The sequence below is a fragment of the Arvicola amphibius genome, chromosome 4 (assembly GCF_903992535.2).
Source record: "Arvicola amphibius chromosome 4, mArvAmp1.2, whole genome shotgun sequence".
NCBI lineage: Eukaryota > Metazoa > Chordata > Mammalia > Rodentia > Cricetidae > Arvicola > Arvicola amphibius.
In genome coordinates this window covers 101,669,379-101,741,467 of record NC_052050.1, presented here as the reverse complement: position 1 = coordinate 101,741,467, position 72,089 = coordinate 101,669,379, and the positions used below count along the sequence as shown (strand labels likewise).

The following is a 72,089-nucleotide window of genomic DNA, read 5'->3' as shown; positions in this document are numbered from 1 at the left end:
GTGTTCATTTTTCACTGCTTAATTGTCTTGCTGGTGTACAGGCCTCTACATGTTTAGTAGTTTCACGTGTGTTTTGCAGCGGCCCTCAGGTGTCCGTCCTCTCTGTCCTGTGGCTGGGGGAGGGGTGGAGGGGGTGGGGTTCGCTGGAGGTGCCTAGCTTTTACAATGCTACTTTTCTACCCGTGCTGACTACAGAGCTGTTGCCCCATTGATTCCCTTGGCTTCTGTTCCCTCCAGGCCAGTGCACAGGAGTTGAATGAAAATGAGTAGGGGCATCCACCAACACACACTCTGGAGGGCTAAGATGGGGATTAGATACTTCAGTGTTGTGATCCCTGTATGCTGATCATTTTATATATCTGCACTAAATATAATCAGCACATCCCTATAGATAGGCAAGCGAGTAGTCATTGGGAGTGCGCAATGAGTATAGTATGTGGGGCAGTTGTTATAACACTGGGGATGAACACGCCCGGAGATGTGCATGCCAGGAGAACACTCCCGTGCTAAGTTATATGTCCACAGCCCTCTTTCTACTTTTCATTTTGAGACAGGGTCTCACCAAGTTGCCCAGGTTGGCCTTAAACTCAGTCTACATCTCAGTTACTTTTTATTTTTTCTTAGTGCTGGGGTTACAGGTCTGTGCTACCATGCCTGGCTAACTGTATTTCTTCTTTTAAAATTGACAGACAAAACAAACAACAAACAAACAACAAACACATTCAAGTTTAGTGTGATGGTCCACGCCTATAATTTTAGCTCTCAGGAGGCTGGTGTAGGAGGATTTTGCATTTGAGGCTAGTTTGAGACTTTGAGACATTTTGAGACTTTGTCTTAAAAACAAAATAAATACCAACAAAATAAAAACCACTGGTCCAATTTGTATGCAGGAAGGTGAGCACGGTCAGGCGTGGCTTACGGATTTGGGTGTGTGTGTTGTAGAACTATTACTGCCAAGATCACAAATCTTTTTACCTATTCTTGGTTTCTTTGCGGAAGAGGCCAGTTTTTATCTTCAATCTGGAAGTCTTGTTTCTGAAGGATGTGACGTCACCTAGAAGCCAAGTGTTTGACATGGGGTCGCAGACAATATTAAGAAATCCGTAGCACTTGCCCTAAATACATTTCTCCCTCAAGGGAAAACATGCTCTCTGGCGGAGGAGACTCGGGACTTCTGGTCTGACTCAGGCTTGTCCTGGGGCCGCACTGCTGCTCCGATAAGAGTCTGCCCTCCGTTTGTTCATAATGAGTCATTCTGCAAATCAGGAATCTTTTTTTCTTCTTCTTCCCCTTTCCCATGTAATGCTTAGGCAAGAACCAGAGGCAGATACGCCCTATTCAAAGTGCCGCCGTCCCCAGCGTAGCATAAGACGCGTGACTCAATGGGGTCCTCTACCGGCGAGACCCAGAAGGACGGCTTGGGCGCGGAGGTCTGCTTGGAGCTTCACGTAGGCAGCGTCTGTCCCCGCCTACCCTCTTCGGCAAAGCGCTGACATAATTTTTGTTAGTTTTTTTTTGAAAATGTTGGGTTGCCTTCTCTTGTCCCTCCTTTTTTTCCCGGAAGATCTTCCTTGTCTACTGTCATGTCACATACATTTATATTTTAATTAATTTTTTTAAGTCTAGATTCCTCACATGATAGAAAAGCGATATTTGTCTCAGCCTGGCTTTTTTTTTTTTTTTTTTTAAAGCACAATTGTCTCCAGTTCCACCCATTTCCCAGAATTGACAGGATTCTTCTTGGTGGTTGAATAAAACATCACATTCTCTTAATGCGTTGATGACAGAACCTGGCTCTTGCCAACAGTGTAGTGACAAATGCGGATGGCAGGACCTGCTGGGTGCTGCTCCAGACAGGTCTTAGTAAGTCGTAGATCTACAAGATGTCCCACAAGCAGCAGCTAGATCCTCAGGATAGTCCTACACTTCCCACTCCGTTTCTCAGCGACAAGACTGAGGCAGAGGTCTCAACGTTCAGTCTATGTCCCCACTGGAGCAATTAATCACATGGTTGCTTCAGGGATGAGCCTTTCCCGAGCTATAACACCCTCAAGAGCTCCAGGCTGTGAGCCAGTGGTTCTCAGGAGAGCGAGGACTGAGAAGGACCAGGTCAAAAAAAGCCCATGTTGCAGTTTTTTTAACTAATGCTTTTTTGGCTCTGACCCCAAATTTCCCTTCATAAGTCCTGATGGGGGAATGCTTCAAGTAGGATGTCGCGACCATGTCAACCTGGGATTTATCTGCTGGGATGCGTGGAAGCAGAGGGCTCTGTTTTGAGAATCAGTCACCATAGCAACCCAGCTGCCCCAGTTACAGTACTCCCAGAACCACCAAAATAAAAATCCTCACCAAGCTGCTGAATGTCGACTGAGTTTCAGGTGACACCAGCCAGTGCATATTTTGATTTTGTAAGTTTGCAGAAGGTAATAATAAACCTATAGTGTTGGGTTTCATATACGAAGGGGTTCTAGGCTGTTCCTCAGTCACCTTCCAACATCCACAGACTCAACAGCCAAACAGCAATGCTGTGCAAAATAGCAGACACAAGCAAGTGGCTCGCTGCTAAATACTGGGGCTTGCAGTTCCATCACAGGCTGGGGCACACACGAGAATATCAACGCTGTTCTTCAAATACGTTTCTGTAGGTGGGACATGTTACAAAAGCAAAATCCATTTTTATTTTTTTCTGTCTCTCTGTGTGTGTGTGTGAGAGAGAGAGAGACAGAGAGAGAAAGAGACAGAGAGAGAGAGACAGAGAGACAGAGAGACAGAGAGAGGGAGAGGGAGAAGGAGGGAGAGGGACAGGGACAGGGAGAGGGAGAAGGAGAGAGAGCACCCATGTGTGCCTGCACCATTGCATCCCAGCCACATTGCACATGTTGAATTTGGAGGACAACATGCAGGTTCTTGGTTTCTACCGCGTGGGTCCTGGTGAGGTCGTGAGTTGTACTGGCATTGACCCTCACCAGATGAGCCATCTTGTATGCCAGTATCTTTTTAGTCAGCTCTGCTCCTTCAGCATGGCCACAGCCAGCAAGATGGCCTTTGCACTGATGCTTGCTGCATCCCTTATTCTGGCCCCCACCCTTTCCAGAGTTCCTCAGTCTCCCGAGTGGTGGTGCGCCCCCAGGTTCTCCCACCTGTCACCCCTGTAACTCACCTCTGTCTGTTTCTGGTCGCAGTGTAAGGTGCACTCCCGGCTCGACCCTCTAGCATTGCAGGTGCTTGCTGACTCAGTTCCTCCCCCTCTAAAGTGTCTACTGGTTGTCCCGTGTTTCTTTACATTTATCACAGGGCTTCAGCCCTGTTCCAATGCTAGCATCTGCTACATCTCCATATGACACTGTCCCGCCTCCGACTTACAGTTAAATCAATATGGAACTGTCCTTCCTCCAATAAAGCCAAACCCTCTCCAGACTTGCTTTATTTGGTATGTGTGTGTGCATATGTGCATGCGCACATGTGTGTGCAGTGCAAGCACGTGTGGAGGCCACAGCGGAATGTCAGGTGTGTACTGTCCTCAAGCCTTACTGCATCGAGGCAGGGTCTCCCATGGAACCAGAAGGCTCAGCCCCATGCCTGGGCTGGGTTGCAGGCACGTGCAGCCATGCCTAGCTTCTCACACGGGTACTGGAGATTTGAACTCTCCTGAGTTCATTTTGTTTGTAGAGCAAGTGGGCCTCCTTCCCAACCCATAATGCTTCTTCCGTTTATATCTTTCTTTCCATTTCTGAAGTCACTATACATATATGACCCTCATTTCCTGTTGTTGAGACTGTTATGTTATGGTGATTGTGGAAGTCTCAACGCCCCACTCCTCCAGTGTAGCCGGAAGGGGTGGACGGGCTTCCAAGATTTTGAATTTTAAAAAAGAATTTAGAGATTCAAAATGACTCTCAGTGTCTTAGTTAGAATTTTATTGCTGTTGGGGGCTGGAGAGATGGCTCAGAGGTTAAGAGCACTGGCTGCTCTTCCAGAGGTCCTGAGTTCAATTCCCAGCAACCACATGGTGGCTCACAACCATCTGGTGCCCTCTTCTGCTTGCGGGCATACATGGAAGAAAAGCTGTATACATAATAAATAAATAAATCTTAAAAAAAAGAATTTTATTGCTGTGAAGAGACATCATGACCATGGCATTTCTTTAAAGGAAAACATTCAGTTGGGACTGGCTTACAGTTCAGAGGTTTAATCCATTGTCTTCATGGTGGCACACAGGAGAGGTAGCTGAGAGCTCTACATCTGGATCTATAGGCAGCAGGAAATGACAGTGACCTCCTGGCCAGGCTTGAGACCTTAAAGCCCACCCCTTAGTGACACACCTCCTTCAACAAGGTCACACCCACTACAGCAAGGCCACAGCTCCTAATAATGCCACTCCATTTGGGGCCATTTGATTCAAACTACCACAATCGGACGCTCAGGACACTAAGTACTCAAAGGTACTTTCTTTCCACTTCAAACTCAGTTTCAATTGATTTCATTTTATTTTGAGACAGTGCCCATGATGGTTTAGAACTCACTAATACCTGAGGATGATCCTCCTGCTTCGACCTCCCAAGTGCTAGGATTGCAGCATGAGTTACCAGGCTCGATTTCAATGAAAAGAAAGTGTGGGGGTGTTTTGTACACTATGTGAATGCCTGGTGCCAGAGAGGCCAGAAGAGGGTGATGAACCTCTGGACTTACTGTTACAGATGATTGCAGCATGCTTTCTTGGACTGCCAACCCCCAAATCATGACAAGGAGACATTATTAATTATGAGTGCTCAGCCTTAGCTTAGGCTTATTTCTAGTCAGCTTCGTTTTTAACTCAAATCACCCCACTTCTATTAATCATGTGCTGCCCCGAGGCTCATTTACCTCATCTATGACTGTCCATCCTGCTTTCCTGCTTCCTCTGTGCCTGGCTGGACCCTGGCTGACCAGCTGGCTCTCCTTTTTTCTCTGTCTGCCAATCCCTCCTCTGTTTAGCTTTTGTGTGTGTGTGTGTGTGTGTGTGTGTGTGTGTGTGTGACAGGGTTTCTCTGTGTAACAGCTCTGGCTGTCCTAGAACTCGTGCTGTAGACCAGGCTGGCCTCGAACTCATAGAGATCTGTCTGCCTCTGCCTCCTGAGTTCTGGGATTAAAGGTGTGCGCCATTACTGCCTGACTTTAAGATTTTTATTAGACCAATGAGGTGTCTTAGGCAGGCAAGGTGAAACAACAACACATCCTTACATAGTTAAACATTTATCCTGCAACTGTAACACATCTTTGCATAGCTAAACAAACACTCCACAATAGATGATTGTGAAACCATGCTGGGAATTGAACCTAGGTCCTCTAGGAGAACAGCTAGTTCTCTTAACCACTGAGCACATCTCTAGCCCCTGCTCCTACACTTTTAATTCAGAATCTCCTTATGAAGCTCAGGCTGGTTTCAAGCTCGCTTATTAAGTGACCTGAAACCTGTGCGGTGTCTACTTCAGCCTGCTGAATGAATGGCCAGGGAGAACCACAAGCCAAGGAAAGAGATCTCTCAATGACACAGAAGCAGCTCCTCCTGCTAGGCTCCTCTGGCAATGCAGCCATGCAGCTCCTGCTTCACTGTCCGCGACTCCATAAACAGCAGAGCTCAATTCCCATCTGCTCCACAGCTAATCCAGTGGACTAGACCAAGTGGAACCTCCACATCTGTCTGCCAAACTCCCAGCCATTTCCCTGCTTAATTTCTGTCTGCTCTGATGCCCTGCCTGGCCACGTCTGAGTGTCACTTCTTCCTCTGGTCCCTGGAGCCCTTTCATCTCTCCCATGGCCTTCTCTGCCTTTGACTTGTCTTTGCTGCAAGACTGAGTGAGCTTTGGTGACCTGGACGGTGACAGCAGAAAACAGAGAGGGCTCTGTGCCCTCTGTGGTAAGTGCCTGATGCATAAAACGGACTTGCTGCCCATGGCTCTCTCTCCTCAGCTGCTGCCCACGGCTCTCTCCTTAGCTGCTGCCCACGGCTCTCTCTTCTCAGCTGCTGCCCACGGCTCTCTCTCCTCAGGTGCTGCCCACGGCTCTCTCCTCGGGTGCTGCCCACGGCTCTCTCCTCAGGTGCTGCCCATGGCTCTCTCTCCTCAGGTGCTGCCCACGGCTCTCTCCTCAGCTGCTGCTGGGTGTAGCTCTGCCCAGAAATAAAGCTACCTGGAGAGACTGCTCCCGGGCCAGAAAAGAGGTGGCCTCTCACTGACACAGACTCTGGACCTCTAAATGACGGGAGAAGGATCCCAAGTGTCCTGTTAAATAGGCTTGGCCAACATTTCATTAGTCCTGGCTTGTTTATCATTTTAAAATATTTTAAAGAATTATATTTATTTGTGTATGGAGGTCAGATTACAACTTCCAGGCATTAGTTCTCTCCTACTATGTGGGTCCCAGGGACTCATCAGGTCATTGGGCTTGGTGGCAAATACCTTTGTCTGCTGGCTCTTCTCTGCCATTGTCTGGAATCCTAGGAAACCCCTTCTGTCTAAGAGCAGGAATGGATTTTGTTTAGCCCCCAGTCCTCAGTAAGCTGTGTTTTCTAGGAGAACTAGATCCTGGAACTAGTGAAAATTCTTTCTTGTTATCTGTCTCTTTAACATGGAGTACCAAGTGGTTTCACAGAAAAGGACCCCAACCAACGCTGAGTTCTTGCAAACAGAACAGAGATCCCATTGACACATGCCACTGAGCAAGCACCACTCTGGCATTTAAAAACCAACCATATTCTTAAAATCGGCACCACTGGGCTGCAGAGAGGGCTCAGTGATTGACAGCCCGCATTGTTCTTCCAACCTGAGTTTGGTTCCCAGCACCCATGTCAGGCAGATGACAAGTGCCTGGAACTTTAGTTCCAGGGGGATCTGAGGCCATTTTCTGACCTTGGACACTGCACTCATGTGTACACATACACGCATGTGTGCTTACACACACACACATACACATAAAAATAAATCTTTAAAAATAAGCATTAACTTGCAGTTTTAAATATACTAACATCTTAGCTCTATAATACTGACAGTCACACCCTGAAAACAGAGGGGTTATCTGGGAGAGGGAAGAGGACCCAGAGGAAGGAAAGATAGGTATGGCACAAATAGGAACAAAATATATATATATATATATGTATGTATGTATATATATACATATATATACATATATATATACACACACACATATTACTGTTATATATAGCAGTAGTATAATGAAATATTCTATATGCTAACAAAGCATTAAAATGTTTATTTTATATACTTATTTTAAAATTATATATTATATTTTATTATGAAAATATACACATTTATGTATTAATACATTTATTTTAGTTATATGTACTTTTGTATAAAATAAATTTACATATGAAATACATTTATATTTTATATAAATATATATTTAAGAAAAATATATTTATGTAAAATACATACTGTTTATTATATAAACATACATATAAAATATATAATTATATATTTACTGAAAATACATAATATATGCATTCAGTATATGTATATACATCCTCTTTTTAAAAAGTATATTTTTTGGTTAAATTTTATGTGTATGTGTATGTCTGTGCACTATGTGTGTGCCTAGTGCAGAACAAGGCACCAGATCCTCTGGAACTGGAGTTACAGAGGGCTGTGAGCCAACATGTTAGTGCTGGGAATTGAACCCAGGTCCTCTAGAAGAGCAGCTAGTGCTCTTAACTGCTGAGCCACCTCTCCAGCCTGCTGTGGGATAAGCCTTTAATACACTGTGAAAATATGTTGCTGTCATTGGTTGATAATAAGAGCTGTTTGGCCTATAGCAAGGCAGAATATAGCTAGGCAGAGAAGTCAAATATAGCTACAGAGAGAAGGGAGGGCAGAGTGAGGAGAAATTCCAGTCAGCTGCCCAAAAAGCAAAATGCTAGACTGGTAAAAAGCCAGGGCCACGTGGCAATACATAAATTAACAGAAATGTGTTAATTTAAATGTACGGGCTAGTTGGTAATAAGCCTGAATTACAGAACAAACATTCTGTAATTAACATTAAGTCTGAGTGATTATTTAGAAGCTGCTATAGGATAGGGTGGAACAAAGAAACTCCACTTACACATGACACTCACACAGTTGGCAAGAATTTCCTCACAAAACCCGGGAGAGCTTAAAAAAGAGGATCCTTAACACACAAAAAGACAGAGTCAAGCATGGCTTCTTGGTGGCAACACTTTCTTAGGTAGGCTGTTTGCTAGAGGCAAGCAGAGGCACGGCTCCTCTGAGGTGCGGCTTCCTGGTTCTTGCTGGCGCAGCTTGGCAGGCTCTTTTGGGAGGTCCTGCTATGGAGCATTTGATGGGGTTGTGGGCTGGGACTGCATGCTACTTGGTGGCAGGCAGCACAGACCCAACAGCTTCCTAGAGTCTGAACATTAAGCGTGACTCTTGCTAGTACCTCCACCATGAAATGAGATTCTTAGGAAGCCAGCTGGCAAAGCCCTCTGTTTTGGTTCTAGCCAGGTCCACTTAGCAAAGTTTAAAGGCTCATGTGGTCAGAAAAGGATTACAGAAATGCAGTAAAGACAAATTCAGATGGGAAAAAAGCTTCTAAATGGGTTACAGTATGTTTAAAAGATGCATGTAGGCTTGAGAGAGTAGAAGAAATATATACAGTGTTAGAATAAAATACAGATTTAAAATAATGAAATAAGGTCCTTTAAAGGGGGAATAGACTAATAGAAGGAAATAAGCCATGTGAGGATGGAAAATACACAGAGTTTAGATTATATATGTTTTCTTTTCTTTTTTTTTGACTGTTAATGAGCTAACTGCCGAGAGATATTTGATTGTAAGCACTGCTAGGTTAAAGCAACCTATATATTTTGAAAATATCTTGACTTTAAATTTGAGTCTGGGGATGTGTCCCTTTGAAAGGAACACAGAAGGTGAGAGGGCTGTGGATTCATTCCAGGTTCAGAAAAATCAAGTTTGAGCAAGGAAGATGTCCTGAAAATCCTGACTACAGACATGGGAAAATAAACCTAAAGTAATTACAAGCACATGTCATGTATCTTACCTGCTCAAACATAAAACAAAATTATCTTTGGCTGGCTTGTGTGCAACACAAGTTTATATTTATATTAATACAGCTATTATTATATATTTTCAGAATAAAGGGACAAGACATCAATAAAAGTGGATGGCCTAGATGATCCAATGTTTCAACACACCTGTTACAATTTCCTCTGAGTTCTACCTTCAAAACAGCTTCAAGGATGCTGGTAGAAACTTGACCATAATTCTAAAAATTTCTCAGGGTATCCATAAGATTACCAGTGTCCCAATCAACAGGAAGCAGTCTAGAAAACTATGCCCAAATTCCCAAAATATTGTTTACGAATGTTTGTTTCCATTTAAGGGAACTTGGTTATAAATTGTTATTAGTCATAGCCAATTTCTTCCTAAAGAAGATAGGGAGATATGATATAGAAACATGATAAGAGGGTAGAATATTGAATCTACTTTAATCCAAAAAAAATAAACAACTGTTAATCTCAAAATACTTTACACTGGCATGGATTTTAGTTTATTGCTATAAATTTAAGGTTAATTTTGTTATACTATATGTATTATTTTACTCTTGTTTTAAGGTATTGTGTCTATGTAGCTCAATTAAAAATGTAAGGTATAATTAAAAATAAAAATCTACCAAAACATTGTTATAATAATCAAACTTATAGTAATATTAGTTAGGTTTTCTAGATATACAAAGATAGCTTCAGATAGATAAGTATTCTTCAAACATTTTAAAGACCTACAGCATATGGCATTTAAAATGTTTTAATAACTTAATTGACAATGAGACATGTCTGCTCCTGGCAGCACCAACTTACTTCAGAGAAGATGATGGGCATCAAAGAAACTTCATATGGAGTTTGTTCTCTTTAGGTAAAATCAAGCCATGTGGGCAAAGAAACTGCCCTTGCCTCATTTGTTGACAGTTACCATCCAAACCAGACCAGAAGGATATAAAAAAATAAAAGTGATTGCTGAGCTTTGTCAAGACAAGTTAAGAGTCCTTCAAATTCCCTGCTTCACAACAAAGCCTGTTAGATATGCTAGGCCCATAGGCCAAATATGGATGCCCCAATGTTACAGGCAGTCAGCTGTCTCTGTCATTTCTCACATTTTTTAGAAGTTGTCTGCTTCACTTCCTGCTTACTCAGGTATTATTTCCTTCTCAGGTCTTTGATGGAGTTGAAGATTAGATAGTTAAAATTATAGTTTTTCTCAGTTATGATAAAAAGGTAAGTTAGATATAAAACTTTACATTCACCAATTAGATAATAGAGTATTTTCTCAAATACAAAAATAGACTAGATATTGTAACTGTAATTTTTACCTGATAACTGTTTTAATGTCTGTAATTTTACTACATTAAAGTTGAAACCTTCCCTTCTGAAGACAGAAAGGGAGAAATGCTGTGGGATATCCCTTCTGTATGCTGTGTTGCATTCTTTGGTTGATAATACAACCTTCTTTGGCCTGTAGCAAAACAGAATATAGCTAGTTGGGAAAGCCAAACTGAATACAGGGAGAGAGAGAGAGGGCGGAGTGGGGAGAGGCACAAGCCAGCCACCCAAGAAGCAGAATGCTAGCAGATTAGTAAAAGTCATGCCCACATGGCAATACAAAGATTAATAGGAATGGAATAATTTAAGTGTAATTAGCTAGTAATAAGCCTGAACTATAGGCCAAACATTTTATAATTAATATTAAGCCTCTGAGTTTTTATTTAGAAGTGGCTGCGTACAGGATGGGACAGAGAAACCTCCGTTTACACCTGCCCATACACTTTTTTGTTAATGACGTGTAACTTCTGGATGTATGATGTTGGAAACAGGCTTTATCCCTGGGAGTCATGGGAGCCTGTGCTGAATGTTGGAAACAGGCTTTATCCCTGGGAGTCATGGGAGCCTGTGCTGAATGTTGGAAACAGGCTTTATCCCTGGGAGTCATGGGAGCCTGTGCTGAATACTATCAGAAAGTATAGTTTTCAAAAATTAAAACCGTGATTCATAGAAAAGAAAAGTAAGGTAAAGATTTTTTTCATAAGATAATTTTGGATGTATGCACACATGTCCATGTACATGCATGTAGAAGATGGGGGAGCCTGAAACGTGCCATTTCAGATAGGCTGTCTTCACTCACCAACACTGAGCTTACAAGCACGTGCAGCTATGCCCAGCTGCTACTTGAGAGCTGGGGATTTGAACTCAGGTCCTCTTACTGGAGCAGCAAACTGCCCTCACTCACTGAAGTCATCTTTCCAGACCTGGACAGACCAGAGCCTAGGGCAGAACCAAACACGGCTGTCAAAGGAACGAATCAATGGAGAGATCACTAATGACATTCTGCTATATGCCTAGATCCCTGCCGTGGACAGTCATCATCAGAGAGGCAGCAAATGGGAACAGATGCATAGACCAACAGCCACCTAGGCTGGCCCTGAATCCCACCATCCTCCTGCCTCAGTCACCATTGTGCTGGTGTTACGATTACAGGCAAGCACAACTATATCTACCAAGAATCTGTTTTTTTAAACTTATTTATTTTTATTTTATGTGCACTGGTATTCTGCCTGCTATGTCTATATGAGGATGGTGGATCCCCTGGAATTGAGGTTACAGACAGTTGTGAGCTACCATGTGGGTGCTGGGAATTGGACCTGGGTTCTTTGGAAGAGCAGCCAGTGCTCTTAACCACTAAGCCATCTCTCCAGCCCCCAAACTCCTACTTTCTTTATAGAGCTGAAAACAGCCCTCTTAATCATCCAGCGCAAGATACTCAGCCCTACAGAGCTGGAAGTGACAGGTGGCTGTGCACAGGGGCTCTGAGCATTCTTCCATCCTCTGTCCAGAGCCGCGTTCATCTTGACTAGGAAACAGGCGTGTCCGCTTTTCCTTTAGTGTATGTGGAGTCACAGGCATGAGAGTGGACACACATACTCGTCCCCCAAACAGTCCTTTTCCAGGTGCCTTCCCACGCCCACGCTTCGTTACGGCTCTGAAGCCCCACCATGTGGGTTTCAATCATGGTTTTATGAATACTGGATGATACCGGGTGAACTGCTCAAGCCCTCTGGTCTCAGCTTTGTCACCATGAAGGAGGCTTACACGGCGGCACCTGCGTGGTCTTGTGCTGGGGGTTGAGGAGATAAGGCACGAGGGTCAATCAACAGGGGACAGCACTGTTGAAAAGGTTCAGTAGTTTGCCAGCTTCATTCAGAGAGGGAAACATCAAGAAAGCCTGTCTCCCATCCATTACAAAGGCTGTGCACAGCACTCTTCAAAGCAGAGGCAGCACCCAGGACTCCACTGTAGTGACCCAATTTTAACTATAATTAAACTTGCTTAAGAGATTATAAATTCCATTGTTATCGAAAGGATAATTTACCTCTTCCAACTTTGGAGTTAAAAGGAATAAAAAAATACAGGATCTGACTCTTTGTCTGGATGCTCCAGAGCACCAATTGCGTCCTTTTCTTCTCCACCTCCTTTCGCAAGACATCACAGCGTAGAGAAGGGAACACCAAGGAAAGTGTGTTGATGACCCAGAATGTGGATCCCAGACCTCCAGACAGGAGTAGAAATTCAGAGCAAATCCACTTTAACCATGTATTCCATATAACGAAAACCTTTCTTGCCCACGAAGCTGAGGAAGATACTGAATAAACACACAAACGCACACAGATATTTCAGTTTTGACTCCCTCTTATCGAATCTTGGCTTATACGACCATAAATTAAAACAGACAGACAGACAGGAACAGCCGCCCAACAGTCTAGGGGGTGCAGCCACCAAGTGTCACTGACAAATATGGACAATCATGTGATGAAGCTCGGGACCAGACAGGACAGTTAATTAACATCTAAAAGAGAGCCAATTAACTAAGGAAAGTAACAATTCTTGTCAAAGCCTGACTGGCTATATTTTCTTTCTTTTTTTTTTTTTTTTTTTTTGGTTTTTCGAGACAGGGTTTCTCTGTGGCTTTGGAGCCTGTCCTGGAACTAGCTCTTGTAGACCAGGCTGGTCTCGAACTCACAGAGATCCGCCTGCCTCTGCCTCCCGAGTGCTGGGATTAAAGGCGTGCGCCACCACCGCCCGGCATGGTTATATTTTCTTAAGATTTTTTTGAGTGGACATTTCTAAGTTAAACTAATAGAGAATTTCCCTCAAGATGTTCTCTAAGGCAACATGAAATCAAATTCTGCTGGAAAAAACAAAAGGCTTGATCCTCCTTCCTCCCAGTCCCTGTATCTCAATATTTTCCAGACCCGATGGGGCAGGATGAGATCATTTCCAGTACTTGTGAGTTAGGATTGCATCATGAAGCACTCAGACATCTGCAGTTAGTCTGGTGAGTGACCACCAAAGGGACTGTCACGACTACTTGAGGACAGTATTGACGGCCATTACTTCTAGTTTTCTTTAGATAACTTGCCTCTTCCTTGCCAGAGCTGGGATTAGGGCTGTGTGCCACCATGCTTTGCTTGATGGCTACTATTAAGTAGGATATCTCCTTAGATAATTTCAAGAAAACACCAAGAGAGGCGCTAGGATTTAAACAAGTAAACGAAGGGTAATTTCCTGTAAGTCTGAGGCTCAAGGGCTGTATGTAAGCAGCTGTAACCACAAGGCTGACCTGGCCTGGAAAGGCCTTTGAAGAGCTGCCCAGGTGCTCATCAGTAAACTGGGTACTTACGACTTTGAGCAACAGCGAAAGTCAAAGGCAGCTGAACGCTGCTTGCAAACCAAGTCGGACTCGCACTTTGCAGCTTCCTGTTCCTTTAGCACAGATTCTAAAAATGTGTAAAAAAGTCTGAGAAAACCAAATAACTCACGGATGTACTGGAAGGTTCCACACCTGGAAATCCGAGAGACAGTCAGGAAGAGGTGGTAGGCTATCATCGGGACAACCACTTATGGTTCAGTCATGGTCAAGCCCACGGGAGACTGTGCCACTGCTTATTCCCACGTGTGCCACAGTGAACAGCTGACACGGGGAGCAGACGGACACTGGAAGTCAATGTGTTAAAGAGTGTTGCACTAGGTGACAAGGGCGTTTAAAATGGCGGCTTTGGGAGGAACTGTGAGAATTTAACCCTGAATGAAACGCCCATCATAGCGGTGCTATGCCAAGATTTCTGGTTTATGGAACAAAACAACAGTAAAGGGAGGTGGAGTTCCTGCACCGTGAGTGGAAGAGACACGTCAGCGTCAGTGAGCTGGACCCACGCCAGCACCTGAGTGCAACTCACCAGGCAGCTCTGCCCGAGTCCAGAAGGCAAATATGTTTCTATCCTGGGAAGAAACAAGTAGCTCAGATTCCTTTTCCACCTTGAATTCACTTTTTCATCTTCCCCCCTATTTCCCACATCACATACTAGAACCCTCCAATAATCAACGGGGTCTTGACACTCTCAACTCATTCCTGACGGGCCGCGGACGGAATTACCGGATCCTCCTGAGCGTCCACCACGTCTTCCAATTTAACCAAGGATGGGGAACACAGGAAACAAATGCACCCCTACTAAACATGAAGACTCTGTTATTAGCCCTGAACACCCGGGGAACAGCCCCCCACAAATGCACCCTTACTAAACATGCAGACTCTTGTCGTTAGCCTTGAACACCTAGGGTATAGCTCCCCACACCACCTATGCTACATTATTGCTGTAAGCCACCTAGAGATAGTTTGAAGTTCACAGGAGGAGGCGTTATGAGCAAATGTCGCTAAAGGCCTGGAGCACCTAGACTCTGCTCCATCAGAGGGTCCTGGAAGCAACCGCCCATGGACACTGAGGGACAACTGCACTTTTAAGTGCCAATAAATCATGATATCAACAGGAAATTTCAGTTCAAAGTGCTTTTGTTAAAGTCAGAGACAGTATTTTTGCTACAAGGTCCACTTTAATCAGTTTAGCACAACAAACCCAAGGATGGCTGATGACGTAATCAACTGTGTGTGGCAAGGCTAGAGTTCATGTCGGCATCAGCTCTTGAGGTAGAGAATTTACTGCTTGTTACTGCCACATCAACAGCTAGTACTTACATACCACAGTTTGCAAATGGCATGTGAATTCCATGTTAACACAGAAAGGTCAATCTAAATCAACCATGAGATTTGATTTGTTGGTCTTTAAACATCTACGTATTTCTTTTGAATTCGTATGCACTCTCTGCACTGATCTTGCATTTACCGTTTAATGTGAAGAAGAGAAACCCACATCTAGAAAGCACCTGGACCTCCTCTGCTCTTGTCTGGTCAGCACAGGGGCATGGGCAGGATGCCGTGCTTCTGGTATGGCGCTGACATTACTGACGTGTGAATGATCTCAGTGACATGGGGCGGGGGGAGTCTGAAGACTCTCTGATGTGATTTGGGCTTAGAGTAGGAATTTGGAGGTCAAACACTGAGAAAACCAAGATTTCTGAGGAATCCTTCATGACCTCATCAAATCTTGTCAACAGTTCTTGCCAAAACACTGGCTTAAGCAACCACGTCACAGTACACGCTACATATCCATAGTGACCGGAAGACTAGTGGGCTGGCTTGTCCTGTGGCTGGCAGGAATGTAAGAACATCGGCCCTGTCTCAGTTCTGCCACACCCTGGGTACACAGTGTTAGGAACAAGATGGAGGATCTTTTACCATCCTGAGCAGCCAACGCTGGCACTGCTGCTGGCTTCAGGTGGCACAATCCTGCCATACCCTATTTAAAATAAGCACTGCAAGCCTAGCACAGACAGGGCACAGAAGGGCAAGAGCCAGCAAGGGAAGGGAAGGACACACCTCAGCCCAGAGCTTGGGGAAATGGTGGGGACAGAAGGTCTGTCCCTAAAAGCCCTGGGAAAGAATGAACTGCTATGCAGATGATTAATGAATAGCCATCTCAGTGCCGTGGCTCATTTTCTCACTCTGCCTCCCGACACCACATGTGCATAGGCGGTGTGGAGGAAGTCATGCAGCTGTTTGGCGTTTCCTGCATGCCCCAGGATGCTTGTGAGCCGCTCCTGGGACAGAGAGGCCAGCTCTGCGATGTTCTTCACTTGATTCATCAGGGAGCGACAGTTCTTGGCATTGATCCCGGGCATCTTTAGCACGAAGTCTTGGGGGCCGGGGTTATACTTGTCTGACTCAGGCAGCGTTTCCGAGTCTGCGGTGATGGCCATGGCTGTGGCTGCATCAGGCTGCGGCTTGTTCTGCTTCAGCTCCTCGAATAGCTCGGCTGTGGCATGAGGTGAGGGGCACCAGAGCAGCCGCAGGCGTGGGAAGTGCAGGGTGAGGAGTGTGAGCTTGGAGCTCACGTCGCTGCTGCTTATCTCCTGGAAGAAGGCACCACGTGGCGCCAGGGAGAAGGGCTTGCCTGCATCGAATTCGATGAGCAGCACTGGGCGCCGGTAGTAGCGTGACATGGCGAGGCACTGGCTGTACAGGCGGCCGCTTTGCAGCGAGCAGATGAGATCGCTCACACTTTTGCGCTCCACGCACAGCTCGGGCGTCAGGATGTAATCGCCCACCTCCAGTGTCACTGGTTCAATGTCGATGCCCCTCCGATGGATCAGGGATGGGAGCTCACTCCGGAACTCACGCATGTCCACCACGATGCTGGGCTGGGTGCCATTCCGCTCCTGGCCACCTACAAAAAGGGTCATTTATGTCATGCCACAGGGAAGGGCGCTGTAACACTTTCTAATATCCAGAAAATAGTATCTGTAGAGAAGACAGGTAGTTCTCCCCGAATGAAATGGAATCAAGTTTGTGTATTTTTTTTTTTTTTACAGCAGCAATAGGAAACTCAGACAGAGGCTTCCAAAGGGCAGACCTCTACAAAGTGCTTTGTGTGCGATACTATGCTTGGCCCTCCCTCCTTCACCCTGCCTTACGGGATGTAGTTCTTCCTAAAAGGTCACCAAGCTAGGCAGAGTTGAGGACCTGCCTCAAAAATGGCACAGATATTCTGAAACAGTGCTTCTCAGGATGCGCAGCCCAAGGTCCTTCACCATCAGATGCTCCCACATGGACAGCACATGTGTGGAGCTCAGAGGACAGTTCTTCGTACTGGCTTCCTTCCTGCTAGCCTCAGATCGTCAGGCTACCCCAGCCATTTCCCAGCCCTCTCCCCCAGTCCCTGACAAAGCCCTGAGTGAACAACACAAGGAGGGGAGCTGACTTGGGCTCAGGGCCTCTGTGCACAGGTAGCTGGCTCCACTGTTTCTGAGCCCGTGGCAGGCAGACTGCCACAGGGAAGGCACAGGCATGAAAGCTATTCACCTCAAGTCCACTGGCCTCAGAGGCTAAGTCGACTTTAACCCTCTCATGTTGCTTGGCTGACAACAGCTGCCATGGGAATGGAGATCTCTGTGAATAAAGGTTCACGTGGAAGCCAGCAGGCCTTGGTGCATGCCAAACACCTCGACTGGAGAGACAGCAGGAAGCAGAAAAAGCTTCAGAGCACAGAGGGCACACGTGTGCCCCAGGAAGTCCCAGCGATGTATGACCCCGAGAGGACAGGCAGAAGAACTTAGAGAAAGCTTCCTTCAGCTACCTTGTGAATCTCTGGGTTTCTCTGGGTTACAGAACCTGCCCGGCTCTCCCAAGGCTTCACTGGTAGAGTTCATCTGGAATCTCCCCCAATCATTTCCTTTTCTTTATAAAATATTTATTATTTTTATTTATTTGAATGAACATGTGTGTGTTTGCATGGGTTATATACACAACAGGAGAGCAGGTCCTCAGAGCGGCCACAGGATGGAGCTGAAGTTACAGGTGGCTGTGAGCTCCCTGATGTGGGTGCTGGGAACTGAACTCAAGTTCTCTGCAAGAACAGCTAAGCAAGTGCTCCTAACAGGTGAGCAATCTCCCCAGTCCGATTTGTGTTTTTAATATTTTATCTAGAAAAACTCAGCTATGTAGCCCTGGGGCTTCACAGCTTCCTTTACTGGCAAATATGGCACTAGGCCCAGGCAGGACTTACCAGCTTTTCGAGTGTCAGTGGGAGCATCTGTGGACACTGTGCCTCTTGCTAAGTCCAGGTTGGTTTCATCTCTGCCTTCCCGTTCTTCAGGGACAACCATACTAGCCTTTTCCCTGGGGGAATAAGTATGGTAAGCATTACTTGACTAATTCCAACATTCTAGATGAATCTTTGGAAAAGTCTCATCTCTGAGGTGGCACTAGGGGTGCACACCTATGATGCTAGCACTCAGGAGGCTGAGGCAGGAGGATTGTCTATGACATTGACTAACAAGGAATGCATCAGAAATAAATAAGCAAATGGGAAGAATTGAGCAGGAAGAGACACTTGGCTGTGCTTTCCTTTCTCACCCTCCAGAGTTCAAATAAGAAGTTCTTTAGTTTCCATTATGTGACTGAGATTGCCTGAGCCTGCTGCAAGGTTAAGGCAATATCAATAATAAAAAACAAATTATTTAAAGTCTGATATTTTTCAGGGAGTAAGTAGGGAGGGTTCAGTCAATGACTGAGAAACAGACATGACAGGACTCTGGTTAGAAACTCTCTAGGTGGGAGGTCCCACCAACCACCACTAGCTTCAAAGGAGAATCAAGATCAGTCTAAAAATAAGATTTCTGTCAGGGATCAAAACTGATAACCAACATCTTGGGAAAGACCTGGGAACAGCAGTCACTCCTCGTGGGTTTGCTTGAAAGCAATATGGAATGTCCCCTGTTCTGTGTAGGCGCTCAGGATATAAGTAATCACTGGGCTGCCAAGATGGCTCAGGGGGCTAAGGGGCTTGCCACTAAAACTGACTATCCAAGTGTAAGCTCCAGAACCCACCTGATGGGAGAAGAGACCTGACTCCTGCAAGTAGACCTCTGACCCCACATAGTATAGATGCAGACATGAATGAATACAGATACAGACATGCATGAAACAAGTAAACAAACAATAAAGATGGCCACATAACCCTTCTTCTAGTCTGGAATAACCCAGTATCTCACACACGTGAGCTAGGAGGACTGTGTCACTTGCTAAGACTTGACAGACATCATGATATCAAGTAAGTCCCTGACTCACCATGGTGAAACCACTAAGCCTGGTGTGAGAGAACACGCACACCTGGGCCTTTTTTCTTGAGGCCTGCAGTAGCGCTGAGGGTGTAAATCAGTTCTGAACCCACAGCACTGACAACTGCAGCAGGGACTGGGGCTAGGGAAGACAGGAGGGGCTGCCAGGGCGCATGAGTCTCCACCAGCGTCAGCACGACACTCTTCCTGGAGCAGGATGGATGTGATCTATGTGGGCACAAGTGTGCCAGAAAGTATAATCTGGACTCTACACGGTGCATGGTAACCCCCAGTACAGGGCTGCTTCTGGTCCAGAAGTGGGGTGGACAAAGGTTGGGTTGTTCCCCTTGCTGTCTTGTAGGCCAGGTCAAGGGCTCTGTAATGTAAACCCTTGACCAGCCGCACCCCTGGCCATACCCAAGAGACCCAAGAGGATGGCCAAATACTCAAGAACACTAGCAGATCCTCAGTATCTTTTTCGCTAACATTTTTGATTTTTCCTCTCTATTTCTACTACTCTCACATGTTAAGTTACAGGTCACATGGTGTGTGTATGGGTGCCCCAGCTTCCTGATGAATTTGCTGTTTGTGTTTAGAGTAGTCAGTAGCAGAGACTGAGCCCTTATTGGCAGTGTGACCCGGAGTAAGTCATTCAGTGGCTCCTTGCCTCAGTTCTTTAAGAATCTGTAAATTGGGGACAATGCTAATAAAATCTACAGGATGCGTGTATTGTCCTGAGAGTAGTTCCTGCATCTCGCCCCTGCTATGCTGAGTCAAGCCCTCAGTGGCACTGGCCCGCCTCCCAGTTATCCAGGGTTAGCTAAGAAGCTGACAGTCTACTTTCAAAGGAGGCTGGCACTGTTGCTCCTTCTGAGAAAATTCACAGCCCAGAAAGAACTGGTAACCGTAAAGAAAGCTAGTCTCACTCAGCAGACACAAACTTGTCTAACAGACATTTGCTGCCACCAAAAGCACCGTCCCTCACCGGCGTCACTCAGCACAGCTACTCTAGCTGCCCTGGGACAAACATGAGGTGTCAAAATTCCAGACCTCTGTCCACTTCATCCCTCAGGTACTGATATTTTCCGGTGCTGCTTTACAATCTCAAATGCTCATTTTCTTACTACGTAGCCCAGGCTTGCCCAGGGGCTGGGATTTTCAGTGGTATGTAATGCTTTAATAGTGATGTGATGTGGGAAGGAGGGTTTCTGGACGGCATAGGCGTGCCATCTTGACCCTTCACTGTGAACCGCTGCATCTTACCCCTACTCTCCAGCAATTGAATCGACTCGTCTCTAAGGCAGCCAAGCAATCCTCGTTCACGGCTAGTCTGCCCGAGTTATTCCTCTCTGGCTTTTTTCTTACAACATCACCCTGAAGGTCTTGTTACAGCAACCGTTCTCCTGGCTCAGCTGGAGTGCAAACACCCTACTGGCAATGGATCCCAAATGTTGCTTTGCGTTTTTAAAGACAAACACCACTCAAATCCTCCAGTCTTCTAGGATGCTGAACTAGGATGATAACTGCTTGGCTACTGGGCAAAGTGGAAGACTTTATTTATAATAAATAGGACCAAGTTTAGAAAAAAGTACTTCTGGCAGTGAGTTTGAGGCCAGCCTGGTCTGTGAAGCGAGTTCCAGGACAGCCAGAGCTATTATTACACAAAGAAACCCTGTCTCCATAAACCAAAAAAAAAAAAAAAAAAAAAAAAGAATATACAGAGAATGAGCACCCACAGCTAGTCCTGTGGGTCACTGACTACTCTGAGATTCTGTCTACCTCAGAGCTAGGCTTACTGCCCCTGCACATTGCCGACGTTCAAGGCATGGAAAGTCAGTTAAGAAGATGTGGGCCATTGCTTTCTCTGGGTGAGGTCTAGGATGGTTGGTTTAACCATGGCTTCTTAGTCCATGGCAGTCTATTGATACGGCTACTGGTGGGTCATCAGAGCTCCTCAGGCGCTTAGGGATGAGAGGCCAACAGTCAGTCTGTGACTGTTCATAACAGCTCATGTTAAACCGAAAAGCATTTCCTACCAGGATTGGCAACATGATATCCACTCTCAAAAACATACACACGTTCAAAAAGTAGCACACCTTTTTAAAAAATACCACCTTAGAGTGATTCTAGTTCCAGTGGCCAGAAATGGGAGAGCAGGTACCTTAGCATCTGCAGACAAGCAGGATTGTCTAAAGTGGGAAAATCCACAGCTCAGAGGGTGCAGGCTGGAGAGCCGTCTCCTGGGGCAGCGCGTGCATCTGGTGCTGCACGCTATGGATAAGAAGCAGTTTCCTTCACACATTTCTGATAGAAACTCAAAGTGCTATGAAATGCAGAGTGTGTGGGACCCACACACACAGCAGGGCAGGAAGGGAATCCCACACCCAGTCCTGTGCTGAAGGGACCCACAGTCATGCCCAAATGTTGCCTCCAATGGCCTTCAGGCCACAGAACTAGCAGACACACTATCTTCATGTTCAAGACTGGATCCTGTCACTAACATATCTTATTACTCTTTGGAAACTATTACAAATTTTAAAATACTTCTGGTTCCAAGTATTTCAGGTAAGGGATTCTACTCACTAAACCCACACTAAGCTCCTGCAGGGGTGAGAGAGAGGGAAGGGAGGGGTGTGTGAAGCAGGCCCCAGGGACCAGCCTTCCCCTTCCCTTTCCTCCTGCCTTCTCCTCCCAGGGTGTCCGATGGCCGTCCACTGACCCTGGGAAGGGCTACTCTAAGCACGGTCCTGTGGGCCACCCATCTCACCGTATGAGCTTCTCAAATGCCTCTTTTTCCTTTCGCAGAGCCGTCAGGTAGCGCTGTTCTTCTGTGGAGCCTCCATAGATGAGAAAGTAAACCCTGTGGGTTAGGACAGAACTCTTTTAGGTTGCAGAACTATAGCTTCTTAATCCCTGGAGAGACAGCACAGTGGAGAATCTGAGAAAGGTAGCCCTGGACACTTGAGCAAAGAAAGCCAAGTAAGAAAGCCAAGTAAGAGAGAGGCGCAGCACACAGGCTCACGTGGAGCAACACGGACCCCGCCTCCTAGGGCTGGTACCCGTGAGGCTTCCTTTTCTTTTCAACAAATGGAGGAACACAGTGTAGGTAAATACTGAAATATAGCTGGAGGATAGAAGAACTCTTTCTTTACAACTATAAATGAATAAAAAAAAAAACCCATACATCTCTTAGAGGCTTCTTTTCTCAACTTTCTTCTTTGTACTTCTGCCAAACCATAGCTTAAAAGGTGGACAATCATCATTAGAACCAGCTTAGGACAGCTCGCGGCTGGCGACGAGCAAACACATTAAATATTCAAGGCCCTTACCTCACAGTACTTTCTCAGTTCCTCTGACTCACGTCACAACAGACCGGAGCTAAACATGATTTACACGAACACACGGATAGCATCAGGAATCTCACTCTTTTGATGTATTTTGTCTCTAAAGGGCTCTGCTCTGGGGCTGGAGAGAAGCTGGTTAAGAGTGTTTCCTGCCCTTCTGGAGGGCCAGCATTCAGCTTCCAGCACCCACCCCATGTCTTTGGCGACTGGTGCACGCGTACAAATACATCATTAAAAACCAGACAGCTTTCTTTTTGTGGCTGAGGTTGCATCCAGTGCCTCATGCCACCCCCACCTCACCCTGTTGCAGGTGGCTGGGGGTGAGTTAGAAGACATTAGCTGTTCCGTGGATGTGCCACGTTGTCTGAAGCCAAATCAACTTCTATTTCTGGGCCTCAGTTTCCCACAGATAAAGCGAACAGCTGAATTCCCAGGTCTCTTCTACTCTTGAAATTTTGATTTCAAACAAGACAGGGTTGTGTTCTTGGGCAAGAAGCTTGGTGCACATACACTACCTGGGAGCCCATGGCTGGAGGCTGAGTAGCTGACTGGCCGGCAATGCCGGGCTCCTGAGAAGGCCTCCGCTCTGAAAGGCTGCCTTAGTTACCCTGCTACAAAGGTTTCTCTTGGCTCTGTTTCTGGTTCAGACTGAGTTCAAGATATTAATTTTGATGTTTATTTCCCCTTAGCGAGCTGGAGAACGAGAACATTGTATTCTTTGGGAAACATCACTTTCTCATCTGATAGACTGATAGATTTTTAAGAGATATTTCTAGAAACCCAAGAAAACTTGGTACAGTAATTCCTAAAACACTTTGGTTTCTATCAGAATGAAACCTAGAGTCATGTCTCAATGTGTGTAAGCTGGGCGATGGTGAGGGGTTCACTAGGTAGAGGCTTCCTGTCTGAGTGCAATCCCTGGATCCCACAGAAAGAGGGAAGGCATTGCCTAGCTCCTGCAAGTTGTCATGGTGTGCACACACCAACACACATAGTGAAGAATGTTTAAAACTTTACAGGGTGTTTTAGGAGCTTAAGAACATTTGGCTATGTCATTAGCATAGTCCCTTTGATATTACACAGAACATCATAAATTTCCTAGACTTTACAGAGAGTGTACCCTGGAAGAGACACACTCAGACATAAAGACAGCTATGAACAGGGCAGGAAAAATGCCAGAGGTGCTGGAAGATTGTAATTTAACAGGGGTGGCTGACTTCCTCATGCCACAAAGCAGCGACAAACCAACCTCACAGTGGATTAAAGGTAAGAAAACCCCCATGCAGGCCAGACAGCTTTTGTCTTAAAGCCCACAGAACCACCAAGCAGACTTGCCTCAGCGGTTTCCCCGGCCTGCTGGCCCTGTAGATCTCCAGCTGGCGGACAAAGGTGACCTCTGCATCATACAGAACTACGTATCTGGGGTCCACCTCGTGCAGTACCCGCGTCAGGGCATAGGGGTCGCTGCACCCCAGAAGCGGATGGATGATGGTCAGAGGCTCTTTCAGGATGCCATAGGCCGCATCAGATGACAAATTTAAATCAAAAGCTTCGTGCTGAACCTCCCCTCCGCAGCCTTCTGGGCTACTGGCGACCTGTCTGGGGCGGCCTTCCTCAGCAGCCTCTTCCTCTGGCGGCTCCTCAGCAGTCCCCATCACTTGCATCAGAGTCAACTCTCTCTTCTTCCTTCTGGGAGCCCCTTTTTTGGTAGAGGTGCGTTCTCTGTTCTGGGCATCTTTGGGTTTCTTGTCAGACTTCATGGTTCTCTTTGCGCCATCCTCCTTTCTAAAATTCACCCACGCTTCTTCAGCTTTGCTGTCCTTCTCAAAGGTTTTCCTGTAGAGCCGCAGCAGGAAGGCTTCCGCCCCCACGGTCAGGTAGTCTCTGAGCTGGCAGCATGTGCGGTCATCACTTGCACAGATCAGCACCTGGCCTGCAATCAGAGAACGCATGCTTGCTTGCTCACTCCCATTCTCGGCTCCTTTGGGTCACTCTGCGTCCCCTGTCCCCTTCTAGAGAAACCCTTGGTAAAGAACCCAATTTATAAAAGGAGTGGGGCCCCAAGCCCACACTGTTACCTCCAGACTGATTCACAGAGTGACGTCCGAGCCAGGACTAATTACTCTAATGAAAGCAGAGCCAAGGTAGAACAGAGGCTTTAACGAAACGTCTAATGACTAATTTTCTAGAGGCTTCTAGATGCCAAAATACATCCCAAATGGATATATTCAAATGCCAAATCTTAAATCATAAGAAAAAATGGCTTGCCTTCACCCCCAAGATGGAGGTGATTTTCTATCTTTAAAGTAGAAGTGTAAGCTCTGGGAATCCAGTCGAAGAGAGGGAGGAGGGATTTTATGAGCAAGGTAGGTCAAGATCATGAAGGGGAAATCTACAGAGACAGCTGGTGGGAGCTCACAAACTCTAGACCGACAGCTGTGGAGTCCGCACAGGACTTAAGCCCTCTGAATGTGGGAAACAGTTGTGTAGCTTGGTCAGTCTGAGGGGGGTCTCTGGCAGTGCGACCAGGAACTAGCCCCGGTGCATGAGCTAGTTTTTTTTGGAACCCATTCCCTATGGTGGGATGCTTTGCTCAGCCTTGATGTGGGGGGAGGGGGGAACTTGGTCCTGTCTCAACTTAATGTGCCAGGCTTTGTTGATTCCCAAAGGGAGGACTTAACCTTTGGGAGGAGTGAATGAGGTTGGGGTGGGCTGGAGGGATGTGAGGGGAGGGCGGGAGGAGGGGGAGGGAAAACTGTGATTGGAACGTAAAATGAAATTTTTAGGGAAAGTAGAAAAGTAGTTTACAGAGAAGATTATATCTAAAGGTTGATTTTAGAGCAATAAAAACAGCATTACAAAGTCTGGAGACATAATCCGCTGATCAGTGTCACTGTCCTAACTAACAATGCACTGAGAAGCTGGTGTAGTTTAAGTTCCAAGCAGCTACCATGCACTGGAAACACAGCTGGGAGCAGGGCTGACTCACAACAACATAAGATGCCAAGCAGTTACCATGCACTGGAAATACAGCCGGGAGCAGGGCTGATTCATAACAACATTTAAAATGTCTTCTCAAGTTAGTAAAGTCGTTATGCATGTGTAAAGTATGTATACAGAGATATAATAATGAGAGAATTCCAGTTAGTTAGCTAAGTCAAATGAAAATGATTGTCATAAAAACCAACACCATTACAGCCTGTCATCCCAACACTCAGGAGGGCTGTCCCAAGTTCAAGGATAGTCTGGATTACAGATCAAGTTTCTAGTTGAGCCTCTTGTGAACTGTGTAACCAAGTTACAAAACCCCTCAGTTGTTTTAACTGTAAGTTTTGGTTAATTTTATTTATTTAGTGTGTGAGTGTGTGTGTGTGTGTATGTGTCTGTAGGTCAGAAACCCTGTTCTCCTCCACCACATGGTTTCCAGGGGCTGAACTTAGGTTGTCTAGGTCGGTGGCAAAGGTTGAGCCATCTCACCAGCTGCTCCTAATGCTTTAAGTGTAAACTCTTGTGTTGGTCCATAAGCCTAGCCATCCCTGACTGCAGAACACGGGTTGGGCACATCTGAATGACTTTAACAATCATGTGAAAGAAGCCTAGAAGGAGACAAACTAATGTCAACATCACAACATCTGGTATTGGGAAACCTCACCCCACATTTTATCAGTCTTTATACCTTATCTAAGCAAGCATTTGTGGCCTTAGATCTTAGATCACAGTACTGTAAGTTTTGGGTAATTATCACCAGTATCTACTAATATAAGGATCAAATGCCTTTTAAAAAAAGATTTATTTTTTATTTGTGCATGTGCCCAAATTTGAATGTGAACATGCAGATGCCTTGGAGATCAGAGGGCACTTGATCCCCTGGAGCTGGAGTTACAAGTGGTCATGAGCTGCCTAAGATGGGTGCTGGAACTGAACATCACCCTCTGCAAGAGCAGCAAAGGGCTCTCAACTGCTGACCATCCCACCAGCCCCTTCAGCAATGTTGGAAAGACTATTCATTCAAGTAGTGCATAGACTGATTGGTTTCACTGCAGTACTGCACAGTGACATTGCACCTTGCTCTCATTTACCCAGGGCCCACTATATCACCCTGCTTGCCTTTATTACCTTGCAGTTAAAAGATTAAGTCAGTACTTTCAAACATGTGGACTTACTCATTATCTAGTTTTATTTTGAATTTACAGTTCTGGCTTAGTCTACTGTGCTCATCTGTTAGCACACGTCTGAAGGGAGAAGGCCCAGAACTTGGAATTGTTCTTTAAGGGCTCAGTTAGTAGAGGCATTCAAGCTTCTCTGGAAAGACGCTTGGCTAGGGATATAAAACAGAAACACCACTAACTGGTTCCTTGGAGATTCGAGATTTAAAACCTGGTGAATATATACATGGAAATTTGCTGAAATTTTAAATAGGTCCCAAGAAGCCAGGCAGTGAAAAATGTGTTTCGTGAATACAGAATAACTCAACCCGGAGAAAAGCACAACAAACTGAAGTGGCCTTGGGAGCCATGTGATTGACAGCTAATGCCTGTGTGCTGTGTGGGGTCTTGTGGCACCTGCCCGGAATTGATTACTAGGAGGAGGTAGAGGGAAGAAAAATCAGAATGTCAAGGCCAGCCTCAGATGCACAGCAAGCTCAAAGCCAATCTTGGCCAATGAGTTCTTGTCTCAGAAACAAAAACAAAGATTAAGCCAGTGTTACCACCTCCCTTTGCTCCTACCTGGACCTCCAAGGGCTTCACTCTCCTTGTTTTCAGCCTCGATTTCTTTCAGGATTTCACTTAATGCCTCCCACTTTGGGTTGCCTTCTAGGACCAGTTCCCTTTTTGTTTCTGTATAGAAATAAAATGTAACCACATCCTGTATGATTTTTAGCCAAACCATGCCAAAAGCTTTCCTACAACAGAAAACTAGCATTGCTGGGAGCAGATATGTCCTTGGGTCTCTAGCATACTACACAGGAGCTGCTTCCCTGGAAAAAGCTGCTGCCCAGTCTGACGGAATGTGCAGAGATGACGGCATGCATGGATAGGCTGTGTGCATGGCTGCCCAGTCTGCTGGAATGTGCAGAGGTGATGGCATGCATGATAGGCTGTGTGCATGGCTGCCCAATGACGGAATGTGCAGAAGTGATGGCATGCATGGATAGGCTGTGTGGATGGCTGACAGAGACAGCTCTGTTGTCACTTGTGACACTGTAAAGCAGCTACACAAAGCAAGGACTAGATGCCATCAATGTTTATTATTTCTAATGTGCCTGTGCTTTCTACAATCCTGAACATGACTAAAAGCAGGCAACAACTATTTTTTCTATAAGCATTCAAACAGATTATGGACATAATATTTTGAATAGATCTTTAAACTAGGTAGAAATAAGCATTAACTACTACATTCCAGGCCTCAGAAAAAGTGACACTTGGCACTTATGAGGTATAAACTAGAATACAGACTACAGTTACTTCTGTCTAGCATATTTGTAATCTTTAAACGTTGCAAAGAATGCTAAAATGTTTCAATAAGACTTTCAGTGCCCAGAACAGTAATGGTTGAACTGTTTCTTATGCAGCAGTAAGAACACTCTTGACTGATGCCTGGCCTTGACACCGGTGCTCTCTGGCAATGGCGCTCAGCCTGTCTTCATGCATGCTCTTCCCACACTCTGCAGGCATTCACATGCATAACAGAAGGTTTACGCTGGCTCCTGTTCCTACACCAATGTGAACAGAGAGGCGTTTGAGACCTGACCTTGCGCTTCTGCACTCGCCACCTTCTCGGACATTTTGGCCTTTTTGTTCAGTTTGGCATCTGGAACGCGATAAACACGTGCACGGGCATTCACAAACATGGAGGTGCTAGCATCCAGGAAAAGCCAGCCTAGTAAAATGGTGAAAAAAAGGGGGCTTCAGTTAGTGTTTTAAACACGCCAATGGCACATAGCCCACATGGGCCGCTTGCTGCAATCCTGCTTTCACAGCAACGGTGCCTCAGTGTCTCTTACCGCTGTGCCTCTGCTCAACTACCCCAGTGGTTTTCAAAGTGTGGCCGAGGGACTCCTTCAGGGCTCCCCAAGAGGTCTCCACGGGGCATGAGATATCCAAACTTTCTTTACAATAATTTTAAGACAGCTGTGTGGACATTTTCATGGCTGGTAGCAGGAAGCTCCACTCTGAACAGCCTGAGATAGTGGTGCCGGGTACCACCAGCTAGTGAAGCCTTTTCTCGTGTACCTTGTAGTTCACAGTTCATTACTTTTGGGTGTACACAATACTAGGGAACATACATGTGCTATGTATGTGTTCTACATGGTGCTATATCCCTATTTCTGTATTTTGTTACTTAAGAATGTCCGAAGAAGCAGTAAAAATTATTGATTGCATAAAATTTGACCTCAGGACTCAAGGGTCTTGAGGTGGTTAGCATTGCCATCACTGTACATGGATAGATTTCTAAACAAATCTCTTAGTACTTTGGCACTCAAGTAGATAAAACCCATTCCTTGGGGTCTCTTTGAGTAAAATTAATTTTAAATTCCGATCAACTAAACTTCCAGAACACAACCTAATTCCAAATTGGAGACTGTCTGTACTACAAAGTCTTTTCTGGAAATAAAGCTGCCTGAAATGGATATGAATATTTAATATAGAGAACAGAAGTTAGGTAGGCGGGAACATTAGCTTTCACTAAAGCTCTACATCCTTGTGCAGTGAGATGGAACACAGTTTATAACGTGCAGCTGAATACAGCATCCTTCCGCACACTTTATCCCAACCAGCTCCCAGAATAACAAAGTAACAGTCGTGTTTCCATCTCCCACCTGAGTTCTGGCCAAACACTTTCTCTGTGGCTCTCAGAGACTCTAGAAGATTGAGAAATGTCACACAATCATACTGAGAGAGATACTGCAGTAGGGTCCTTAGTATCTTTAGATCCTGCACCAAGGATTTAGTCTTGGCTCCAAGCTGGTGCCATAAAGGGTCCAAGTAATGGCGGATTGTCTGAAAAAGAATATAATTTATACAGCTAAAATATGTTCATTATAGCTTTTCTCAACACGGCCATACTTTCAATAAGGGTTATTCACTGTATATGTAAAAGCATATTTAAAATGTTAAATATTTTGTTATTTATATTTTACTAAATATTTCTTTCCAAGAAAGTGGCTAGAACGCCTCAGGCCACCAAATCCTATTAACATACATACATACATACATACATACATACATACATACATACATATATTTTTTGAGATAGGGTCCTATTAATGTTTTAAAAGTATATCTTATTACTACTATTTTATGATGGGATGAAGTTAATCTCCTTTAATTCTTATTAATTGACTGTCAGATGGCTCAGGAGGACCTGAGTTAAAATCCCCAGCACCCACGTAAGAAGACGGGCATGAGCCTTATAACCCCCGAACTATGAAGGGCAGAGACAGAAAGATCTCTGGAACATTCTAGCTGTCAGCTTAGCTTTAGGTTCAGTGAAAGAAGTGACAGAGAAGTCACCCTATGTCCTCCTCTGGCCTCTACACATTCAGAAGCATGTATACTACCCATATACATATGTGCACACAGCACACACAAACATACATAATACACAGTGGTACATGTATGCAGACATACACAAACATACTACAGACAGAAAAGGTCTGCTAAGTATCAAAAGCTAGCAACTTGTTCTTAGAAACAGAAATAGTAGCTTCATCTGACAGTGTACACCGAGCAGAAGGGGTGCCCGAGGGGCACATACGACAGGGTGATAGGAAGACTGGAGCCATTCTACAATGGCAACTTCTCCTAAAGATGCACAGAACCTCAAGGTTTTGTTTCCCCTGATGCAAGATCTATCTATACTTAGATGTGATTAATGTAAGCACGTCCAAACCAATCCTTGATTCTCCCCAGCCAGCGACATCGGACAGCAATCAGTGTTCAATAAAGCATTCTGCTTTTCTAGGACATATCTACTCTATTAGAACAATAAGATTTGTTATCACCACACACACAGTCCCCACACACTGTTCCCAGTGACACCAAGATGGAGTCACGGTTCAAAAGACAGTAGCATGTTCTTAAAAAATGCTACCTGAACTTTTGAAAGGTACCATTTTGGAGCTCTTTATAGGAGTTCACTATAGGACTGAACACTTACATACCTAATATTAAGCTATGGTGAAAAAACAAGAAAAATTCCTTGTATTGAAGACTTAGCATTTTCTCTGTTCAGAACATAATTTTGAAGACAGAACAGAGGTCTCAGTAATAAAAATTGCCTTTAGTCCCAGCATGGGAGGCAGAGGAATGCACATCTCTGTAAGTTCTAGGCCAGCCAAGGATACACAGTGAGACCCTGTCTCAAAACAAAAACAGAAATACCCTCCATCAAAAAACCGCACCTAACTTTCTATTTTAAAAAAGATGGTAAATTCGGGAATGTATAATTACGGAGTATTCACTTATAGACTTTGTGTCTCCAGATACCCAGCCCCGGTCCTCATGGAACAGAGACCCTGACTGTACTTCCAATAGGACATTTACTCACCATGTAACAGAAAAGTCAGCCTTATGCTGACATGCCAAACACAGATGCCACTAAATCACTATTCCCGTAGGTAGAGCAGCCCCACTTGAAACCAATGCCTTGTGCTTTAAAATGACCACCTAACCAGCTGTGCTGTGAAAGGAAGGAAAGGGAGTGGACCTTGTCAAATGGCTTCCCGAGAGCATTTTCTAATGACAAATCTTCCACTTCTAGAGATGGGTTGTGGCACTTCAGTTCCTTCAGACATGCGCTTAAGATGTCTAGTATGGCTGTTTGGATAGAGAGCATGGCAGGAGTCATGGACACGTGAATCTCTACCACTTCAGGCTTGTGCTGTTCTAAGAAGGAGTTGACTGCTACATGGAACCTAAGGAGACAGAGTTTCCAAAATCAACAGCTACAAACACAATGGAAGCAAAATGACAGGACTTAAGAACACACTGGGTCTTGCTGAAGAGGGGCATTACTAAAGCAAGACAGGCTCAAAACCAAGTGCTGGCGATGGAACACGGCCCCAGACACTGAGTTCCTACTATCTACAGCTGCTTTGTGTCCCTATTAACCAAAACAACCAAAAAAGAACAAAAAACCAATCACACTTATTTTGTGTGGGCCCTGGGGACTGACCCCGAGGCATCAAGGTCAGTGGCCAGCACTTTTACCCACTGAGCCATCTTGCCACCTTACTCCAATTCTTTTCAAAGTTACATGCTTTTTATTTCCTGTGAGCACTCAAAGCTCAGAAGACAATAGTCAATTCTTTCTTTCCTTTCATGTGGGTCCTCACGATTGAACTCAGATCTTCAGGGTTTGGTGGCAAGCACCTTTACCCCTTGAGTGGTCTTGTTGGCTCTGCCCTGTTCTTCTAACAGCAAGGCTGAGCTAACTGTGCCTCCAGCACCAAAACACTTACTATTTGGTCACCTATTGGTGGGTTTTACTTCTGAAATAAGGAACAATTAAACAAAAGAATAACCATACAACTAGTATTCTTCACAAAATTGATACACACATGCACAAATGTATTTACAAAGAAAAGGTCCTTATGGACAGAATGGCAAGTTCCACATGGATTTTATCAACCGCAGTAAAGTGCAGCTAAGTTAAGGCTCTTCTGCTCACAAAGCTGTCCCATAATGTCATTACCTTGGCCACAGGTAGAGCTTCCTCACAAAAAGGTTCCTCATTACTCTCTCCACATGACAAAAACCAGTGTCAAAAGCTACAGCGTTGTCTGTGAAAGCTTTGATGAAGCCACGCTTGTTTTTCTGGCGGAAAAGACGCAGGATGAAGGCTTCTTGGCAGGACTCAATGATCCTGTGTGCTCTGTACACGAGGATGCCTGTGGGGTTGGAGTGGTCAGGCTCTGTAAATGACAGAACTTACAGGTGAAGCTCTACGTATAGAAGGGGGATGTAGGAGAGTACAATGGTAACTCTGAGAAGACAGGTTGTGGTACACGCGGGTGATTGCCACGCTTACTCTGGCTCATTCCTTTTTTTCTGGAACACGTACTTGAAAACAGGCAGGCCCTGCTCTAGGATGGGCACAGACGTAAGTCATGTTCTTTTGTGGAATTTGAAATAACTTGAGTAGAATATTTAATGTTACAAGTGCAAAGGAGGAAAGCAGTTGGAGGGAGGAGTGTGAGCAAGGGTGGCACCCTAGTCACGGTTGCCACTGCTGTGAAGGAACACCAAGACCAAACACAAGCTAGTGAGGAAAGTGTTTACTAGGCTTACACTTCCACATCACTGAACAGAAAGTCGGGACAGGAACTCACACTGGGCAGGAATCTGGAGGCAGGAGATGATGCAGAGGCCATGGAGGAGTGCTGCTTACTGGCTCATTCCTCCTGGGTTGCTCAGCCTGTTTTCTTATAGAACCCAGGACCACCAGCCCAGGGGTTGCACCACCCACAATCCTCCCCCATGGAGACCACTAAGGAAATGCCCTACAGACTTGCCTACCGCCCAGGCTTACTGAGGTATTTTCTCAGGGGAGGCGTCCTCCTCTCCAAGGACTCCAGCTTTGTCAAGTGCACATGAAACTAGAGCGCACAGGTGGTGATCTGTGTTTGAACTTCAGTGCTGAGTATGCAAATGGAAAGTGGAGGGAAGGGAGGTGGTCTCCTGGGCATCTGGACCACAAAGGGGCCAGGCTGAGAGAAGATAAACAGCAGACAACTTGACTGGCACACTGTTGAACGGATGGACTACATAAAACAGCTCCGTTTTATAGTCAGGGTAGCATCGGCATCCCATTAGATAAAATAAAGAGGCAAATCACCTGAGTTAAAACAAAAACCTTTAAGGAGCAAACTTAACACATTTTGTTTTGTTTATAGAAGCAAGCACTTGATATTTAACTTAGCCTGGCCTTAATTAAACTCACGATCCTCCTTCCTCAGCCTCCTGATTATGGGCATGCACCACCATGCCTGGCAATACGTGACTTTTGTGGTTTGACTAGAATGATACTTCTGAATCTTAAAGACAAGAATGAGGGCTGAAGAGATGCTCGGGGGATAAAGCACTTGTCATGTACACCTAGAACCTGTATAACAGCTAGGTCTGTGTGGGGAGGCGAGGACTGGCAAGCTCCAGCTTCAGCAAGTGACCCTGTCTCAAAAAATAAAGTAGAGAGAGAGAGTATGTGTGTGAGGAAGACACCTGATATCAATTCTGGGCTTCCACACATGTGCACACATGTGCATACCTACACATGTGAGCACACACACATATGCATGTAATAGACAGCGATAAATGTTTCTTAATTTTAAACAGATCTTGAATGCACTACCATTCTGATCATTTGCTAGTGTGCGTGAGCGTGTGTGTGCGTGTGTGTGTGAGCGCATGTGTATGTGTGTGTGTGAGCATGTGCGTGTGTGTGTGTGTGCGTGAGCGTGTGTGTGTGTGTGTGTGTGTGTGTGTGTGTGGTGTGGCACAGGTGGAGGTCAGAGGACAACTTCCGGGATCAGTCCTCTCCTTCCACTGCATAGATTCCGGTGACAGGACTCGGGTCAGGCTTGGAGACAAAGTGTCTTTACACACTGAGCCATCTTGTTGGCCCTGTTGGTACCATGTGTGTTTAGTGACAAAGAGAAGCAGGAGATATAACTGAGAACAGACATCATTTCTGGATCAAACTTACCATTCTGTAATGATTCTCAGTCTTTTTAGACCTAAATCAAGCTGCATCAACATATACATGCACATACATGCACTTGTTTTGGGGCCTGCTCTCCTCACTAATCGGTCCTGAAAATGACACAGAGATCAATGTGCCCTTCTTGTCATTCAATAACTCACAGATTCTGTTACTTTATTTTGAAATTCCGGACTAAGGTGGCTGGCACTAAAATTTATTCTCCCTAGCCAACAAGCAAGTATGTGAAAATTTATTTAAAAATTTATGGACAAAGACCTTCCAATCATATTGGTGAACGAGGTGGACTCACTTATTGCTTAGAAAATATTCTAAACTTAGCAGGTGGCCTTCCCAAAGATCCTGCAGCCTGTGTTGAGACATTATACAGGGAGCTGGGAGGTGGCCCAGTAGTATTTGATGCATGAGAATGGGGAGCTGAGTTCAAGTCCTCAGCACCCACATAAAAAGCCAGGCACGCCCACCCTGTGCACCCTGGCTGTAGAGCTGTAGGAGGCAGAGACGGATCACTGGGGCTGCTGCCAACCTGTCTTCAGTCTGAGACCTTGTCCCATGGGCGTAAGGTGCACAGTGATATAACAGGACGGTCATTCTCTTCCTCTGGCCCATGTAAGTGCACACAACCACACACATATACATGTGCATACCACACACAACAGAAATAGCACATAAAACTGAGAACAATATGACAGGACATGTGCTCTAAGAGGCTGCCATGGCCTTGGAATCCAGGGGGAGGGGAAAGCTGATCCCCAACTCCAGACTCAGGCCCAGCCCAGGCTTGGCAAACAGGATTCAGGTAAGCTCTCTGACGCTGGGTCACTCTGGGACACCTGATGTTATGACTTGGTTGGAAATGTCCCCAAGGGTTCATCGTGCAATCAAGGCTTGCTCCTACTCATGCTCAGAGGGCTTTGTGCGTTTTCATTTTATGTAAGGATTATTTTAAGATTAAAAAAAGGAGAGGGAGGTGCGATCATATGAGCAAAGGGGTCATGACCATGATGGGGAAATCCATAGAAACTATGGGTCAGCTAGTGGGAGCTCACTGACTCTAGACTGACAGCTGGGGAACCTGCATAGGACCGAACTAGGCCCTCTGAATGAGTGACAGTTGTGTGGCTTGGCCAGTCTGTGGGGCCGCTGGCAGTGGGGCCAGGATTTATCTCCAGTACATGAACTGGCTTTTTAGAGCCCATTCTCTATGGTGGGATGCCTTGCTCAGCTGCCACACACTGGGGAGGGGCTTGGTCCTGCCTCAACTTGATATACCAGACTCCCCATGGGAGGCCTTACCCTTTCTGAGAAGTGGATGGAGGGGTTGGGTGAGAGGAAGGTGGAGAAGGGAGTGGGAGGAGGAACTGTGGTTGGTATGTAAAATTAAAAAATAAAAACTTAAAATTTTTTTACAAAGGCAGTTGGGGGGGGAAGCTGACCAAGATCATCCGGAAGTAGGGCTGACAGAGGCTCTACTACATGCTTCCTGCCGAGAGAAGCCCCTTGGCGTCCTAGCGTGTGTGTGGAGGGGCTTCACTGCCACAGGAGCCTCCCATGAGACAGGGCAGCAAGACCAGGATGGACCTGACTCTGGCGGTTTCAGGCTGAGCCGGGAGAGGGCGTTAAATCAGACTGTGCAGGCCCAGTCAGGGCAACCTGACATCTAGTATGGTGCAATACTGACATCTAGTGGTAGCTTCTAGAAGATGCTTTCATCTTAGCAACACATTTATACAACATAAAGCAGTAAGCTTTGGAAGGACAGATATCGCCAGCTATAAAAGGGCAACTATTGGTACAGTTTACTAGGGATTTCCGTGTGCAAGTGGCACAGAAGGCATTGTTGTTTCGGTTTTTCGAGACAGGGTTTCTCTGTGTAGGTTTGGAGCCTGTCCTGGAACTCTCTGTAGACCAGGCTGGCCTTGAACTCACAGACATCCACCTGCCTCTGCCTCCCAAGTACTGGGATTAAAGGTGTGAACCACTACTGCCCAGCCAGAGGCATTGTTTTTTTAAATATATATTTAATATTTATACTATACATATTATAAATAAAATTATATATATGTATAATTTTATGTGTATGGGTGTCTTGCCTGCTTGTATGATAAAGAAGTCAGAAATATACACTGAAAAAAAGATAGCACCTTCAATAAATGGTGCTGGTCAAACTCTATGTCAGCATGTAGAAGAATGCAAATAGATCCACATTTATCACTCTGCACAAAACTCAAGTTCAAGTGGATCAATGACCTGAACATAAACCAGATACACTAAACCAGACAGAAGAGAAAGTGGAGAATAGCTTGGAACTCATTGGCACAGGAGACAACTTCCTGAACAGAACAACATTACAGGCACTAAGATCAACAATTAATAAAAGGGACCTCATGAAACTGAAAAGTTTCTGCAAGGCAAAGGACACTGTACAGAAACAGTCTAAGGAAAGGAAAAAGATTTTTACCAACTCCACATCTGATAGAGGTCAAATATCTAAAATATATAAAGAACTCAGGAAAGTAGTTTTTTTTTAAAAATCCAATTAAAAATGGGGTACAGATCTAGACAGAATTCTCAATAGATGAATCTCAACTGAGAAACACTTAAAAAATGTTTCATTCTTAGTCACTAGGGAAATCAAATCAAAACTACTTTGAGACTCCATCTTGCACCTGTCAGAATGGCGCTGATCAATGACAGAGCTCATGCTGGTGAGAATGCAGAGCAATGGAAACACTCCACTGCTGCTGGGAGTGCAAACTTGTACAGCCACCATGGAAATGAATATGGCAGTTCCTCAGAAAATGGGGGACTCAGTCTACCTCAGGACCCAACGGTTGCTCCATCCTCCCACAAGGACACTTGCTCAACAATGTTCACTGTGGCTTTATTAACAATATCCAGAAACTGGAAACAGCCAACTCAACTGAAGAATGAAAAGAAAACGCGGCAAGTTTACACAGCGGAGTATTACTCATCAGCTACAAAAATAACATCATAAAATTTTCAGGCAAATGGATCCAATTAGAATCATCCTGGGTTAGGTAACCCAGACCCAGAAAGACAAAATGGTATGTATTCACTTATGAGTGGACATCAGCTGTTAGTAAATAATGAAGCTACAATCCATAAACCCAGAAAGGCTAGGCAAAGAGGAGCGCTAATGGGGTGGGGGCGTGGATCTCCCAGGAAGGGAAAATAGAATAGATTCTGTGGGCAGACTAGGGGTGGGTGAGGATGGGAACAGAGGGGTTATGAGGAGGCAGGGGTGGGGTGAAGGGGGCTCCACAACTGGAGTGGGGTTTTGGGGTGGCAATGGGAACTTTCTGGAATCTGTAAAGGTGACTTAGTGAGGACTCCCAGTAATGGAGGATTCGGAGTATGAACTGGCCACCTTTTGTGGCCAGGCAAGGCTTCCAGTGCTGGGACTGGATGTTGGCTGAGGATCCCACGGAGATCCCCAACAACCCAGACTGAGCCACGTGGCGGCATCGTTTGTCTTTAACCCCAGGGAGACAGAGGCAGGTGGATCTTTGCAAGTTCGAGGCCAGCCTGGTCTATAGAGCAAGTTCCAGGACAGCCAGAGCTGTTACATAGAAAACCCTGTCTCAAAAAAACCCAAACAAAACAAAAATAACAACAAAAGAATAACCCAGAATGATGTTAGGACAGATGTAGCCTTCTGAAAACTGACAGTAGGGTCTCATTGCTGAGAACAACTTCTGCTCAGCCCACTGAACACAGAGAGGCAGAGCTGGTGTGGGCTTGGAACTTTCACCTCTACGTTCTAGTCTCTTTGACCTGGGAAGGTACAGGAGAAACCTGGATAGAACCCAGGACCAAAGACCTTGACTTACAATCTGTCCTGCTCGCTAAAGCAATAGTGGCGAAGAACTTGTGGGAGTGGCCAAACAATGTCTGATCTAACTTGAGACCCATTGTGCAAGAGGGAGCACATGCCTGACACTGCTGAGATGGGTGGAGTCTGGGGACTGAGATGGGTGGAGTCTGGGGACTGAGATGGGTGGAGTCTGGAGGCTGAGATGGGTGGAGTCTGGAGGCTGAGATGGGTGGAGTCTGGGGACTGGGTGGTCCAGAGTCTAGGGACTGAGATGGATGGAATCTGGGGACTGAGATGGGTGGAGTCTGGGGACTGAGATGGGTGGAGTCTGGAGACTGGGTGGTCCAGAGAACTTCAGTAGAACCAAACAGGAATGATCTTAAAAAAATAATGAAATGATTGCTAATGATATTCTGCTATACTCGTAGATTGGTGCCTTGCCCAGTAATCATCAGAGAGGCCTCCTCTGGCAGCAGAGGGGAGCAGGAGCAGAGACCCACAGACAGACTTTATGGGGAGAAAAGAGTCTAAATTGGAGGTCTCCATTGGGTCCCAGGCCTCAGAGATTGGGGAACCCCACGAAGAGAGGGAGGAAAGACTCTAGGAGCCAGAGGAGGTGGAGGACACCAGGAGAACATGGCCCACCGAGGGCTCACATGTGCTCACGGAACTGAAGTGGCAAACATGGGGCCTGCATGGGTCTGCACCAGATCCTCTATGTAATTATTACAGCTGGTAGCTTGGTGTTCTTGTGGGACTCCTAACAGTGGGGTGGGCATGTCTCTGACTCTTTTCCCCTCTCAGGTAGCCTCGTCCAGTCTCAATATGAGGGCTTTGCCTTGTCTTTTTGTATCTTGTTTGGCTGTGCTTGTCTGTTAACTTCTTGAAGGCCTGCTCTTTTCTAAAGAGGAAATGGGGGGGGGGGGTCTGGGAAAGAGGGGAGGTGGGGGGAGCTGGAAGGAGTGGGGGGAACTATGGTTGGATTTGGGATGTATTGTATGCGAGAAGAATCTATTTTCAATAAAAAACATTTTAAAAAAAGAAATGAGCAAGTGAAATTCAGGAAAGCGAAGGACCTTGTTTGTAAGTAGGTGCTGGTGTTTGTAAGTCAGGTGTGTCTGGCCAAGAGGCTCAAGTCACTGTCTGAGACAATGAAAATGCTAGAAAAGAATGACAAGACCTCCTCCCTCAGCCCCAGGAACCTCACCAAGCCCTTCACTTACTCAGTCGCAAGTCCCTTAAGGTGCTTCTAAAGTCAGGAAAAAAGGTGGACACGTTGGAAGTGTACTCATGAATCTGCATTCGCTGCCTCCTATGCTCAGTGGAGAGCAGTGTGCATGCAGGGCAACAGCAGTGGCCAAGTGTGTGAGCCACCTGCACTGCTCTCCAGGCCAGTATGAATAAGAGTTTCCTGGTGCAAACTTGATCTTACGGGTGAGCCAAGTGCAATGTAGCGTCCTGCGTGCTCTGGGTTGAGAAGCCCAGGGCAGTTTAATGGCGGAGTGACAGGGCTCTTAGATTAGCTTCAGGGAAAGCAGCCATTTATGAAGAAATAAATGATAATGAAATCGATTGCTTCTATACTACTCCTAGCTAAAATCTCCCACTCAAAGTATTAAGTAACTATGTAGGTTAATTTAAATCATAGGAAAAGGAAGGGCAACAAATTCATTTAGAGATCTATGAAGAATATTGATAAACACACCAAGTCTGGCTATGTCCAAAAGGCAAATGCCTGCCAACTATAATGTAGCATGATTAATAAAAACCCTGAGACAGATATTGGGGTTCAACCTGAAGACCAGAAAAGCAAAGCAGCCAGCCACTGGCTCTTACATCTACCTCAGTCCAAAAATGGTGATCCTGCCTCAAAGAGTCCTCAGAATGAGACTGAGCCCGAAACCTGTCTCCTCCTGTCTTATAGTCCCCTCTAGTGCTATTAGTGAAAGTAAGATTGGGAAACAACGGGCCACATCTTACACAAAGTCACACATTGAACAACGAAGCTTCAACTAGCAATGTCCGTGAAAGCTAAAACAGAGCTGAAAAGTACCCACGTTGCAGTAGGTGCACCTGTCAGGTCACAACCTTTGATGGTTTGTGTGCTGACACAGGCTGTGGCTGGGGAGGGAGGGCTCAGTGCTTAAGAGCACGTATTCTCTCAGAGGATCCTGTAACTCCAGTTCCAGGATTCTGATGATCTCTTCTGACCTCTGCATATACCAGACATGTATGCGGTTCAGGAAAAACATCATAAACATAAAAATAGCTATAACAAATACACCACTGCACCACCACTCACATACAGCATGTGCAATTATGTGCTGTATACATAATATTCAGTAACGTAGCAAATGACTGTCTGGTTAGTTTACTATACTGTGCTTTTCTTCCTTATTTTGGAGGTCCCCTTCTTATAAAAACAAATCAACCGTAAAACAGTGTGCTGTGCTAATGGCGGCATCAGGCCCAAACAGCTCATGTGTCTCTTGGTTGCATCAAGAGGTCAACATCGGATTGAGTTTGGCATTTAGGATTTTTAAAAATTTATTTTTACTTTAAAAATTATGCATATGTTTGTGCATGTTGAGTGCAGTGCTCTTGGAGGGCCAAAGAAGGTATCAGATCCTCCTGGAGCTGGAGTTATGGGTCAGCTGTGAGCCACTGACATGGCTGCTGGGAACAGGATGCTGTCTTAACCTCTGCTCCCCCCCAAGCCCATCCATGCAGGTTTCGGTATCTAGCTAAGGTCTTCATACAATAGCTAAATCATACAGCCTGAGAACCCGTGGCCATTAAGTGACACGTAGCCACACTTATGTCCTATTTGCATATCTACAACGTATTGGGTATTATGCCAACAGTTTGACAACAATGCTGGCTAATAAGAGCCAGTGTAGCATTTAGCAGAGGAGACAGACACAAATAAAAATGCTCATATTGTATATAAGGAAGATATCAAATTCTTACCAGTTATTAAATCTGAAGGTATCCTATCAGTCAAGAAGTCAACCACAAGTATTCGGCTTGTTGCGAATATAATACCACCTTGTGTGTACACTTCATAGCGACTGCTACTTGTGATTTCATTTGTCACACGTCGAGGGAGGTGTTCAACTCCTTCTATCTTCAACTGATTGATAAAATATTCCTAAATCAGAGTATACTCATTAGGAAGCTGTTTAACACAGGGCAGGGCACTTTTAAAATAGGCTGCAGAGATTTAAAATGTCTCCACTCTCAGATTCCTAAATATCACAGCAAATTATTTCTTTATACCCATCAGCCAATTGAGTTACTTTAGTTAAGGTTTTTGTTTAGTTGTGCTTCGGAGTTTACACTAAGACACAGTTGTGCTTCAGACATTATTTGCATTCAACACCAAACCCCCAAACAGAACCTTTTAAAACCTTGGGTTAAAAGTTTTCTACTACCTTGAAACTATTTCCCACCAAAGCCAAGTTTTCAGCCAACATATCTGTGAGGTAAGGGATTCCTCTCTGCAGACAATGCTTTACACTGCTGGTGGTGTATCACTAGTTACAGCAGTACTGATGCATCCTAGAGAAATGTCAGAATGTTCAAAGGTCCCAGGGCTGATAGTCTCTCCTGGGCACCTTACATCGCATGAAATCCCATGCCAAGAAAAGGCGATACTCAGGGGAGTCCCATAGAGCCTTTTCTCAGATGACATTTTCTTCCCGGCCACACCATCTGGAGGATCAACAGATTTATCATGCTAGGCTGTGTTCCAATCTCTCAACATTTCCCACTCCACTGTCCTCAGGGTCACCTATTCTCCTTAACCCGGATTGACCTCTCCTAATAGCCATAGCGTCCAGTCCCTTCCTTCCTGGCCTTATGTCCCTAGTCCCTCTTCTTTTGTGCATCCTTAAAGGCCTCCTTTTCCATCTTCTACTACTCTCAGAGACCTTGCCATCCCCATCATTGCCCTTTTAGGGACCCCACTTGGCCGTCACCAGAAACACCCTTAATACTTAACTTCCAGACTCAACAATATCCCTACAGCTTCCCTCCTTTGTAGAGCAATCCAACCCATTCCCCTAATGTGTATCCTAGTCGCTTCTCTTATTCACTGTCAGAGAGTGTGTGGGAGCCGTATTTTTAGTGTACTCAAGCTGTGGGCTCTGTATCTCTCCGGAAGAGCACTATTCATTGCCCTCCCGGTCAAGAGAGGTAGCCAAGACTTAGCGCTGCCCTACTTCACCGGGTCCTCCCGCAGTGCCAGAGCCCTGGATCTCCTTCGAGGACCTGCACTCAATGCCCTCGCATGTCCTGGCAGCTACTTGGACTTCCCTGGGGGCTCTCTTCCCTCCTTCGCAGCGCCCTAGAACTATGTAGACGCTCTGAATCTCCCCCAGGGATCTCAGTTCATTCCCTTTCGTGTCCCGTTTGAGACCTACGCTGGCTCGGGGCCCCTGCAACCGCACAGCTTCGCGTTCGCGCCGCGCCAGTCTCGGCTCGGATGTCCCTACGCCCTCGAGAACACCCATCTCTCAGTCGCACCTCCTCGGCCGGCTGCGTGTTGAGCACCAGCACCAGGCAGGCCGGGTGGCAGTGCAACCGCAGGAAATGGTAGAGAAGTCGGTCGGCGCCAAGCCCGCGGGCGCACACCACCAACCCGTCGCTGTCGAGCAGTTCTAGTACCAGCTGCCTCTCGTACTCCAGCAGCGGCGCCATTGCTTTGCCTAGGGCCGGCAGGCACCGCTCCATTAGCGTCCTTCCGGGGTTGCAGCCGGACGAGAACGGAAAGAGCCGAACTGAGCCGAGCCTAGCCGAGCGCGGGCCGAACGCAAGGGCTGAACGCCGCGGCTGGAGGATCGCGGAAGGAAGGTAACAGCAACAGCGGAGTTTGAGACTAGAAGAGGCCGGACATAGCCGAAGGGAGCCGAACCCAAGAGGAGAGTCAACCGATTGTAGCCGAAGAAGAGTCGAGACAGGGATAAATGTGCCGGAGGTAGCCGAATTTAGCCGAGAGCCCCCGAAAGCAGTTGAAGGGCATTAGCGCGCGGAAAGATGTTCGAGTCAGGCGGTAACCGGGTGGCTTCGGAATTTGGTTCTCTAGAACTACAAAACGCAAACAGAGAAGGCGTAGCACTCCAATATCGACAGTTCAGAATGTTAGCTGTTAATATTCCAAGCGCACCCAGAATCAGCACCGCTTACCCAGCGTAGTTTAGTCTCTGTTTTGTAATTATCCCCTTCAAAAATTTTAAGTAAGCAAAATACTTAATGAATTTCTACTTCTTATTTGCAAAAGTCTTGAATACAATATACTGTTTCACAAAGTCACAATCAGGTGCCAACTGCGGTAGCGTTCCGCCTTCCACTAGAGGGACATCTTGGGTCGTGTTTGTAACTGCCTAGAAATGCTAGGTAAGAGACCCGTTCTCTCCCATCATCCTCCACTTCCCTATAATGCTAGTCCATAAGAAATACAAGTGAAACCAAAATAGTACAGTTCCATTATACAGGAATAACCTCGGTCAACGCCATGGAATTCATACGATGCCCCCCCCCCCATTTTATCTATATGAAATAATAAATAACCCGGATGTGAAACCCGAGGTTTGGTTTATACAGGTGGCACAGGCTGTAATCCCAGCTATTACAGATGCGGAAGCAAATTCAAGGTCAGCCCGAGTTACAGATGGGGACCCTCCAACACAAAGTATAAAGAGTGTTGGGATATAGCTCAATGGTAGACTCCCGAATTTGTCACTAATATTTCACAAATCTCTGATATTTTAAAGTTTTTTTATGTGGCTGAGTTTTCTGTAGCGTGGATGCATATGTTGGTTATCTCATTGGTCTGCTCGCACTCCTCCCCACCAGCGTTTTACATACCATTTCACTGGCTGCTTTATAAGAAGCTCGACCAAACCCTTGAGGTGCATTTCTGGAAGTATATGATCAGTGGGATGAAAGGGAAGCATTTATCTGAGTCTTCATTACCTTTATTACATTGCCTTCCAAAATATCTACCAGTTTCCCTTGACATCAGCAGCCAATAAGAGGACCCGTTTCTCTTCCTCCTCTGCTTCCTCCAGTGTTTTCCTTAAGTTTAGTCACAGTGAAAACGGCGTATAATAATTCCCGAATTCTCCTGAAGTGGAAAGCGATGCCTGCTTTACTTGCAGTGTCTCCGCGAGCCATGCAGTAACAACTGTAGTTCTACAAGTAGGTTATATAACCAGAGCCAGGCGATGTATTTCTTAGCTTTGTTCAGGATACAGTAAGTAGGGATCTAACACACATTCAGAGGTAGGTAGGTGCGTGGGTGACAATACCAGTATTTACACCCAATTCTTCCCACACTGTGGCAGGCAGAATAATCATTATTTAATGCCCGCATTAAATTCCCAGAATCTTTTATGTTATTTTTCATGGCAAAGGGTACTTTGTAGATGTGATTAAGCTAAACACTTTAGATGGTGTGCTCAATATAATGATAAAGGTGCTTATAGGCAGGAGAGTTAGCTTCAAAGAAGATGTAAGGGGAAAATGTCAGAGTGAGGCATGAAGAATTGGGAACACAGCCTTTAGAAGCTGGAGAACACATGGCATCTCCTCTGGTACCTCAAGAAATATTATAGCTGCCTCTCAAAACCCACTTTGCACATCTGGTGCCCAGAGCTGGAAGGCACAGGTTTGTATTATTTTAAGCGCTGGAATTTGTCACAATGATAACAGGAAGTAAATGAACAAGCGTTTCTTATTTTGACTTCACTGAACTTTGAAGATGAAGTTCCCAGCTTTATCAAAACAAACCAACAAACACCATAGATAGGGTGCTGGAAAGATGGTTTAGAGGTTAAGAGCATGGAAGCTCTTTCAGAGGACCTGGGTTCAATTCCCAGCAACCACATGGTGGCTCACAACCATCCGTAGTGAGATCTAGTGCCCTCTTCTGGTGTGTAGGCATACATGCAGGTAGAATACTGTATACATAATAAATACATAAATAAAATCTTTTAAAAACTCTATAGATGGAAATATTTAAGGAGGCAATATATAAGGAAGCAATAGAAAAGAAGACAATTGTTTAGAAGGTCAAGATTTATTGAAAATTCAAGCATATGTATAGTGACTGGGGTCTAGCTAGTACAGAAGGTGCTCACTGTGAAAGAACAGATACCTGGATAATCCTAGAACCCATGGAAAGAACTGTAGAATCCCACTGCTGGGAGATAGTGACAGGTCAGTACTAGGGCTTGTCACCCAGGCTAGTGAGGCAGTGTTGGGGCAGCTGGCCCAATCCCTGCGTTCAGGGGCGTGGCTGCTCCAGCGGGGTAGCCATGCCCCTTAAATAGGATTGGGGAGCCGGAAGGTGGCCCGTTCGTTTGCCCCGCGCTCACTCCGCTGGACCCTTGGTTCTGTAAGTTCCCTTATCTCCCTTTGTATTAAAATTGAATAATTATAAAAGGACTATTTTTGGTTATTTCCAATCTTCGCCGCTTCATCTGGCAGGCAGCCTGTCTTCAACACAAAGTGGGTAAAGATGTTTGTCATTCAATCTCAGGAACGGACATACTGGAAGCAGAGAACTGGCTCCTGAAAGTTTCCCTCTGATGCCCACATGTGCACTGACCCCCCCATGTGTGCACTGACCCCCCACGTGTGCACTACAGCTTGTACCCTTCACAAATAAATGCATGTAATTAGAACAAACAACTAGGGTGACAGTTACTGAGAATTGATCCTCAAGGTTATGCTCTGGTCTCCACACATGTGTTCACACAGTACGTATACATGAACACATGTGTGAGTACACAATGTGCACACACAATAGCCATATAGATGTTTAAATGCATTAGGATTTACTCTTTCAAAGAATGTTAATCAGACATACAATGTGTCAGGGCTAGGGTCTTATCAGGGAACAAAGCAGGCAAAATCCCTGCCTTATATTCTTCCGAGGAGCTCATGCATGAAGAAGTCTATTGATCATCTCAATATGTGAACTGTGATTATTTCTTGAACAGTTTTCTTAATTGTTCAACCACAGGAGAGTACTTGAAAAAATTATGCATCCCTAGTAAGCAGACTACAGAGAACTATTAAAATGTTAATGTGGAAAGGACCAATATCTAATTGCTACTGAAGGAAGAATAAACTGTGAAGCAAAAATGGATAGCATGGATGGCCCTACTTGTCAAACATATCAATAGTATTTATTTTCAGAGGAAGGCATGGAAAGTGCCAGGAAGAAACCAAATCTCTTAACATAAGCAGCCACCTTTGGGAGTTAAGGCAGGAGGCCAGCACCACCTTTGAAATTTTACATTTTCTGTTTATTCCTCTCCGTTCTGTTGCCCTCCTTCCCTAGTAGTTACACAGGAGAAACTTCCTAACTACTCTATATACACTTCATCAGCACCAGAACTTTTACCCTGTGAAGTCTAGATTTAATACGTGCATTGTGGACAACAGGTAAGGTCTCATGCTGGCGTCTGTGGTGGTGGATCTTTGTACATTTCCCACAGGTTGGATTTACCATTCACCTTTGGCCGTTCATGAGCAGAGCAATGGTTCCCTCCTGTGTTTCTATCACAATGATTCTCTAAGCCTTTCTTTCTTAGCTTGCTCTCCCTCATCCCTCCCCACTCTCTCCCTCTTTCCTTCTTTCTTCCCCTGTTCTGACCCTCTCCCCTTCTTCCCCTCCATCTCCCTTGCCTCTTCCTCTCTTCTTTCTCTTGAGAAGACCCACCTCATTCTTACTTTGCTCATAAGAATATAGGCAGCCCTCACTGACATGAGGCTGGTGATGAGATTGAGCATCACTTTTCTCCTACACATCCCAGTCTCATCTCAACTGCCAGAGCCAGGCCATTGACATCTGTCTTGGCATTTAATCTTTCAATCTCTATGTAGCCATCCCTTGATATCCATGGGGTTGGCTCCATTCCCCTCCCCCATCACTACCATAATATGCAGATACTCAAATTCATTATATAAAGTGGCACAGTGGGCTGGAAACATAGACCATGGCTTGCTGTGCATGTACAAAGCCCTGGGTTCTGTCACAGAACACAAGTGTTAACTTGAAATGGCGTAGTCTTTGCACAGAGTGTCAGTCATCCTGCTGCACAGTTTTGAACGCAATACCTAACACAGCTCACATGCTGCGTAACCATTTGCTGTAGTGCATTGTCTGGGAGAAGATTTTGATAAAAAAGTCTGTTCATGACCAGTACAGCTGCCATTCTTTCCTGTCTGTGACTGTTTGGATGCATGGATGCAGGGTGGAGCTACATCAAAGCTCATTCAATCTAGACCCTCTGGGATGGTCACTCCTGGAGTTCTCACTCAAAAAGGGGTGCTAACCAAATGTTTTAATTTTGCTTCTGTTGCTATGATAATATATTCTGTCAGAAAGCGAGAAAGAATTTCCAACACCTCACAATCCCAGGTCACAGCCCAGGTCTGTGGGGAAGACCAGGCAGGAAGGAGCTCAGTTACATCACACAGTTGGGAGCAGAGAGTGGTTAATGCATGCTTGCTTGCATGCTAGCTTGTTGTAATCAGCTCCATTTCTTTACTGATAGAAACCTGCCTAGGGAATGGTGTCACCCACAATGGGCTGGGTCTGTCCACAGCAATGAACTTAAGACAAATCTCTCATAGATAGCCATAGGCTAGCCCAGTGTAGATAATTCTTCTCTCCCATAGATAGTCACAGGTTAGTCCAATGTAGGTAATCCTTCTCTGAGCATTTCTTCCAGGTGATTCTAGGTTTAGGATGTTTATGGAGGGCAACAGTTAAAGTCACTCATTGGTTTTTGTGCCAAGTTGACAAAGTTAAGCATAACAAAAATAAGTCAAACTAATAATTGGGTGCAATGAAAGAATGTTCAGAGGTCTCAGAATGCATCCTAGGGGCTCCTCTGCTCTGGATGACTGTCCAAGGAAGTAGTGTGTGAGCACAACTTTGAGACCTGACTAAATAGGGTACAGAGAGAAAAACCTGTCTTGGGTAGAGGACCAGAAGCAAAAATCCTTTAGGACAGAAAGGAGACCAACTAGGGGGCAATTGATCACTGGGTTTGCCTGATTCTAGGGTCAGGTCACCCTGAGACTTCATGGTGCTTGTTGTGGTGGTTTAGGGGCTCAGCCAGGGATTAGCTCAGGAGTGGGATTAGCACAGGGTGCAAAGTGATAAGTTGATATTGAGTGATAAAGCTGGGGCACTGCTTGATTCTTGGTAGGCAAGTGTTTATCAGGCTCCTCTGCTGGGCATGGGCAGGACATAATGATGACAAATGAAAGGACCAAAGCTCCGTGAGAGGCTTATTATGCACCCGCCAGCAGACTAAGCACATCTCCACATCCCTGCAAAGATGGGGAATGTTATTCTCTTCACTTGTCAAGTGAATAAGACTCAAAGATATTAAATATGTTTCCCAAGTCTACCTGACTAAGCCTGGAGAACAGAGCCCAGGATGCCTCCATACCTGTTAATCACCCTTTCCCACAGGCTGCCTTGGATGCCTGACTTAAATCAATTGCCTTTTAGACTTGAACTCGAGAGTCAGGTGGTTTTCATCTTCTCCTTGGTTAAGCATTCCTTTAGCATAAAGTTTGGATCAACATGTAGTGACTAGAGTTGGACTTTTATGTTCACTGATGTTTACAAAACTTTAAAAAATATTTCTTTTACATATATATTTTGCCTGCACCCCATATGTGTAATGCTTTAGGATGTCAGAAAAGGGCATCTGATCCCCTTGAAGTTGCGTTACATCCATGTGGGTGCTAGGAAATGCCTACAGTGCCGTTGTCATAGGGCTTTTATGAGTTAGCAACAATTGCATATAGATTGTGTCTTATTACTCCAACAGCATCTGCAAATGTTCAAAGAATCCAGTAGCCATCTTTAGACAGGTTATACTTTTAAAATTATGTTTTCTGACAATGGTTAACAGAGATAGAGACTAGAGAAACAGTTGTGTGTTGTATATCTCTATATTTGCTGTGGTCCTGTTACAATAGCCAAGTTATGAAATCAGCCTAGACATCTGTCAGTGGGTAAAATAATGTGGTAAATATACACAAGGAGTTTATTCAGCTACAAAAAGAATGTAATTATGACCCTTAGAGGAAATGAGTAGAATTGGAGAGCATCATTAAGCAAAACAAAATAGCCAGAGAGAGAAACATTATGTTCTGTCATATACAGATCTAGGCTAAGAAAAGAGAAACATTGTATTCTGTCATATACAGATCTAAGCTAAGAAAAGAGAAACATTGTATTCTGTCATATGCAGATCTAGGCTAAGAAGTAGAGAAACATTGTATTCTGTCATATGCAGATCTAAGCTAAGAAAAGAGAAACATTGTATTCTGTCATATGCAGATCTAAGCTAAGAAAAGAGAAACATTGTATTCTGTCATATGCAGATCTAGGCTAAGAAGTAGAGAAACATTGTATTCTGTCATATACAGATCTAAGCTAAGAAAAGAGAAACATTGTATTCTGTCATATGCAGATCTATGTTAAAAAGAAAAATCAAGTGAAAGTAGAAGGGCACCAGGAAGTGGGGGACAGTTGCAGTATAAAGTGGGAGGTTACTTACTAAAGCACAGTCTGTACATGTAAAAGTAAATAAAACAGGAAGTAAACACCCTCACAGAAACACCTAGAATAATATCTCACCAAACATCTGCCATACTGCAGCATGGTTAGGAAAAGGAACCGTTGTAAGCTGCAATGGCTCAGAGCTCTGCCCAGGGTTGGAAGCCACGGGGGACCCTCCTGTCTGCACCACTTACATCAGTTCTCTGAAAACAGGGACCCAGATGGTATCACATTAATTCTCTGTGGAGAAAGTCACCTGCACACTGGCCTGTGTCCACTGACTGGAGATGCTGTATTTGGTATCTAACCACTAAGAGGGAGAGGGCGTTTAATCATTAACTCTTTTCTCGCAAATAAGGACCACTGATGACTTGTTAAACATATTTTACACAGTTTGACAAGCCATTCATCACAAACAGAAAAGGGCAGAGAAAAGCAGGAATGAAGCTGAACAGGAACACCAGACTCCCGCCCCTCTTGGGAACATGGTAGTGTTTGCATGGATTACTAGTTAACCTGTACGGATTCACTGGATGTCTTGAGGAAGCTTTTCTGTGCAGAAAATAGTGTGGGGAGCAGGCAAGCTTTGTGGAATGTTCATCCTATTTGTAATGTTTCACCTCCTGCTTTGTTCTTCTTGGTGTTTACTCTGAGAAGAGGCAGAGGGAATAACTGGCTGCACAATCTGTGGGACTCATTTCAGCATGAAAAAATGCAGGGCATCCTGTTAAAAATAATTATTCAGGCACTGGGGAGGTAGCTCATTCAGTAAGATGCCTGTCTTGTAAACATGGGGTCCAGTTTCCAGAACTCACACTAAAAATTCTGGGCACATTACTGGGGAAGTAAGACAAGAGAATTCCTGGGGCTCCCCTGGTTAGCTGGTCTAGTCTGCTTGGGGATGCTCCAGGCCAATGAGAGTTCCTGTCTTAAAAATCAAGGTGGATGGCTTCTGTGAAGTGTTACAGGTCGTCCTCTGACCATCATGCATGTGTGTGAGCGCGTATGCACACAAACACAATTATTGATATTTTCAAGAAAGTCACAACAGAGTGACGTAATTAATTGAACAAAGGTCCTTTTTGACTATGACTACATAGGTCACTGACAGATGAAAGGAATAAAGACATGGGACTGTTGGCTTGATAGATTGAGAACATGGTCTGTGGCTTTGTAGATCTGTAGATGAGACATAGCCAGGTAAGGGTAGCCTGTAGACTAGCATCATCCTGTTGACAGACAGAGGTTTCTTTCCCATGAGGGCCACACAGTCATTCAGTCCCAAAGAAACACACAGAGGTCTACATTAATTATAAACTGATTAGCCTAGTAGCTCAGGCTTCTTATTAACTCTTATAACTTATATTAGCCCATAATACTTAATCTGTGATAGCCACATGGCTTTCTACCTTTTTCGGCGAGGCAGTCACATATGCTTGCTCTGTTTCTGGCTTCCTCTGTGTCTCGTTGATGACTGCAGAATGGCTCTCTTGCCAGAATTCTCCTGTTCTCATTACCCCACCTCTACTTTCTGCCTGGCTACTGGCCAATCAGCATTTTATTGAACAAGTACAAGAAACAAATCTTTACAGGGTAAAACCACTGTCCCACAGCATCATTCAGTACACAGTTCAACCCTAAGGGAATCACTAGTCTATGGTGCATCGTATGCCTAGGAAGAACAGGTCTTGGAAACAAGGGATGGTCCCAGTGACTCACAAGAATTTATACATTCTGTCTACACACATTTTGAATTCTGTGGATTTAGTGGTCTGGATCCCAAGATGGAATACTTACACTAGAGGAGATAGTAAAAGCCATCAATGCTCTTGGGCACCTGAGACTTTTTATGGTAAGAGTGAAGAGAGTGAGTAGGGACAGGGCCACCATTTTGACAGATATAACTCTAACTAGTCACAGAAAGAATGCTGGGCTTAGGTGATGTAACAAGGGCAGAGGAGAATATAGTAAACACACAGGTCATCATTTCCATGGGTGTCTTTTGGATGTTGTTGCCCCAATTTTGCTGGAAAAAGCATGGAAACAGCAGCCACGTCTAAGAGGCACAGATGCCCATGTGGTCTGGGACTTCTCAAGCAAATGTGCTGTCCATGGTGGGGAATCAAGAACAGTTCTGGAGGTAGGAAGAAGGGAAGAAAGGAAGGAGAAAGAGGAAAAGATGAAAGGCAGAGGAAGAAAGGGGAAAGAAAAATGAGGAAAGGAAGGAAGAGGGAAAGAAAAAAAGAAGAGTGGGGGAAGGAAGGGAAGAGAGGAAGAAGGAAGAGGAAAGAGAAGAGGGGAAGAAGGAAGAGGGGGGATGAAGGGAAGAGAGAAAGAAGGAAGAGGGGAGGAATGGAAGAGGGGAAGAAGAAAGAGGAGGATGAAGGGAAGAGAGAAAAAAGAGGGGAGGAATGGAAGAGGGGAAGAAGGAAGAGGGGGATAAAGGGAAGGGAGAAAGAAGAGGGGAGGAATGGAAGAGGGGAAGAAGGAAGAGGGGGGATGAAGGGAAGAGAGGAAGAAGGAAGAGGAGATGGAGGGAAGAGAGAAAGAAGGAAGAGGAGATGGAGGGAAGAGAGAAAGAAGGAAGAGGGGAGGAATGGAAGAGGGGAGGAAGGAAGGAATCTTTAGTGATAGGTGGGGTCATTATAGTTCATTGCATTAACTAGCCTCTTCCAAACTCATCCCAGAAAAGATGCCCAGTGGAGTCTTGGAAGAGCTATTTCCGGATCTGATTATGTTAAGCACACATCCGAGCAGTTGTGTGCACTGCTCAGTACTGAGCAGATTGCTCCACTCTGGCAGTGTAGAATAATTCCCTCAGCTGCTTGTGTTTTGGGCAGCTGCGAGCTCTTAGCCAAACTCTTTTCAAAGATTTGCCTTCAGTTAAAAAGCTGCTTTGCTCATGATTAGGGATAGGCCCTATATAATGCCTTGTTTATGTGAGGATTAAGCTGTGGTTCCCATCCAGTCCAGGATGACAGAAGGGTTAGCTTAAGTTCAGAGTCCCTCCTTCAGTCTTTGGGACAGCATCTCCATTCAGCTCCTCCACGAACAAGGTCTGGGGCTGTTTCCTCACGGGTGTTGAGAATTCCCCAGTGAACTTCCTGCATGCAGACTTGTTTCACAGAATCAGCTTTTGTGAGACTGTGATAGTGAGTGAATACATTTATTAATTAACCATATTTATCATTATTATATACATACATACTGCACAATAATTAGAAAATACAGAACAGTAAAAAGAAGAGAATAAAGACACCATAATTGTTGCTTTGTGGGTAGGTTTATTTTCATTTAAATAATACCACAAGTATTGTATTATATTTTGTCTAGTGACATTTGGGCGTTAGTTGAGACAGGTGCTGAATGGCTAGCAACTGAAAAGAATTCTGGCTTATTAAAAAGCCTAGGAATTTGTGGCAAGTTATTGTGTGACTCACCTAATTTCCAAGAAGATGAAGACCCAGGTTATTTAAAAGGAACAGGATGGGAAGACAGCTTATTCAGCCCAGAACTTGCCACACAACCATGAGTATCTGAGTTTGATCCCCAGAACTAGTGCGAAAAAGCTGGGTACAGTGGTATGGATTTCTAATCCCAGCACTGGGGAGGTGGAGATGAGTGTGTCCCTGGGACTCTGGACAGTCATCTAATTGGTGAGCTTCAAGTTGTCTAGAGACCCTGTCTCAACACACAAGGTGGGTAGGTGGCTAACTCCCGAGCAATGACACTGAAAATGGCCCTCTTGTCTCTACTCAATGTGAAGATGTGTGTGTACTTCCCCCTGCAAACACACACACACACACACACACACACACACACACAGAGAGAGAGAGAGAGAGAGAGAGAGAGAGAGAGAGAGAGAGAGAGCAGGAACCAAGGACAGTAGAGATCAAGACTGTAGGAGGAGTTTTGCTCTCTGGATGGAGGATGTAGTCTTCTCCTCAGACTCTTAGTATCTCTTGCTTCAGACTCAGGAGTCCATGTGAAAGTATCTATGCATAAACCAGTAGTTAGGAAACGGGGGAGAGTTGTAAATGGACTGTTTTAGTGTCTGGAAAGGGAACCATCAGACACTTTTTGTTTTCTAGAAGTTTTTTTCTTTGGTTCCATCTTGCCTATTGGAGGCTGGCTCATGTGCCTGGAGCCCTATGATTCTGTTAACAGAGAAGGACGGGGTAAGGAACCTGAGCGTTTCCTGCCAACTCTGTGCATACATGGAGCTTCTGGACCTCTTGGTTTCATTGAGGGATGGCTGGGCTTCGTACCTCTAGTATGCTCCTCTTGAACAGGTTTGTTCCTGTGAAGATGAGTCCACTAGTCTTTTACAAGCCTAACTATAGTTTCCATGACTCTAGACCCTTGCCATCCTCCTTTTGTAGATCCACGTCTAATGATGGCCATGTTTCCTCTCTTCCACCAGAGCCAGTCACTGTCACTTCTGTATGCTTCTGCTCTGAGATAGTTTCATATACCACAGTTCTCCTTTATAAGGTATATAAATTCAGAATGGGTACTGACTTTTATAAAATACTCTCAAGCATCTATTGCTATGGTCAAGTGAATCTTCTCTTTGACCTATTATAGAAATGGGCTGAGTTTTGAATGTCCTAATATTAATCCATATTTGATTTTCACATGACTTTTAGATAATTAGGTAATAATGCTTTTGGAAGCCTCTGGAAGAACATATGAGATAGAACCATAGTAACCAAAGGTGAAACTCCATTCCAAGGCATTTTGGTCTGATCTGCTGGAGCCTGAGTGTATGTGGCTGGGTTTCTCTTTTCATTGTATCCATGCCATGTCCACAGTATCTTTAGTGTCTGCCCTTTTCCATGTAAAATGGGAATATATAAATGGAGGACATGTTGTGGGAATGTCTCAATAATTAACTTACTTTCCCTATAGCATAGTTAGATATCAGAGTATTAGGGCAAAGATCCCTGACTGATCAGAGCAATTTGTAACCATAGATTTTGTTTTTAAAAAAAACACTACATAGGTAATTTTGTTGGAGTTGCTGCTTCAAAGAACTATATTGTATATTAAATTATGCATATTTTGGGAAAGTACATTTTCTTTCTTTAGTTTTTATTTATTCTTTATGACAGCTCCCATTAAAATATGTAATTAAGGAGCTGAAGAGACAGCTCAGTGGGTCAGAGCATTGGCTCCTCTTGTAGAGGATGGGGCTTTGTTCCCAGCATCCACATGGCAGCTCACAACTCTATCATTCCCTTTTCAGGGGATCTGATGGCCTCTTACGGAGTCTAAATGGTGTGCTTACAAGATATAGGCAAATAAAATAAAGGAATCCTTTAAAATTTAAAATAAGTTATTTTATTGAATTAAATAAAAATATATTTAAGAGAAATTTCCCTGTATTTCTTTCTCCAGCAAGAAAACAAACAAAAGAAGAGGAAATATTGGGAATTAAGATGGTCAGAAGATTTATTTGGAGTTGACAGTAAATCAGAAGGAAACATAAATAGGGATTCAGTTTGCTTTAAATATAGATGCATCTTTTTTTTTTTTTTTTTTTTTTTTTTTTTTTTTTTTTTTTTTTCGAGACAGGGTTTCTCTGCAGCTTTAGAACGTGTCCTGGAGCTAGCTCTTGTAGACCAGGCTGGTCTTGAACTCACAGAGATCCGCCTGCCTCTGCCTCCCAAGTGCTGGGATTAAAGGTGTGCACCACCACTGCCCGGCTAGATGCATCTTTAGTTCATACACATGCACAAAGTGCGATTTTGTGCTTTACCAGTGAGGAGCACATATAGTACATGTGAACACAGCTATAAAAGCTTAATGTAGCTTCGTGCATGTACAATAATTGCTGTGCTTGGTTATCTTTACCCTGACTTGCACCAGGGCAGATTCTGACCTTGATGTGATCAGCAGTAACTCAGAAAGACTGTCTTATCTTTTTTTGTGTATGTGTCTTGCTAACAAATATAGACCCCACCATCTTGTGGGGATATGAGAAACTGCTTACTTATTCTGATGAAGAAAATAAATTAACTTTCCTATGATATTAGTGTGACTCTTTAATCTTATTAGGTAAAAAACTTCAAAGACTTCAAAATGGTTCAAATGAATTAATAGCATCTTAATTATCTCACATCATTTTAGCAAAAGCAAGAGTGTGTCTCTGGGGCATCTTTTGTCTCTGTAGGAAAATGACTGATGGAGCTCTAGAGAATGGCTCTTCATTAATGTGCTGACTTCTCCAAGAAATAAATGACTTGAGCCAGATATACTAGCTGGGCTCAGATGAGAGAGGAAACACTGGTGACGAGGAGGACGGGCCAGATGTTAAGGGCAGAATGCAGAGGTGGTGATCAAGCAGTTTGCTCTCTAACTAGTTAAGCCACATATTTGAATCGTCAGGGACTAGTTTCTCCTGTAGGGAAGGAGTTATGCTTAGTTGACAGACATCGCTAACTCAAGATGCAATGGCTTTGATGTTGCTGCTTTCTTTGGAGCAAGTGTGTGGGAAAAATCAGCTGGCATGAAAGCACAGCAGGTGCTGTGGTTTGGGTGTAAAATCTCCTCCACAGGTTCAATTGCTCCATCACTTGGTCTCCGGATGGTGGAAATCTTTAAGGAGTTACAAAATGTTTGGCTGGTGGAGGTGGGTTATAACAGCTGGCCTTGAGGATTAGAACCTCTTCCTGCTTCCTGGTTGGTTATGTTGTGAACAGTCGCAAGCATTCATCAACATGGACTACGACATGGTATACGCCATCATACTGTGACAGTCTGTATCCCCTGAACTGTGCGCCAGAATAAACTGCTGCCTTCTTTACTTTGTCTGCCACAAATTTGGGCTCAGCAATGTAAAGTAACTAGTCCATCAAGATGGAAGATTTGGATGAGGCTCAACACTCAAAACCAGTACTGCCCTATGAGCAAGAGGAGCTATGAGAAAGGAGAGAACATGCTACAGATATTGCTGAATCTGTCTTGACACTTTGTAGAGCACTGCACTCATAAGCATTATATTTGTAGTGTTCTACAAGAAGGTGAAGACAGGAAAGGAGTGTGTGGAGAGGAATTATGTGAAAACTGAAATCTGGCAGGGGCATGATTGCTGCCCATTTATAGGAATGTACTTCAGACAACAGAACCATGATACAGCCTCTCCCCAAACCAAGGGGAAGAAGAGCCTCAAGACACTAATGCTAACTTAAGAAAAGAAAAGAAATAAGAACAGAGGAACAAGAGTGAGAATTTCAGAGGAAGGAAGCAGTAACTTCTGGAGAAATAGTTCGGAGGAACAATAGAAGATTAGTACTTTTAAATGGACATGAACTTAGGTGCTACATTTATAGTTTACCAGTTGAGGCAAAAATAAACCAATGAAAAAGAATCAAGAATAGTAAAAGCCACACATAGCCTAGGGAAGACTTAGGGTGGATGTTCAGAAGTGTCACCAGACAGGACAATGGCATTGGTGATGTGACACACCACTGTACCATGTGATTTCAGAGTGGACAATGAGGGGAAAATTCATCTTTGAATGCATGAAATTGGCTATTATGATGAAATACTTGAATTTTAAGGCAAAAGAGAAATTATGCACACCTTGAAAGATGGCTCCAAGAGGAAGGGAAGCAAGAACTGGGCGTTCCTGTTCCTGTTGCCCGCAGGACACAGCACTCTGAGCTACTTCTCCAGCACCGTGTCTCAGAAACATCTGATGACCAGTGGAGCAAGCTGGACAGGACACTTTGGTACATGCTTCCTTTGCTATTGAAGTGGGTATGAAGTAGAGACATTCTCAATATGTCCTCTAACACACTGTGCCCTAAACGAGTCTCTGACCATCATGTTCTAGAAAGTCAAGAGATAAATTGAATCAGTGATTTTAACTATGTAGAATTCATGATTGGAAATAAAGTGTTAAGTTATAAAATTAATAATGCTTTCATTAAATAATTACTACTAGCATAGTTTTAAGTTAACCAAAATATTTAGAAAAATCATTAAAGAAAAGCAAAAGCATATAATAGAAATGTGTTGATTGATGTTCTCCAGAGAAACTGAGACAAAAGATGTATATATATATTTACAGCTTATCAAAAGATAAACAGAAATGACTACAGATTGGCATGTCTAAGTTCATTTCATGGCATGAGAAGTTCGAGACTCAAGAAGGTGTATGTTAAGGTTGGGAGGAAGACTACTGGCTGGGCTGGTGCTTCTTGTAGCCCCAGGGACTTGGGATGCCAAGGAGGAAGATCACAAGTTCCAAGTCTGCCTGGGTTGCTGTCTTAGTTAGGGTTTCTATGGCTGTGAAGAGACACAGCAACTCTTATAAAGAAAACATTTAGGTGAGGGGGCAGCTTACAGCATCATCATGGTGGGGAGCATGACAATGGCATATACAGGCAGACATGGTGCTGGAGGAGTGCTACATCGTGCTGGCAACAGGAAGTCAACTGAGACATAGCCATATCCTATGCAAAGGAAACCTCAAAGCCAACCTCCACAATGACACACTTCCTCCAACAAGGCCATACTCACTCCACCAAAACCACACCTTCTAATAGTGCCACTAACTATGGGATTATGGAGGCCAATTACATTCAAAACATTACAGTTACAGAGAGAGTTCAAGGCTACCCATGGTAAGTTTAGCTTTTAAAAAAGTGAAGGAGCTGGAGAGATGACTCAGTTGTTAAGAGCTCTTGGTGTCCTTCCAGAGGACCCAAACATCTGACAGCTCATAAACACCCACAACTCCAGTCCCAGTGCTCTGATGCCTTCTTCTGATGGTGCCTACCCACATGCAGAATACTGTGCTGGTCAGTTAGCTAGAGTCATCTGGGGAGAGGGAACCTCAGATAAGAAAATGCCTCCATCAGACTGACACATAGGCAAGTGTGTGAGGGAGTTATTTTGGTTAATGGGTGATCTGGAAAGACCCAGACCCCTGGGACTAGTGCCATCCATGGGCAGGTCCTGGGTGGTATAAGAAAGCAGGCTGGGCAAGTCATGGAGAGCAAGCTGTTATGCAGAGTTCCTCCATGACCTCTGCTTTCATTCCTACGTCTAGGTTCCCTCCTTAAGTTCTTGCCCTGATTTCCCTCAGTGATAGACTAAGCTGTAAGCCAAAATAAACCTCCTCCTCCTCCCCAAGGTGCTGTTGGTCATGGTATTTACCACAGATCCAAAACGCAAACCAGGAGGCCATGGCAATTAATACAAGCCCTTCAGGAATCATAATTAGGGCCTGAAGAGCAGTTGGCAGTAACAAAACTGAGAAAAGTCTAGTAGATGAATGAAGTTGTTTATAGTAAGCTCCAGTAGCCAGCTCCACACCCACACACCCACCCTAGCCAGAGCCACAGCCAACAACCCTCCCTCATGCCCTTTGTTTCTATAGTCTGCTTGTAAACAGAGCAGGCTTATATTGGTGCAGAGTTTCAGTCCATTGCTGTGGGCCTATGAAGAAGACAATAAACCCCCCTGACTCATTACTAGAAGGTGGACTAGAGGAAAAAGAAGGGACTGAGTCCCATTATGAAGGACTCACTCAATTGTCTTAAGACTTCAAATTCGCCATCCCTCCTTATAAATGTTGCCCTGCCACCCTGTAGCATCACAATAGTGAAGAAAACTTTCACCACACAGACCTTTTGGGAGACATTTATGATTCAAAGTAGGGCATTTTCCCAAAGAGAAGAGGAGCCCCTCCTAATGTCTGTATGTGATGCTGGTGTTTTCAGTGTTAGCATTCTGCTGGTGGCTGGTGGCTGATTACCAGGGTTGTAGTGATGAGCTGCGGGCCGGCTCCCCACAGCCCGGCTCCCAGCCACTGGCTAGCTTTATCCAAAATAATTAAACAGAAACTGTATTCTTATAAACACTGCCTGGCCCATTATTTTCAGGCTCTTACTCACATCTTGATTAACCCATATCTAATAATCTGTGTAGCACCATGAATGGTGTCTTACCGGGAAAGATTCAGCACGTCTGACCTGGCTTCTAGCTTCATCGTGTCTGGTTGTAGAGGCAGGGCAATTGTCTGAGCCATCTACCTCACTTCCTTCTTCCTGTTCTGTCTACTCCACCCACCTATTTTCTAACCTATTAGGCCAAGCAGTTTATTAATTAACCAATGAAATCAACAGATTGATAGAAGACCCGCCTCCATCACAGGGTGACCTTACCAAACATGGAGTTGAGAAGAGGTGTGTACAGCCAGTTCTTGTGAATAGGTACAAGATGTTTCCACACCCTGAGCATTCATATATGTGCTAATCTTACATGCTTGGCCTTGTATCGTGATCTTTTTAAAATCAGCATATATTAATCATATAAAACAGTAAGTTTTGTTATGACAATTCCATATATGTGTATAATGCAGCCATATTTCACCTTTTTTGATTATACTTGCCATTTACTAGTTTATTGAATGCAGTTTCATTGTGACCTCACTCAAGTGACCTGGACTAGCAGGTCATTCTTCAGAGACAGATCCCAGAGATGGGGCAGGGAATGACTAGGATCAGAAGATCTTGCACAAGCTTTGTTTTATACCAAGAAGGTTATTCAAAGGTAGAGCATCTTATATACTATTTGCGGATAAAAACAGATTAATTCTTTCTCTGTTGTTAATTGCTTGTAACTCTTCACCTAGGATGGGCCTTGTGAGTTTTCCTTTGTCCAAGTTGGGATATATCTGTTGTTGGAATTATTCAGGTCTTGTTTAGGCAACAATGTTGCTGAAATTTTATGGGTGCAGTTTCTCTGCCATAGCTAGACGGCACAATCTCACAGGTGACCCCTTGGTTCTCTGGCTCTTACAATCTATTCACTCCTTTGCCTGGGATGTTCCCTGAGCTGTACGTACAGGAGTTGTGTTGGAGGTGTATATGTGGATGTGGCTGGGCACCTCATGGTCAAATGTTTATTGCATTTTGAACAGTTGTGGCCTTTCTGTAATGGTCTCCACCTGCTGCAAAAAGAAATTTATCTGATGAGGTGTGAGAGCTACACTTATGTAAAGGGAATAGGGATGAGTATTTAGAGTGTAGTTAGTAATTGCAATCGTTTAGGAAAGTGGCACTAGTAGGTGTCTAAGATCCATGAGCTTAAATGCTGTGTGTCATTGGCTAGGATTCTAGTACCATGCATGATTTCTTTGAGTCCAATTAGACAGCTTAGCTACTGACAAGATATAAGTACCTCTATTGTACATTTGGGTATATCTTGCCATGTTGGACATTGTTGTGGTTCATAAGTATCACAGTGAGGTAGGGCTATTGGTTGCTTTCTTCCATAGCGGCTTCCATAGCATTTCCTCATACCATGAAACCTAGTTTTCAGGAGGAGGGCTTTTTTGGGGGCAGTTATAGTTCTATTTTTTTGTGTTCTATGTCCAAGGTGTGTGGTGTCTTCAGTAATAGGGACTCAATTTCTGGAAAGCTAGTAAGGGCAATAAAAACAGTCTATGTTGTTTTCAAGTCTCCTGAACTCCCCTGACCAACAACAGGAATGAACATTTTCTATGCCCAACACTGGGGTTTGTTTGTGTTAAATAGTCTATGGCTCTTGGGGCAAATGTCGCCACCCCAAGTGGTGTAACTTAACTTAAACTGTATATGTATGTATATATGTACATGTGTATACATACACTGATAAGTAGTTTTACATAACTATAAAATAATCATTCACTGTATCTTTTTCAAGAATTCTTAATTGCCACGGACCGGCTCAGGAGAGCCACTCAGACCGTGGGAGAAGCAGGGTCTTGGTAACAGGAAGGCACAACAAGTTCGGCGAATGACAGACAGACACAACACACAAGAGAGTGGTTGGAATCTGCTGCAATTTTACTAAATTCATGTTTTCATTATATAGTATTCAAACAAAGAACAAACCAGAAGGTCATGTGTCATCAGTTGGCACAGTATGAAAGCTTCTTTTAGTCACATTATCAGGGACAGGTGTTAACCAAGAAAGAGAATTACAGGCCAATCTCACTCATGAACATGGACGCAAAAATTCTCAATAAAATACTGGCAAACCGAATCCAAGAACACATTAGAAAAATTATCCATTACGATCAAGTAGGCTTCATCCCAGAGATGCAGGGCTGGTTCAACATACGAAAATCTATTAATGTAATCCATCATATAAACAAACTGAAGGAAAAAAACCATATGGTCATCTCATTAGATGCTGAAAAAGCATTTGACAAAATTCAGCACCCTTTTATGATAAAGGTCTTGGAGAGATTAGGGATACAAGGGTCATTCCTAAATATAATAAAAGCTATTTACAGCAAACCGACAGCTAACATCAAATTAAACGGAGAGAAACTCAAGGCTATCCCACTAAATTCAGGAACACGACAAGGCTGTCCACTCTCTCCTTATCTCTTCAATATAGTGCTTGAAGTTCTAGCAATAGCAATAAGACAACATAAGGGAATCAAGGGGATCCAATTTGGAAAGGAAGAAGTTAAACTTTCATTATTTGCAGATGATATGATAGTATACATAAGCGACCCCAAAAACTCCACCAAAGAACTCCTACAGCTGATAAACTCCTTCAGTAACGTGGCAGGATACAAGATCAACTCCAAAAAATCAGTCGCCCTCCTATACACAAAGGATAAGGAAGCAGAGAGGGAAATCAGAGAAGTATCACCTTTCACAATAGCCACAAATAGCATAAGATATCTGGGAGTATCGCTAACCAAGGAAGTGAAGGATTTATATGACAAGAACTTTAAGTCTTTGAAGAAAGAAATTGAAGAGGATACCAGAAAATGGAAGGATCTCCCCTGCTCGTGGATTGGGAGGATCAACATAGTAAAAATGGCAATTCTACCAAAAGCAATCTATAGATTCAATGCAATCCCAATCAAGGTCCCATTAAAATTCTTCACAGAGATTGAGAAGACAATAATCAACTTTATATGGAAAAACAAGAAACCCAGGATAGCCAAAAAAATCTTATACAATAAAGGTACTTCTGGAGGCATTACCATCCCTGACTTCAAACTCTATTACAGAGCTACAGTATTGAAAACGGCTTGGTATTGGCATAAGAACAGAGAAGTTGACCAATGGAATCGTATAGAAGACCCGGATCTTAAACCACAAACCTATGAACACCTGATTTTTGATAAAGGAGCCAAAAGTACACAATGGAAAAAAAGAGGGCATCTTCAACAAATGGTGCTGGCATAACTGGATGTCAACCTGTAGAAGAATGAAAGTAGATCCATATCTATCACCATGCACAAAACTCAAGTCCAAATGGATTAAAGACCTCAATATTAATTTGAACACATTGAGATTGATAGAGGAGAAAGTGGGAAGTACTCTACAACAAATGGGCACAGGGAACCGTTTCCTATGCATAACCCCAGCTGCACAGACTTTAAGGGCAACATTGAATAAATGGGACCTCCTGAAGTTGAGCAGCTTCTGTAAAGCAAAGGACATTGTCACTAAGACACAAAGGCAGCCTACTGACTGGGAAAAGATCTTCACCAACCCTGCAACTGACAAAGGTCTGATCTCTAAAATATATAAGGAACTCAAGAGACTAGACGGTAAAATGCCAATTAACCCAATTAAAAAATGGGGCGATGAACTGAACAGAGAATTCTCAACAGAAGAAGTTCGAATGGCCAAAAGACACTTAAGGTCATGCTCAACCTCCCTAGCTATCAGGGAAATGCAAATCAAAACAACTTTGAGATATCATCTCACACCTGTCAGATTGGCTAAAATCCAAAACACCAATAATAACCTTTGCTGGAGAGGTTGTGGGGTAAGGGGCACACTCATCCATTGCTGGTGGGAATGCAAACTTGTGCAACCACTTTGGAAAGCAGTGTGGCGGTTTCTCAGGAAATTCGGGATCAACCTACCCCAGGACCCAGCAATTCCACTATTGGGAATCTACCCAAGAGATGCCCAATCATACAACAAAAGCATATGCTCATCTATGTTCATAGCAGCATTATTTGTAATAGCCAGATCCTGGAGACAGCCTAGATGCCCTTCAGTGGAAGAATGGATGAAGAAACTGTGGAATATATACATGCTAGAATACTACTCAGCGGTAAAAAACAATGACATCTTGAATTTTGCAGGCAAATGGATGGAAATAGAAAACACTATTCTGAGTGAGGTAACCCAGACCCATAAAGATGAACATGGGATGTACTCACTCATATTCGGTTTCTAGCCATGATTATAGGACATCGAGCCTATAAGTTTGGGATCCTTGAGAAGATAATAAGAAGGTGAACTCCCAAAAAAGATATAGTAATCCTCCTGGATATTGGAAGTAGACACGATCGCCAGGCAAAATTGGGAACTTGAGGGTTGGGCAAGACTGGGCCAAGGGAAGATGGGGAGAGAAAAGTGTGAAGGGGAGAGCGGGGGGAGCTCGGAGGAATGGGGTGCTTGGGATATAGGAAGGGTGGATATGAGAGCAGTGAAGCATATATCTGAATTTAAGGAGCTACCTGAGGGTTGTCAAGAGACTTGACCCTAGAGGGGTTCCCAGGTTTCCAGGGAGACGCCCCCAGTTAGTTCCTTGGGCAGCTGAGGAGAGGGAGCCTGAAAAGGCCAGTTCCTATAGCCATACTGATGAATTTCTTGCATATCACCATAGAACCTCCACCTGACGATAGATGAAGAAAATGACAGAGCCCCACCTTGGAGCACCGGACTGAGCTCCCAAGGTCCTGATGAGGAGCAGAAGGAGAGAGAACATGAGAAAGAAAGTCAGGACCGTGAGGGAACCTCCAGCTGGCGACAGATGGGGAAGGTGACTGAGCCCCACATTGGAGCACTGGACTGAGCTCCCAAGGTCCCGATGAGGAGCAGAAGGAGCGAGAACATGAGGGAGAAAGTCAGGAACGAGAGGGGTGCGTTCACTCATGGAGACGGTGGGACAGAACTAATGGGAGATCACCAACTCCAGTTGGAATGGGACTGATGGATCATGCGACCAAACCCGTCTCTCTGAGTGTGGCCAACAGCGGGGGCTGACTGAGAAGCAAAGGACAATGGCTCTGGGCTCTGATTCTTCTTCATGGACGGGCTCTGTGGGAGCCTTCTCAGCTTGGTCGATCACCTTCCTGGACCTGGGGGGAGTTGGGAGGACCTTGGTCTTAGCATAGAGTGGGGAACCCTGATGGCTCCTTGGCCTTGAGAGGGAGGGAGGGGAGGTATGGGTGGAGGGGAGGGGAGGGAAGGGGGAGAAGGAGGGGAGAGAAAGGGGAGAAGGAGGGGAGGGAGGGGGGAGGAGGAGGGAAGGAGATGGAAATTTTTAAATATAAAAAAAAATAAACCATGAGAAAAAAAAAAAAAAAAACATCCTTAGAAAAAAGAAATCTTGTCCTTGGGAACATAAACCTCAGTCAAGTGGTTTCATCTTAAGAATAGAAAGTTTCTGTCTCATTATCGCTATCATGGCCTTTCCTCTTTCTAGCCCTTTCTTCATATCATCTAGTGACCAAATATGCCTAATCAGTTCTCTGCACCTGTGGAGATATACTTTTTAGTACCTCCTTATGCAGGAGACACCATGGGGGTTGGGATCTAGCAAGCCTATTCATAAAGTTCAAAGTATAACATAACAGTCTTTGTCCATCAACATTAACCCATCTATTCCCTTGCTCATCATATTCCCCGTGTATGACAAAGGTTCTGCTCTAGTCTTATACATTCCCATACTTTGCTTCCCTATCTCAAAGCTGTTCCTGAAGAGAATGATCCTTGTCTTGTATATATAAAGACTATCATTATTATGAAAGAAATTGTGCAAAGCTCATATCCCACATAGTCAGCTAATTGAGAAACCTGTCTATGCCCCAAGGGCAGCCAATACCGGGCTGTCTGCCATTGACCTCCAGGAAGCCTAGTCCCATGGGACACGTAGCTCCCATCCGGCATAATGACATGTCATGTCATGACAATGTCATGTCACACAGATGACACTGGAGTTGGTGTGGCACTTAATGTTATCTATCCCTCCTCCCTCCTTCCTTTTTTTGTATTGCCCTCCCTCTCCTTCTGCAACTAAGGATCTTTCACCTTTTCCCATTCCCCCTCCATATTACCTGCATCCTACTATTCTTTCTATTGGTCCTCCCGACAGTCCAGGTCCCTTTGAATTTTCCTGGTTTCAGAAAATCCCTCAGATTATGTACTCACCACTAAAGATTTGGAGCTAGAAATCACAGAAGAGAGAGAACTCGTGGTTTATCTTTCTGGGTCTGAGTTACCTTTTTTTTCTAGATCTGTTCATTTACTTGCATATTTCATGATTTTATTTTCTTTATGGTTGAAAAGTATTCCATCATGTACACAAACCATGTTTTTGTCACCCACGCATCTTTTGAAGGACATTTACATGGTTTTTATTTTCTCACTATTGTGAATAGAGGGGCAAAGAATGCTGCTGAACAAGTATCTGTGGAGTAGGATGCTGAGTCCTTTGGGCAAATGGCAAGGAGTGGTAAAGTTGGGTCATATGGTAGATTTCTTTTTGGCTTTTTGAATCTTCTCCGCACTGATTTCCAGAATGGCTAAAACAGTTTTCAGCTCCACCAACAGCGATTTGGAGTTTCTTTTTCTTCATATCCTTGCCAATATTTGTTTTCACTTATTTTGTTGATCTTTGCCATCCTGACTGGGCTAAAATGAAATCTCAGAGTTGTTTACATCTCCTGACCTGCCAGGGATCCTGAATATTTTTTGAGTTATTTCTTAGCCATTTTATTTCTTCTTTTGAGAACTTTCTTTTCAGAACCATAGTCTATTTTTAAGATTGTGTTAGTTTCTTGACTCTTCTGTTTTTGAGTTCTTTATATATTTTGTATATTAATCCTCTATGAGATGTATAGCTGGCAAAGGTTCTTTCCTACTCTATGGGTTTTCTCTTTACTCAATTGATTGGTTCCATAGCTGTACAGAAGCTTTTAAGTTTTATGAGGTCCCACTTGTTAATTGTTGGCCTTAATTTCTGGGCAAATGGAGTCTTATTCTGAAAGTCCTTTCCTGCTCCTGCATCTTGTAGTTATTATCTATGTTTGGTTCTATCAGTTTTATTGTTTCAGGTTTCAAATTGAGGTCTTATATGTGGAGTTACTTTTTGTGTAGGGTGATAGATATGAAATCTAGTTTCATTCTTATACATGTGACTATCTAGTTTCCCCAGCACTATTTGTTGAAAGCATTTTCTTTTCTCTAGTGTATATTTTTGACATCTTTGTCAAATATCAGACAGCTGACATTATATGAACTCATATTGAGGTCTTCTATTTTATGCCATTGGCCTACATGTATGTTTTGTACTGGTGCCATACTGCTTTTATTGCTATAACTCTGTAATACATCTTTAAACTTGAAAATGTAATCCCTCCAGAATTGCTCTTTTTTCTTTAGGATTGCATATGCTATCTAGAGTATTTTCTAGTTTCATAAGAATTTTGGTATTTTTTTATTTCTATAAAAATTGTTGTTGGGATTTTGATTGAGATTATATTGAGTCTGGAAATTACTTTTGGTAGAATGGGTTTTTCCCCCCACAATTCTACCATTGCATGACATGGGAGGTCTTTCCATTTTCTAGTATTTTTTTTTCAATTCAGAGATTTAAAGTTTTCATTGATGGGATTTTTTACTTCATTAACTAGGTTTATTCCAAGATACTTTACTTCTTTGGGGCTATAGTAAATATGAACTGCCCAGAATTTCTTTCTCAGTATGTTTGTTGGTGGTGTATAGGTGTGTACTGATTTTTCTAAGTTGATCTTGTATCCTGGTACTTCGCTTCAATTCAAGAGGTGTATTTAGGGTATACTATCATATATCTGCATATCTGCAAGCAGGGATAATTTGACTTCTTCCTTCCCTATTTATGTCCCTTTGATTTCCTTCTTTTTATTCCTCTAGCTCATACTCTGAGAACTATCTTGATAAAGAGTGGAGATAGAGTATAGTCCTGTCCCATTACTTGAGAGTTTTTCTCCATTTAGGATGATGTTGGCTGTGGCTTGTCATATACAGTCTTTATTATGTTGAGTTCTCTTCCCTCTAGGACTTTTATCATAAAGTTATGCTAGATTTTGTCAAAGGCCTTTTCTGCATCTACTGAAATGATCATGCGATTTTACATGAGTTATTACATTTAGTGACTTAACACATGCTAAACTGTCACTCTATCTCTGGGATAAAGCTGATTATGGTGGATGATCTTTTTGACATGTGTTTATATTTGGTCTGCAAGTATCTTATTGAAAATTTTGCATTTATGTTCATGAGGGGATACTGGTCTGTCATTGTTGTCCTACTTTTACCTGGCTTTGATATTAAAGCATACTGACTTCATAGGAAGAGCTTGGAAGAGATCTTTCTCTTTCATTTTTTAAAATAATTCAAGAAACATTGATTGTGGATCTTCTTTGATAGTCTGGTAGAGTTCTTTTGAATTCATCTAGGCCTGGGCTTTTTTGTTGCTGTTGTTGATGTTTCAATCTTTTTATTGGTTATGACTCTGTTTAGGTTGTCGATCATCTTGGTTTAACTTTGGCAGTCAGGATGAATCTAGAAATCGATTCATTTTTAAAAGAGTTTCCAACTTAATGGAGTATAGGTTTTTAAGGTATTATATTCTGGATTTTGGTATCTGTTATAATATTTCCTGTTCATTTCAGATTCTGTTATTTTGGATCAGTTGGGCTGACTTATTTATTCTCTTAAAGAACCAGCTGTCAGATTCATTGATTCTTTGTTTCTATTTCATTCATTTCTGCTCTAATTTTTATTATTTCTTTCCTTCTACTGGATTTATGTTTGGTCTGCTCATGTTTGTCTACTTCCTTGAGTTGCATCATTAAGTTATTTGTTTGTGCTCTTTTTGATATTTCAGCACAGGAGCTGCTAGCTATAAAATCTCTTGTAGACTGCTTTCACCATGTTGTAGAAGTTCTGTTATATTTTATTATTATTTCTGTTTATCTCTAGGAGTTTTTTGATTTCTATCTTGTTTCTCCTTTAACAGATTCATCACTCAGTAAGTAATGAGCTCTTTAATCTCCATGGATTTGTATACTCACTATTGATTTCTTTGCTGTTGATTTTATTTTACTTCACTATGGTTGCATAGAATACATGGATTTTCATTTTTTTTTCTAAATTTATTGATGGGGGTGGATCTGTTCTGATCTTTCACATTGTTTGTGTTTTGGGATGAGACCTGGGCATACAGACTCCTTTTGTTGACTTTGTATCTGATGTGAACACAGCAGGCTTGATTGACATACAGGATGTGATCCTGAGTCAAGCCTGGAGGTTAGGGAAGGTGCAGGTAGGCATTGCATGTGGGAGCTACAACATTTGAGGATTGGAGTGAGTACACATGGGGTAGAATTAAAAGAACAGACTTAAAAGGTTGTACGGAAGCACAGGATGTACAGCTGGGCTGGGCTTGGAGGGTGGATACAGTGTGCAGTGTACTGAGTCCTGCAGGGTGGATACAGTGTACAGTGTACTGAGTCCTGGAGGATGGATACAGTGTGCAGTGCACTGAGTCCTGGAGGGTAAATACAGTGTGCAGTGTCCTGAGTCCTGCAGGATGGATACAGTGTGTAGTGCAGTGAGTCCTGGAGGGTTCATGCAGTGTGCAGTGCATTGAGTCCTGCAGGGTGGATACAGTGTACACTGCATTGAGTCCTGCAGGGTGGATACAGTGTACACTGCATTGAGTCCTGCAGGGTGGATATGGTGTGCAGTGCACTGAGTCCTGCAGGGTGGATACAGTGTACAGTGTATTGAGTCCTGGAGGGTGCATACAGTGTGCAGTGCATTGAGTCCTGCAGGGTGGATACAGTATGCAGTGCAGTGATTCCTGGAGGATAGATATGGTGTGCAGTGCAGTGAGTCCTGGAGGGTGCATACAGTGTGAAGTGCACTGAGTCCTGGAGGATAGATATGGCGTGCAGTGCAGTGAGTCCTGGAGGGTGACTGTAGCATGCAGGACACTGGGGCCTGAAGGATGGATATGACATGTGGTGCACTAGGGCAGGATGGTAGATATGGTGTGCAGTAAACTGTGACCTATGTTGACATCATTAGGGTCATTGTATAGTGTTGGGGCAGCTGGCCCAATCCCTGCGTTCAGGGGCGTGGCTGCTCCAGCGGGGTAGCATTCCCCTTAAATAGGATTGGGGCGCCGGAAGGAGCCCCGTTTTTGATTCTTCCCTGCATACCTTCTGCTCCACTGGACCCTTGGATCTGTAAGTTCCCTTATTCTCCCCTTGTATTAAAACTAATTGGTTATAAAAGGACTATCTTGGTTATTTCCTAACCCTTCCGACCATTGGCAGCCGGTACATCTGGAGCTCCAACGCGGGGGCTAAATCCACTTAAAAACCTTACGAGGGACAGAACGCGGACCGCTCTGCACTGCGGGACCAGACAAAACCGCGGCTCGCTCCGGCCCCGCGCGAGGTCGTCCAGCAGCCGGTCGTTGGGAGTCCCGCGAGCGCGCGTTCCCCCTCCCTCCCAGACGAAACCACGGCTTGCTCCGGCCCGCCAAGCCACCTGAAACCACCCGTACCCCAAAGTCTGCTGCAGTCGGCAGATTCCTGCTCCTGGGTAACGCGCGATTCTACCGCCATCTTCCTCCTTCAGCCCGGCTCCTGCTCGCGCGCCCCGCCGCACTCCTCCTCCCCCCACCTCAGGGCGCCGGGTTGCCCGCCAAATCGTTTGTGAAGTTCTTGCAGGGAACCGAAGCTCGCCCGCCAGCTGTCTGTGCAGCTTTTGCCGAGGTTCACCGTTGGTTTTGAACTACCGGAACATTGCCGCTGCTTCCCAGCTACTGTGCTCTGCGTGGGACGCCATCTTTGGTTTCCCAAAACAAGTGAAACTCGGGGCACTGCGCCATCTAGTGGCAGACAACGGTAATTACAGGTAATTTTTCATTTGATTAAAAATCAAGCGTTTAGATTAACAATGTCTGATAATATCACTATTAAAGGATTCTATAATTTGTTTAATTACACGATGACTGAATTTTTGAGCGATACAGATGTGGTTCCCTTTGGCTGGATATTTACAGGGCTTGGTATCTTCTTTATTTTTGTTTGTTTCATTACAACGTGGTTGGAAAATAAAAAGGAGATAGAGTCCTTACAGGCAGGAGCTAAAAAACTAAACAAGGACATAACTGGTTTGGAAAACACCAATAAACAGCTTGAAAAGACGGTTGCAGCTCTCGAGGAAAGGAATAATAGACTTTCCTCTGAGATGGCTTTGTTACTTGAGAAATTTGGAACTTTCCAGGAGAAGTTTGAATTTCATGAGGAAAGGAATAACAGATCTCTCTCTGAGATGGCTTTATCACTTGAGAGGAAAATGCAAGGTATGGAGTCAGGAACAACGGATCTGAATCATAAGTTACAATCCCTGTCGGTAGAAACTGAAACATTATCTGAGGAGATTCGAACCGTTAAATGTATTAACAAGACTTTATCAAAGAGCTATGAAAGATTGCTGGACAGAATTTCAATACAAGATGGCACCATTCATGCCATGAAAATTCTGTCCAAGGATGAGACGTTATCGGTGTTGGACAAACTTCATACCCTTGAATCCTCTATGAAAGCCTTGGAACATAATACTGGGCAAGAGATTGAGGCATTACAGAAGGCAATGGTAAATAGATTTGAAAAGATCGAGGAAATTATGGACTCTCATGAACAGGAGCAAATAGTACAAAAGAAAGTCCCAACCCCATCGAATAGAACTCTCCGGGATAGCTTCAATAGAACTCTACCTATTTTCCCAGTGATAACTACAGAAAAGGTGACTGGTTCTAAAAACCCTAAGATCACCAAGGAATATACATGGGAACCTGTCCGTATGAATGATCTGAAAGAAATTAAACAAGCTGTTATGAATTTTGGAATGCATAGCTCCTTTGTTAAGGAGATGCTAAAGTCTTGGTCCCTTACAATTAACCCAACCCCTAGGGATTGGTTGGACCTAGTCTCAGCTGTTTTAGAGAACGGTCATCAGTTGAGCTGGAAGTGCATGTTTAGACAAGAGGCTAGGCTTTTAGAACAGCAGGAAAGATCAAAGGGAGTTGACATCACCCTAGATCAAATTATGGGTGAAGGACTTTATTCTGATCCTCTAGAACAAGCTAATTATGATGAACACACTCTATCCTTATGTACTACCGCAGCCTTGAAGGCTTGGGACAGGGTTCAAGACCCAAGACAGAGAACGGAATCATATATCAGAGTTAAACAAGATCCGAGAGAACCATTTGTGGACTTTTTACATAGACTAACTAAAGCTGTACAAATAGGGATATCTGACCCAGAAGCAAGGCAGGTAATAATTGAGTCCTTGGCTTATGAGAATGCCAATGTAGAGTGCAAAAGGGTTTTGACGCCTCTAAAGATCAGATCAGCACCCCTGGAGGAATGGGTCTTACATACAATGAATATTGAATCGAATGAGATTC

The 72,089-nt window shown here is 44.2% G+C and overlaps 1 protein-coding gene across 2 annotated transcripts; it reads right to left on the bottom strand.

Annotated features, from left to right (window-relative positions):
* Positions 1-13,064: 13,064 nt before the first annotated feature.
* Ercc4 (ERCC excision repair 4, endonuclease catalytic subunit) lies at positions 13,065-42,721 on the bottom strand. 2 transcript variants are annotated; one of them, XM_038326980.1, is made up of 11 exons: positions 42,500-42,721; positions 40,943-41,123; positions 32,110-32,305; positions 31,123-31,330; positions 29,234-29,414; positions 28,165-28,293; positions 27,141-27,251; positions 23,749-24,346; positions 21,837-21,929; positions 18,016-18,128; positions 13,065-16,677 (listed from the first exon to the last, which is right to left on the bottom strand). In XM_038326980.1, exons 1-11 carry the CDS (start codon positions 42,704-42,706, stop codon positions 15,944-15,946), a joined length of 2,751 nt encoding a protein of 916 aa, XP_038182908.1. In that variant the 5' UTR covers positions 42,707-42,721; the 3' UTR covers positions 13,065-15,943. The 2 variants fall into 2 exon arrangements, with proteins under 2 accessions (XP_038182908.1, XP_038182909.1); XM_038326981.1 differs by having other exon boundaries at positions 42,397-42,512.
* Between the last annotated feature and the right edge of the window lie 29,368 nt (positions 42,722-72,089).

What these genes read in the sequence shown, in the direction of transcription:
- Ercc4 (XM_038326980.1), bottom strand. Translation starts at nt 42,706, where the DNA reads ATGGAGCGGTGCCTGCCGGCCCTAGGCAAAGCAATGGCGCCGCTGCTG. An exon ending in AAGCTCTACCTGTGGCCAAG is followed by an intron (nt 31,331 to 32,109) that starts GTAATGACATTA and finishes CTGTCTCCTTAG; the next exon opens with GTTCCATGTAGCAGTCAACT. An exon ending in AGTGTTTGGCCAGAACTCAG is followed by an intron (nt 28,294 to 29,233) that starts GTGGGAGATGGA and finishes CCATTTTACTAG; the next exon opens with GCTGGCTTTTCCTGGATGCT.